Source organism: Pseudochaenichthys georgianus, unplaced genomic scaffold (genome assembly GCF_902827115.2).
Source record: "Pseudochaenichthys georgianus unplaced genomic scaffold, fPseGeo1.2 scaffold_889_arrow_ctg1, whole genome shotgun sequence".
In the NCBI taxonomy this organism is placed as follows: Eukaryota; Metazoa; Chordata; class Actinopteri; order Perciformes; family Channichthyidae; genus Pseudochaenichthys; species Pseudochaenichthys georgianus.
The window spans coordinates 1-59,179 of record NW_027263423.1 but is presented as its reverse complement, the minus strand read 5'-3'; the positions used below and the strand labels follow the sequence as shown (position 1 = coordinate 59,179).

The window sequence follows — 59,179 nt, the reverse complement described above, 5'->3', positions numbered from 1 at the left end:
ATTACTTAAAAAACAATGATTTATTTGAAGATTTTCAGTCTGGCTTTAGAACACATCATAGCACAGAGACAGCTCTGGTTAAAGTCACAAATGATATTCTAATAGCCTCAGACAAGGGACTTGTCTCTATTCTTGTTTTGCTCGATCTTAGTGCTGCATTTGATACTATCGACCATGATATCCTATTGCAAAGACTAGAGCACTTAGTTGGCATACAGGGAACGGCTTTAGGCTGGTTTAGGTCCTATCTATCTGAACGCTCTCAGTTTGTACGTGTTAACGATGAATCTTCCACGCAAACCAAAGTTAGCCATGGAGTGCCACAGGGCTCAGTGCTCGGACCTATTTTGTTCACATTATATATGCTTCCGTTAGGCAATATTATAAGGAATCATTCTGTAAACTTTCATTGTTATGCGGATGATACTCAACTATATTTATCAATCAAGCCTGATGAAATTAATCATCTAAATAAAATTCAAGACTGCCTTAAGGACTTAAAAACGTGGATGACCTTAAACTTTTTGATGTTAAACACGACCAAAACTGAAGTTATTGTACTTGGCCCGAAGAATCTACGAAACAAATTATCTAAAGACATACTAACTATGGATGGCATTAATTTGGCCTCCAGTGAGACTGTAAGGAATCTTGGTGTTATATTTGATCAGGATTTATCCTTTAACGCCCACATAAAATCAATTTCAAGGACCGCCTACTTCCATCTACGTAACATTGCAAAAATCAGGCATATCTTGCCTCAAAACGATGCAGAGAAACTAGTCCATGCATTTGTTACTTCTAGGCTGGATTATTGTAACTCTTTATTATCAGGGAGTACCAAGAAGTCAATCAAGTCGCTTCAGCTGATTCAAAATGCTGCGGCTCGTGTACTAACCAGAGTTAGGAAAAGGGACCACATTACTCCTGTTCTGGCTGCCTTACACTGGCTCCCTATAGAACACAGGATAGAATTTAAAATTCTTCTTCTCGCCTACAAAGCCCTTAATGGGCAGGCGCCATCTTACCTTAAAGAACTCATTATACCCTACTGTCCTACTAGGGCATTGCGTTCCAAGAATGCAGGGTTGTTGGTTGTTCCTAGAATCTTTAAAAGTACAATGGGAGCCAGAGCCTTTTCTTATCAAGCTCCACATTTGTGGAATCAGCTTCCAGTTTGTGTTCGGGCGGCAGACACCCTATCCGTTTTTAAGAGTGCGCTTAAGACCTTCCTTTTTGATAAAGCTTATAGTTAGGGCTGATTAGATTCAGCCCCTAGTTTTGCTGATATAGGCTTAGTTTGTCGGGGGACATCTTACTTCTTCCTTCTCTCTGTCTATACCCGTGTACACTCATGTTCCGATTAACCCAGCTTCCCCAAATGTCTTTCTTTTTGGTGTCTATATACGCTGGGATCCGGAGTCATGGATGATCCTGCGGTCCTGTGTCCTGGATCGCGAGCGCTGGATCTTGAGTCGTGGCTGTGGTCCTGGATCATAGGTCCTGGATGGATATCCTCGTGGATTCATCTTCCTATTATACACACATGCATTTCCAAACATTTGGACTACCTATGTTGCAAATGTATTATCTTTTCAATTTACACACGGCATCTATTGCACGTCTGTCCGTCCTGGGAGAGGGATCCCTCCTCTGTTGCTCTCCCTGAGGTTTCTCCCATTTTTCCCTTTAAAACTGGGTTTTCTTTGGAAGTTTTTCCTTGTACGATGTGAGGGTCTAAGGACAGAGGGTGTCGTATTGTCATACTGATATTCTGTACACACTGTGAAGACCACTGAGACAAATGTAACATTTGTGATATTGGGCTATATAAATAAACATTGATTGATTGATTGATATGGGAAATAGTCAGAGCGCGATGTCACATCTTAAAGACAGCTTGAACTGGATAAATGGTTAGTCTTTTTCAAACATACCGTACGTTCTGCATGTTAGTATATCTGGCCCATCGATTTAGACCCTACTGCCTTAGACGCATGCCCTCAATAGGGTAGTCACGCTTTGGGAAGAGATGTTTCATTTCACAGATCCACCTTGATTGTTATTGTGAAGAGGGACGGGGGAGGAACATTCATAGGATGAAGAAGCATAAACATAACTTGTTTGTAAAACGGACAGCACATCAGTTTCAAGAAAGATGACACCGTGTTTATGCATGACATGCAACATATCTTGAAGTCCTACAAAAAAAAAAAAAGGTACAAGTATATTGTGTTGAAAATATCGCCAAAAGTCGTAATATTGTATAATGTATTAGTTGCATGTTGTATTTTTGCTAGCAATCACTATGTAGTTTTTTCCAAAAATATAATGGAAAAAAAAGCGAGAAAGACAAAAACAAAATACGTTGAAAAGTGGATGAGTATGTCTGTCTCTCGGGGGTTGGTTAGTTAAGAGTCACAGTCTTAAAGAAAATCTGCTCAGAAAAAGTACTTAACTTTCTACCAGTTGTAGAGTTGTCATACATAAAAAACACTATCATAGGTCTAGGAGTGTTTTTAGCTGTAAAATACCTCCACATTTTAGTTTTCAGCGTACGGTTAAATCTTTCTACCATACATGCCTTTATGTCAATGGCGGTTATATATAATGTTGTATACCGTTTTTCTTCAACAAGTTTTGAAAAACGTTATTAAACTTTATTAAAGAATTCTTTCCCCTCAGCTGTTTGTAACTTTTTAGGGATCTCGCTGTGTGTTAAAACTGTATCAAAAAGCTTTGGTAACCTTACCCTTCTTTTTCTTTTTAATGTTTGAGCACAGGTTTTTCTAAATACATTTATGACTGTTAACAAATAATTAAAGCCATCATTATATTCGGACAGCGACTGCATATCGCAGAGATCTGCTTGAAATTGTTGCAGCGGTCTGAGTACGAAAACTCTGTTTTCTTAACAAAATGCACCCGTGTCGACTTGTACAAATGTATATGCGTTATCCTCTGATAAATATTCTCTGACTTTCTATATATATTTAAGTATATTACCTACCTCCCCTCTGTTTACAACATGCTTGTCTCCATAGGGGGTTTATGACTTCTCCATAGGGGGTTTGGGGTTTTCCCCCTCCCTTATCCTTTAGCAAAAAAGGCTGACTTTTTAAAATATCTGTTTTTTATATGCTTTACTTTGATTTGGAGCACCCAACGGATGGCTGTAAGTTGTCACCGGTGTCTCGCTGATTAAATTCATATCAAGACGTCTCTTGGCCATTTTCTCTCGACTTGAAAAATATTTAAGAGTGACGCTGGCTTTTTATTTAGACAGAGGGAGAGGGTGAGGGGCGGGGAAAGTGTGTGTGTGTGTGTGTGTGTGTGTGTGTGTGTGTGTGTGTGTTCCCCCTCCTCCACCATATGTTCTCTCCCCTCATGTCCTGTCATGTCCTGTTTGCAAAAACAGAGAGGTTTAAATATATGTTTTTAAGATGCCTTACTTTTGATTAATTTCATGTTATTTGCAAGTATTTGTAAGTTACATTCGATACTGTATACAGGATTAACCACACAGGAAGTGGTAAGGAGGCGGGACATATATCCTAGGCATATTAATTGATTGAAAACAACGGCATTTTATTTTTCTCATTTTTTTAATTTTAATTTATTTTATTTTTTATTTTGAAAACCGGAAGCGGGGGCAGGACATCCGCCGGAAGCGGGGGCGGGACATCCGGTCGAACGAGGCGGGACTTCCGGTTTCAAAATAAAATAAAAAGGCGGGACTTCCGGTCAAATAAGGCGGGACTTCCGGTCGAAAAGGGGCGGGGCGACCTGTCACTTTTTCTGCATACTAATGAGATTGAAGTGGCATTTGTATTACTACTTATATCTAATAGAACTGCTCGGGTCTTGATAGATTGAGTGGGGAAGTTCATGAGATCTTTCTAGAGGGTTATCAAGAATAACTTTTATCCAATGACCTTTCCCCTCTGTGTCTGTGTATTCTCTTGTTCCGATTAACCCAGCCAAATCTTTGTTCTTGTTTTGTATCTATATCTACGCCGGGAACCGGAGTCGAAGCTGATCTTCTTGCTGTAGTCCTGTGTCTTGGATCCTCTATCCTGAGTTCTGGATTAAGTCGTGGACTTCGAGTCGTGGCTGAACCTGTCTCTGCGGTCCTGCCTTGGGTCTCGTCATGCTGCTTCCCTGATGGCTTCCACAGGATTGTAGTTGACATCCTCGTGGATTCATCTTGTCATTACAGACACATGCATTTCCTAACAATCGGTCACGTCTGTCCGTCCTGGGAGAGGATCCCTCCTCTGTTGCTCTCCCTGAGGTTTCTCCCATTTTACACTTAAACTGTGGGTTTTCTCTGGAAGTTTTTCCTTGTACGATGTGAGGGTCTAAGGACAGAGGGTCTAAGGACAGAGGGTCTAAGGACAGAGGGTGTCGTTTTTCTCATACTGATATTCTGAACAATCTGTGCTGTTGTATTTGCTGTAAAGTGTCTCTACTGTAGGCTATTTTTATTATATGTACAGCACTTTGGCTCGACCAAAAATCGTTTATAAATGTGTTTTATAAATAAAACTTGATTTGATTTGATTTCACTTTAAACACATTGAAGTGTTCACCAAGCAGCGACCTACAAAGACACAGTTCCAGTATGTGTATTTCAAAATCTGTCCCATAAACATGTACAAACATACCATGAATAAATATACATACATGAATTATGTAATCATATATGTTCGTGAGAAGGTACACACGTAAAATCTGCACACACTGCAACTGCAAACACCACATTTTTTTCAGAATAAAGAAACACCAATATTCTTATGTTAGATGTTAATTAAGTTAGAGTTAGATGTTACCAAGTCATAATCCAGCAAATGACAAGAAGTAAGAACAGTAATAATCAATACAAAACAGTACAGATGTTACAAATAGCAAATGAAGACAATGGGGATCATTACAAAGGAAAAATAAAATAAAGTGATGTATTGCTCCATATTGACTTCAGGGTTCGTAGAGAGTCCTTGGTTACAGGTTCTATTTATTTATTTTAACCCCCCCAGCCAGAGGTATGGTTGGCCCCAAATAGTAAAATAACTGAATAAGTCAGATAAAATCATAAGTAAAACATAAATAATAATAACACAAATAAAAAAGAAGAAGAAAGTCGAGAGCGAAAACAGTCTGTAAGAATCCGGTATAAAGGAAGAAAATAATAGTAAACATTGTCGTCGAAAATCACAATTTTGAACGAGCCTTTCAGAAGCAAGTAACTGAGCTTCCATCAGGTGAATCTACTTTATCGCATATTTTCCTTTTGGCAGATCATTCTTAAACTTCAGAGCTCAATAACCAGCAGTAACAGAGTTTTTGCCCAGGGCACCGAGTGATTGCCAGATGTGATTTTGTGTAACTATTTCCATCTCTAGTATGAGCACAGACGGGAAGCTTATTAAGAAGAAGAAGAAGAAGAAGAAGAAGAAGAAGAAGAAGAAGAAGAAGAAGAAGAAGAAGAAGAAGAAGAAGAAGAAGAAGAAGAAGAAGAAGAAGAAGAAGAAGAAGAAGAAGAAGAAGAAGAAGAAGAAGAAGGACCTTTATTAATCCCCCGAGGGGGAAATTCAGTTTCCTCTCTGTCGTACACACACATGCGTTTTTATACAGGTAATACAGTACACACAGTACACACTTTTTCCAACATGCACATATACAAATACACACACAGTTATATGCACACATGCACATGCAGTTGAGAGGTCAGAGCGGAGGCAGCCAGTCTAGCCGGCGCCAGTGAGCAGTTGGGGGTTAGGTGCCTTGCTCAAGGGCACTTCGGCAGTGGCCCAGGAGGTGCACTGGTTCCTCTCCAGTACCAGTCCACACTCCATATGTGTTGGTTAGATCGGGACCTGAACCATTAAAGTAAATTGGTACTTACAATTACAGAAAGTGATTTATTTGCATGAAAATTGTGGATTTAACCTTTTTTCAAGTCAAATCAAAAGCATAATATGGCCAAAAACAATACATTTCATCCAATGGTAAACAAAGCAATGTAACTCAAAAAGAGCAAATACATTTCTGTAATGAAAATAAACATTTGTTTTACAACAACATCCAACATTGTGGTGAACATATGTTGTCATTGGACATTCAAGATTCTATTTACATACACACCTGACATAGTTATTACCATACGCTTCATTTTTGTCCCTGAAATGGTTGAATATACCTATTTCCCACAGATGAATTCCAATATCGGTTCAACATTAGGAATAATATACACTAATCATTGAGGGTAACATTTTCCAATCACACAGAACAACAGGAAGAAGCTGTTGTGATTATTGATGTACATTAAGGTTAGAGTATTCATAGTATCTGGGTGATTCATAACCCCAGTCTGAGCCAAATAACTGAAATGAGTTGTTGCAGAAGAGCATGATTCCAGGTGTGTGTACAATGCTGCACTCAGCAGTCAGCACTCATGCACAGAAACACCAACAATGCACCCACACCCACAAACACACCCCTGTTTGTACATGCAGCCGGTAAAGTTGTCCATATCAACACTCTGAGGATGTCAAGATCTGTCTTTATTGTATGTTGTCTTGTCTTTTTCTGTCTTTTGTTTCATGTTTTATTTTGAAAGGTCTTCACCTCCTGTCTTGCCTGTTTCTGTCTGTGTTGTGTTTTGTCTTGTCTAGATCTGTCTTTGGTTTTCTGTCTGCGTTGTGTCTTGTCTAGATCTGTCTTTGGTTTTCTGTCGGCGTTGTGTTTTGTCTTCAGATCTGTCTGTGGTTCCCTGTCGTTAGTTTCCCTGGTGTGTCTGATTACCCGATTGTGTGCACCTGGTGTCCCTGTGTTTTCTCCTCCCTCCTCACATGTGTCTTGTTTGGATGATTAGTCTTATGTGTATTTAAGTTCTGGTTTTTCTGTCTGTCTTGGTCGGTTCGTCTTGTGTTTTGACTTGGTCTTCGGTGAGTGTTCTGTTCTGTCTTTGTTTCTAGTATAGCCTTGAAATAAAGGAGATATTTTTGACACTTTAATCTGCATTTGGGTCATGCTTCCTGCACACACCGTAACAGAGGATCCATTGTGGCTTCCTCCTGACACACCTGCACGGTGCATTTATCTTGGCACACCTTGACACTTTCCCCCCCAGAGCTCATCAGTTTGCTGGTCACGCCTGGATGATCATCTAGATCCTGGAATACTTCTGTATCTGCACTTTTTTATAGTTCAGCTGACAAACTGCAAAGCCCTGTGTTGCTCGCTCCATTGAGTCTGTGGTGTTGTTGAGTTTAGGCTGAGAGGTTTCACTGAGCGAAAAGACGTTTAAGAGCCTGCAGTATGCCCTTTCTTGTACTTAGTCAAAGCATATGTCACTGTCTTGATCTCGCAGCACAACAAAATTAAAAAGAAGTTTTCTTCAGAGGTTGTTGCGGGGCACATCAGCAATTTAAGTTTCACAACACAAAATGCTGCACAAAGCAAAGCAGGGAAAACAGCAACACACTGTGAATGCCAGGGGAGAGTGATATACTCGATAAACGGTAAGGTGAAAATATCAAAGTGCAAATTAGCTATCAAGCACCGTTAACGCTCGGAAAACATGTTGAAAATGTGTTTTTGGAGGTGTAAATCAGGTAGAATCACTATTTTACAATATGGTGCATTCAATAGATTTAAGCCGGCAATGTATGCCGTATGATCTGCTGACACAACTTCAAAAGAAACTGGCATTGGAGCCAATATCCCAAAATTAAAAGAAACATTTCTAGATAGCAGTGGAGCAATGTATTGACGTACATTTACTCAGGTAGTACGATTTTGGGGTACTTTTATTTTAATTGATTATTTTTATTTTATGCTGTATACTACAATTTAGAAGTCAATAGTGTACTTTTTTCTCCACTACATTTATTTGACAAGTCAGTTACTTTACAGATTAGGATTAATGGCTAATCAAAAGTACACACTTTTACCAGCTGTGATGAACACATGAATGCATCAATAATTATAATCCAGTAATTGAATATAAAGATTCTAAAATGGGACATTACTCGCAATAAGTACTTTTACTTTTGGTACTTTTTTCTTGTAACAGAGTATTTTTACACTGCTGTATTTTTACTTAAGTACTTCATCGTAAATGCATTTCTGAGTGCTTTTTCTTTTTCAGCATTGTAATGTAATCTTCAAATTAACTTGGTGGTCAAAGGTTAAAATTAACTCATGTATTTTACCCTTTGACCCCCTTTTGATCTGTCCTTCAAAGCAACTATGGGGGACTTCACTGAGTGCTAATGAAAGGTGACATGAACATGGAAAATATGCATTCAAAGAGTTGTCCATTATCATTTAAGTCAATTGGATCGAACAACATGGAATGATTCGCACTTTTTAATCTTGAATATTTCACATTCTGTGGAGTGAACATAACTCATTAGAGATTCAGGCGGACATTTCTGCTTTTATCCTGGGACACTCTTGGTCCTGAGGGAGGAATGTAACGGGGCATTTTTTTGCAACTTGAATTGAATTACATTATTATTCCTTGGGTGAGACATATCTTCAAGTGTGCCTCTTCCCTTTGAGCCAATGTGAGAAAGCAGCTTCAGATGTTAACTTAATACACAATATTGCTGAGTGCTGCCTTTTTTGAAGGAGGGCATGGCTGTTCACTTGGCTGAAGAACATCTATTTTTATCTGGGCCAACAGAAGGCCTTCTGGATGGTGAAACTGCAGAGCAAACAAGTTGCTGCAATTATGAAAGCAAGACATGCAGAACATCTTTTGACAATAATGCAAATTGTAATTCCCTTGCATTTTTTTAAGCCAGATGAAACACCTTAAACAAACATAGACAAGGTCATGAGCTGTCATCTGGCAGGTAAATTGAACTTGGAATAATGTTATAATGGATCGAGTTAGGGGCACGCACTCAGGCCATTTTCAGGAACTTGAACATAGCAGTGTTAAATAAAAGGTCACAATTTTGGTCCAGTACTTCCTCACGTCTGTCTGTCTGTCTGTGTTTATTATTCATTTCAGGTTACATCACACAGATGACATTGGTATTCTGCAAGCCCAAGAATGATACACTACTGCCTTCATGTGGACAGTCAATGAAAGTACTCCCGATCCTAGATGCACTATATATTTTCTCCACATGTAGTACAGTAAACCATTGTATTTGAAGATTGAACTGCATTACATCTGTTCAGGGTTTGTATTGAATAATTATAAGGAGCTTTAGGTTTACAAAATATCACAACAGCTGATATCCAATCATTGGTTTAACATTTTATTCTAGATTGTAGGATGAACTGTATAATGAAGGATATATCTATTATGTAGCAAGGCCTATGGTTTCAACTAAATCATCAATTTCAGTGATATGTTATTCTCCCCTGATGTCATAGTTAATGCATTTCCCAATGAAATAAAAGGAAGTAATACATGAGGTTAAGTGTAAAGACATGCATACATAGGCTAGTGCAATTCTGTGAAGGCTGTGTTTGAGTTGTGCAACATAATTATTTACTTAATTTATTTTATAAATACTTGCAAATAAAAGGGGACACTTTCATAATGTAGGCATATCCACCTGTGTGATTGATGTTTGTGCTTTGCTGTGTAACTACCAGTGATATGATCCTGTGTAGGTTGTTTTGTAGGTCAGTGAGATAAAAAGCAGCGAGGCAGTAATGCACTTTTGTAAAAGCAATTTGCTTTACTTTTTAAATTATTTAAAAATAATTAGAATGATGTGTCGTATACATGGATGTATAATAATAAGAACGTCATATACCGTAGATAAAGAATACCGCTATCTTTGTACATGCATGCCTGTACCATGAAACGCCCATTTCCGTATACAAACCAGACCACGCATGCGCAAGATTGAATCCGGTGGCGGGGAATCAAACGACAACATACTTTTATAATCCTCTCATCCGCCGGCTGCAGGACACTTTTACTGTTACATTGGTTTTAATATCTGATTCCGAAGATGGTTGAAGGTCCGGGGGTTACATTAAACGGAGAGAAAATCCGTGCAAAAGTTAAAAAAGGACAAAAGATTAAGGAAATCAAAGGCAGTTTGACAACATCCACCGTAAGTCATGTTATGTCACTATACGCGCTGTCTGTGTTGTCCAGTTTTGATCATGGATGTATAAAGAGAGGTTTTTATACTATCGTTAACAGGCAGTGCTGCTAAACGATATTGCTAACCATATGTCTCTTTACAGAAACATAACTCCGGGGGAAATGCCTTCCAGAGGTTTCATGGTTGTCCGTACACCGGGGTTGAAACGGTCGGCAAGGAGCTCTTCATGTACTTCGGTGCAAAAGCTTTGAGGTAATGTAAACTGCATATCTGTACACACATCTTATTGAGACTTATTGCTCACTTTACAGCGTAAATACTGCACTATTAAGCATAATTGTATCAAAATAGCAACAAGTACAATATACAAATCGCAGTAAGCAGTGCACACTATTTGGCTAAGTCAAAATAAGTAAAACTATCTTAATTCAGTATGGTAGAGCTTCAAAGGAAGTCCAAGCCTGCACATGTTTTTCTACAGATCCTCTTTGAGAAAGTAGACCATGATCCTTTCAATATATTTATCAATCAGATTCAGGTTTCCTTTATTAGTCCCGCAGTGATGATTATACAGTGTTACAGAGGTTATCTAATGTCAACTGTAGTTTGCATTTCCAGTGACTTCTATTTTTATTCTCGTCATATTATGTGACCTGAATTTCAAATGTATTTCTACTAATCATACTTTGTCATATATTATTATGTATTTGATAGCTGTTACTAAACATGGTGCCACTATTATAGCTGTGATATCTGTAAAACAAGGTGAATGTTAAATCGTTTCATTGATTTTTCTGCCTCAATGCAGTTGTGAATTTGACCATCGATGTACCATTTATTTTATTAGTATTATTGTAGTCAGTTATAGCATATAGTAAGTGTTTTTATATAGTCTTTACTACCCCTCAAAGACTTACATTTTACAAGTCATCCAGATCTTCTGCTTTTTGCTAATCCAATGAATCAAATACTTAAACATTATTATCAATTCAACTGTAAATACACTATTGGAATTTAAGAACAGTTGAGACTTTCATACGGTTTTTAAGTCATCTTCATATAATCCACCCCTGATTTTAATCAACACATATATCAGTTAGTCCTCTGTATAGAGCCTACAGCTGGTGGGTGTAAAGCACTCAGGTTGGAGCCTTGTGGAGAGCCCACTTGAAAGACGCACAAGCTACTGCCCACCTGGAGCCTGTGACAATTCCATTACACACTGATGTCTGCAAACACAAGGCCACCTTTTTGTTGCCAACTCGGAGATAAATTGAGACATGCTATCTTTAAGTGGAATTTATCTTTTCTTCCCTTCTTCCTTTCATGCTCACATCCTTTAGAATCCACTTTGGTATGAATGGATCAATGCGTATAAACCCTGCCGTGAGGAAGGAGAGGACTGCCTCCGTACCCGTGCTGGAAGTACACCTGACTTACGACACTGTGTGCTTCTTTGATAGCACTGTGGACATAAGGTAACGGGGACACCGGCACACAGCCTAGATGGATTGAGGTGACAGAAGTTCACCTTGGGGTATGAGCCTCATTCAGTGGGTTTGTCCTACATTAGGCTGTGTCTGAAGACAGCGGCTATTGTTGCATGAACAACACAACCACGACATTTGTCCTGTTCATTGACTCTAAGGTCCTGGTGTACTGTTCTGCAGCCAGACAGACATTTATTCCTGCTGTCTGAAACTGTAACCTATGCTGTCCTGTCTCATAATAAACAAAGTGAAACAGAATATATGAGAGACACAATTTCGAGACGTGTAACCTCGAGAGAGCTCCAGTTGACCTCGGAGCACACTTTCTGTAACAGCAGCCGTATCTTTTCTCGACTCCTCCAGTTCTGTGTGCCTGCAGGTTGACTGAGGACTGTGAGCAGAGGGTGAGGGCTATGGAGAGTCTGGATGTGTGCTCCCCCAAGTTCAGCGTCTCCCGCTCCGAGGAGGCAGTGAGGAGCCAGAGTGGCAGAATACTCTGTGACGTTCTCCTAGACCAAGCCATCATGCCGGGAGTCGGCAACATCATTAAAAACGAAGCCCTGTTTGACTCGGGCCTCCATCCAGCCGTGAAGGTATGGGAGAGATGATGGATTGTGTTCAGCAGAGGAACAAAGAAGGAGAATACAAATGCAAGACAACTCTCACAGGGAAAAAAATAAAGTTGGTCACTTGTATTATTGAGTGATGCATTGAAATGAGGAAGGTGAAAGTGGGATAAGACAAACGGGCGCATTGCGACACTTACGTTCAGTTTGAAACTTGGAAATGTTTTTTATTTATTTTCATGATGGATATAGTCTTTATTGAGACTTGTGTAGGGTTTTTCATTTGAGTTATAATACAAAATATCACTGGACATTTCTCTTTTTCCATTTGTTTCTTCCGGGAACCAAAATGGACCAATCCGCGGAGCTCCTCACACCCCAGGACCTTTAGCGTAAATGTTCAACTAACAGGGAGTCCCATTGACTTGCATAGAGCTCCCTGAACGCTGGTAATAGACGAGTTGGGATCGTGGAGAAATGCTCTCCGCAGCAGACCCATTCTCACAGCGTTAGAAACCTTTTCTTACTCAATATCAAGCCACACTTATTGTTTTTACTTCGGCTGTGAGTGTGTGTGTGCTCAGGATGAGTTTCGCGCTGTATCGCCGACCCGGAAACCACACCAGTAAGCCAGCTCACTGAGCAGCGAGCCTCGCAACGTCCCGACCAATCAGAGCACACTGGGCTCACAGGGATGGGGGGGGGGGGCGGAGCTCCGACAACAAGCCGTGTAGGACAGAGAGTGAATACCCAGACTATACAGAGATGCTGTATGAGAAACCAATGTGAGTTTGGAAAATTGCACAATGTAAATCTATTCTAGTAGACCTCAACAATGGAATCATGATCAGTAGAAATGGCCGTGACACGGGACCTTTTAAGTATTGTCGGCGGCACAGGAAGTCCCGGCATACAATGATTTTAATAATAATAATAACAAATTGGTACAAATCCTCTTAAAGAAATATCACACTGTGATCATTTTATTATATAGTATTGTATTAATGGTGTGAACAATGGTTTCAAAATGGTCATTGCTCCTTAGCTCATAAGTAATATCGCAATTATTATTAGTCAAATTATTTCAATAAAAAATTGTTTTCAAATCCTGCAGACCTTCTATTACCTTACGATGTCTCTACGACACGTCTGACTTTTGGCCCCTTCTTCCTCTGAGACCGGTGGATAGTTTGTGAGCTTCGCCTCCATTATGGAGCCCGAGGTGTCCTGAAAGAACCACACGGTGTCTGTCTGTGTCCTTAGATCTTTTCACATTGAGCGAGCCAGAGACAGGTTCTCGCTGCCTGGGGTTTAAGTCTTGGAAATGCATTGTATGCCATTTTGCTCTGTTGCATCATTTTAAGTCCTCTTTTTTCTTTCATGTCCGGCGGTTTTTATTGTTTATATGCGTGTATCATTGATTCGCTGACTGTGAAGCGGCTTTCATCTGTGCTTTTAGATATGAACAGCTATATTTGATTCACTCTCCTGCTGTGAACTGTGCTGCTCTATTCTCAGGTGAAACAGCTGACAGGCGAGCAGATCCACCACTTGGTGAAGATGACGCGGGATTTCACTCTTCTGTTTTACAAGGTTTGACGTTTTTAAAGCGATAACAAGAACATTTGAAAGGGTTTCATAGCTTTATATGTGCACACACATTGGCTTATGGGTACTTAGCTAACACCTCATTTAGACTGACTTGAAATAATGGATTAACTTCAAATCTGTCTGTATTGCAGAGGAAGGATAGAACAATGCAAAGCCCCAGTGACTACAGAAAACAAACATTCCTGTCCATGCATAATAGATGATTATAGAAGTGAGGAAAGGTGGATGTGTTTTTCACTTTTCTCTTTATCATCTCCTCTTTATTCACTCCTTGTTTGCCCTCCTCATCTCTATCAGTGTCGCAAATCTGGCTCTCCTCTGTGCAAACATTACAAAGTCTACAAGCATCCCCAGTGCGGCCAGTGCTCTCGAGCCATCACGGTCTGTCGTCTTGGAGACAACGGCAGGATGACTTACCTCTGCGAGAGCTGTCAGACGGGTGATCCCAGCCAGGTTGAGCTCAGGTACAAATCCTCAAAGACCTGTGGCACTTTGACTGCATTCTTTTTTATGGGACTGCTGGGGTTTGGTCCAGTGGTGTGCAAAAGTGTTTGAAGCCAACACGGCTTCCACTGTCTGAAGCAACATAAAATAACAAGCCCTTTTTCAGTAAAGGGATGGAACTTTATATCACAATTCTAAAGTATACAGCTTGTAGTAGTAATTAGATTTTCTATACATTTACTGTATTTGCTTCTGAATAATTAACTAGATAATGCCTCATTAATACTAGTGAGGTTAAACACATGTAGAAATCCTCAGATACCTTTTATTCTTTTGACAAAAATATATTATTTATTTATGTGAGGTATTTTGAAATTTGGTCCAGACATTCCCCATACAAATGTATATTAAAGCAATGCCCTTCTTCAGTGAGGGGATTTAGCTTTATATCACAATTCTACTGTAAATATTATACTGACGGCCCCCACCTCCTTTTTTTGTGGCCCTCAGATTAATTTAAAAACAACGTAATTAATAAAAAAAAAAAATTATTTTTAATGTTGTACTTGTAGTACTGATACCGTCCACTAGACTCCTAGTTACGTCGCGATCTGCGTACATGTTTTTTTCGGCAGCCACATACCGCAAAATAACCTGTGACGCGTTTGTGTGTATTGTGTTTGTTTCCCGGGGAAACCCTCATAAGAAACACAGGCTGTTGTTATGCCTGCTGTGACGTTAAGTTGCCTCTTGTAATTATGCCGTTACAAGCTTCAAAGTTGCATTCATCATCTGAATTTGGTGAAACAAGTTTAATATTCTAAAAACCAAGACTTTGTTTATTTGAAATCAGATAAAAAAAAACTGCTTTTCATTCATAATTTCATCGGGAGGGGGAGCGGCGCTGAGGAACAGCAGAGTGCGGGTTGACAGGTGTTGACATTCCCCTTATTGTGTCTTAGGTTCAAGTTAGACTACTAATGTCTGGGTTAGTGTTCACACATTTAAAACTTAAATAACATTTCTGTGAACTGATATTTGTTTAGTGAGCTTATTAGAGGATGTTCCCTGAAAGATTGTAAAATGTCAATGAAGATGTCAGACTTATGGCGCGTTTCCACTGCAGGCCTCGCTCGGTTTGGTTAGGCCCGGCTCACTTTAATGCTGCGCTTCCATTACAGTTTAGGAACTGGGGCAGTTACTATAGTAACGCAGTGTAGGCGGAGCCGTGATGTCATCTTCAATGAGAGCCCCAGAAAAACAACACAGCCGTTAGCTGTTAGCACTCAGAGCTCACAGCTCTTCATATCTGTTCAGAAACTAGACAAAAGTGAAACAAGTACAAACCACAGACTGCCTGTGTCATGGCGAATACAGTCGCTGGTTTATTTATGTCTGTATAGGCCGTTGTTGTGAGTGTGGACGGTCGGAGCATATATAACGTTAGCTTAGCCAAGCTACATTTAGAAAGCACGCATTTTAAAAGGGTGTTTCGCCTGCCGTCTGTCTGCAGACTTGTCAAAGCATTAATTCATGGTTGTTACTAACCGGTATCAGTATGTTGTTACTTCGGCATCATTTTGAAACATGTATTACAATTAAATCACGGTCAAATATGTTCATCTTGTAGTTGTAGCCCCCTTGCCAGCGATTCTCTCTAGTTTAGCATACTCAGCCCGACTCAGCCTGGTTGTTCCTGGCCCTAGAACCACGATTTAGTCGGGCCAGAAAAAAGGTGAAAAAGTAGCCCTGGGCCAAAACTAGGCCAAGTGGAAACGAAACCAAAAACGGGCCCCGCACGGCTCGGCACGCTTAAAGCGAGCTACCCGCTGCAGTGGAAACGCGCCATACGTATATTTGTTAATAATTACATACAATACATGGAATTTGTGTGCGTGTGATCACGAATGTGTGTGCGTGTACAGGCCCCCACCACCACCCAGGTTGCCCATCCCTGCTTGTACATTTTTAGCATTTACTTCTAAAGTATTAACTAAATGATGCTTCATTCATTAATTCCAGTGAGGTTTGGTTATAGTAGAAACCCTCAAGTACCTTTTGACTAACCCAAGGACTGTTAACAATAAGTGCATTCAACCATTAAAATAGAAACTCGGAAAAGGCAGAATCCTGTCGGTACAGACGCTTACAAATAAGTGAAACCATTGCAAGTGGTACTGCATTTGCTTCCAAAAAGACACCTTTCTTAGTGCTTAAGTACTGCTCACATCACAATGATCCAATCATATAATGGTATGAAACTGTTCTAAGTACTTTTACTTTGAATAATTCAAGTACATTGTGCACCTCTGTACTTGTCATTTTGAATGCAGAACTTTTACTTTTAATGACGTACCTAACAACTTTATATCAAATGTTACAGTATATTGATAGTAGTTTACATTCAGTGTAACTGAATAAACAAGAGGATTCGTAGTGTATTCTTTATAACTAGCATATAACCCTTTTTGCAGGCTTTTGATTCTACATACATTTTAATTTAATGCCAAAAGCAAGACGGTATAGCGAGTTGTAATTTTTCCAAGTCTCTGCAGAAAGTTCTAAAGCCTTTTAGATAATACGCTCATATTTATAGAGGCCATCTTTGCAGGCAGATGGGCTTGGCAGGGAGTGGGAAGTGTTATGGGGGAAATGGATGCGCATATAAGGCTGTGTTTGCCAGACAGGGCACAGGCTCAACACCTCCTGGGTTGTATTTGAGCAAAGCTTTGCGAGGGGTTAGCGCCTTAAGCCCTTACAACGCATTACACAGCTGATAAAGCAATCTGTGAGGAAAGTTTTCAGAAAGCCGCTGCTACTTCCCTCCTTCATCACTGTTGGCATTGCAGCATTGCCTTCTTGTCAAACACAGTTGAGCTTCATGTCAGCGCGCTAACATGTAGGCTCGGAGCTATTATGTGAAACACGTTGTCGCGTATCTTCATCCTCAGCCTGAAGCGCAAATGTTTGTCTATTTAAAGTCGCCTCTTCTGTCGGCCTGTGTTTTCCATAATGAGGTTACAGAAATAGCTGCGGAAAATTGAATGTGTATTGCTCATTTTTTATTTGCCGTTTGTAAGGATTAATTGCCTGCTATAGGTAATCAGGGACGTGTGTGTGTGTGTGCATATGCACACACTGGAAATGATTCTGGGAAACTGTAACGTAACGAAATGGAATAGTCCGTTTTGTCACATTTCCATGCATCAAGAAGTCATTTTCCCAAGATGGAAATACACTCGGTTGACAGTTTATTACACTTAGGTAAAACGAATGAATGTAATACAAAATCCCTCGTGAAATATTATGTTCATGAAAATTATAATGTTCTCTTCTAGTGAAAAGTGTTTTAGAAAGTTTTATTGTCAATGTAGTTGTGTTATTGGTATGTGTTTTGTTAGTATTTAGTCAGCCATCAATTCTCTAAATAGTTTATATCAGAACATGTGGAAATATTCTAAACATTTGTTGACTGGTATAAGTTTGAATCAAGTGTTTGAATGAATCATGTGTGCTTTTGTATAAACACTAAAGGTACCTGTTTGCATACATTAACCATAATATCAGCCACGGTATCTATTTTTTTTTTTTTAAGTCAGAGTTTCGACCCCCAACCCTACAGCAAACATGCCGAAGCATCCTTAGGCGAGATACTTCAAAAGGACACATTCTGCTCATTTTCAGGATCCTATTTGTATGTAGTGTCCTTACTGTGACATGTCTCCATGCTTTAATGTTCAAAAGCTCTTTATTTTTCTCTTTTTTGCAGCACCTCTTTTCACCCTCTGTCTGAAACCAGAGCCCAGTCTGCTCTGATTGGTTAGCTGGACGGCCAATAGAAGACAACATTACATAGTGATGTTACTGTGTGACAGTAAACAAAGGAGTCCAATGGAGGTGTTTCAGGCAGGGCAGGGCGGGGTGTGTGTGTGTGTGTGTGTGTGTGTGTGTGTGTGTGTGTGTGTGTGTGTGTGTGTGTGTGTGTGTGTGTGTGTGTGTGTGTGTGTGTGTGTGTGTGTGTGTGTGTGTGTGTGTGTGTGTGTGTGTGTGTGTGTGTGTGTGTGTGTGTGTGTGTGTGTGTGTGTGTGTGTGTGTGTGTGTGTGTGAGAGAGAGCAAAACTCCCTCTGGAGGGCACTTTCGGATTTAGCCTTTGCAGACCATTTACATGCACAGAAACCTCTTAACACACTACAGGAAAGGGAGAGCCAAAAAAGCACAATAGTGCCCCTTTAACCCCAACTTACTTCCATTAGTTTATACGGTATTAAACTGTATGCAAGTCGCCCCTGATAAAAGCATCAGTAAAATATAATGCTATAACCATGTTCACTCTTGTCTTTCCTTCATCCAGTAAGCTCCCGGTCAGAAACAGTTTGATTGGCTGGGTCTACAATGAGAGAACCAATGATTGCGTGGCTAAAAAGGAGGAAGAGGACTGGGCCTGTCAGCTGTGCACGCTCATCAACCAGCCGACGGCCAAGTCCTGTGACGCCTGCCTCACTCCCAAACCTGAGGGTGAGTGAAACGCTGCTTTTACAGTCGCTGAGTGTAACGGCGTGACAGAAGGTCCTTGTTAGCAAGAGATCAAATACTAGTGGCTGTAGTTTGGCTGAACGATCCCTGAATGATGCCGTTTGCCAATGACACTCAAGTTCTTCTGAGCAAGGCACCAGACATCAAGCTGTTGAAGTGAAACTGCAGTCGAGCTCAGTAGTAGTGGGTGTGTCGGTGTTTTGCTGAACAAGTAATGAGCGTGTCCGTCAGCTGGCTATTTGTCTCGGACTATCTGGAGATACATTATGGCAGCAGTCAACTAGTGTTTAAAGGAAATGTCCTCGCTGTCTCTCTGTTGCAACAGCAGACCACAGTTGAATGGTTTTCTTAGTATTTTTTTTTTTTAAGGATCACACTGCCAAATTCTGAGTAAAATCAGTTTTTTAATAGTAGCTCATTGTAGTTTTATGAAAAATACTTACAAATAATTGCTCATGTCTTATTTTGTTATACTGAAAAGCATATGTAATTGCAGACTATCAAGTCAGCCTGACGTTGGTTCTGATAATGTTCCCGAATTCTTCTTTGCACAGGACAGAAACCGTCATTTTCAGGATATGTGGTTGCATTCACAGTTCCAATAAAAACATTTTGCATATTATTTTGAAAAATAATTGAGATCACTTTGAATAGATCTTTTGTACTTTTTATTTCAGTGTAAAAAAAAGTCAAAAAAAAGTCTGAGTCCCTTTTTACCGGAAACTTCTTGAAACCAACCGTTTAAATGTGGTTCAAAATTGAAATAAAGGATCAACACAATCTTAAAGTGCAAACAAACCCTGTATTTTGAAACTGACATAAGTCGAAGTAAGTTTTATTTTTGGATGAAATCTTTTTAAAACCCGTGGAAATGTTTAATAGACTATACAGGAAACTTGACTGAGCACTTTTTGCCGTAATATCCTGATTTGCATTTCTGCACTTATATTTCCATGTTCTTCTGTTGACCACTGAGCTGCTTCACTATAACAGCTGGGGGTTAAGTGCCTTGCTCAATGGCACATTAATGTTAGTTGAGGGAGGGGAGAGTGCTACGTATTCACAGCTCTGTTAATGACTGTTGCCAACATTACTGAAAACATACTTCTTTTAGAGTTTTATTACACGGGGGTTCATCTCACAGAAATGTTCATAAGGTCATCTTAAGCTCAACAGATTGCTCGACATTTTATTTGACGACAGAGAGCCCCAGTCTGCTGCTTACTTGTAAACTTTTATAGCTAAATAATAAACTTAAAGCCAACAACAACCTGGATTTTATGAGAGCAGACCGTGTACCAATATAAGCTGCAGCTGCTGAGCACGGAATGATTTCTCTCTCCATCTCCACAGTCCACAAAGATGGCACGAACACGGAGGCATCACCCTTCACCACTGATTTGATTAAATACCCCTGCAGTGCCTTCACAAAGCCACAAGAGGAGCTCAAAGTCAACTGGAGGTCTGCATTCGGGACTTCCACCCTTGTTTTCTCTGACTTGAGCGAGAAGACAAAGCCTGCAAACTCCCCTCTCTCTTCAGCCGGGAGTCATTTGAATTCCTTGGCGGCAGAGCGGGCTTTATATAAATACAGCGTCTGCCAGGGGACAACAAGCCCCAATTATGCCTCTGGTGGCTGGCAGAGGGAAAGTGGCGAGCTCTCCAACGGGGAATCGCTGGCCTCCTACAGTCACCCATCCAAGAAAATGAGAATTGATCACAGTCCCTTTCCCAGTAACAATGCTCAAAATGGGGCCCCCAACACGAGGTGAGTGAATCCCTCGCTTGGCTATTCATGAATAAGTTTATAATAAGAGAAGTTTCTTGCAAACTCGGGGAGATAAGTGGGATGAAGAAGTATCTGACATGTGTGGACATTCTAATGCAGCATTGTTAAAAAAAAGATTGATGAATAGCTATAATAGGATACCATTTCACTAACTCATAACCACACACAGCTGAAGAGAGGTTGTTTGTTCACTAATGAGGATTGTGAGGTTTATTTTCCATCCATTGTAAAACTAATAAGACTGTTTCTTTACTTCTGTCAGTAAGCGTAAAGTCGAAGCGACAGGCCGCAGCCCTTCCACTTCCAGCTCCCCTTGTTGTGCATCCCATAGTCGTCCAGCCGTCCTCAGAGCGGTCCACAAGGAGGGGGAGAATAAGGGACGACAGTTTTACTCCTGCTCGTTGCCCAGGGAGACCAAGTGCAACTTCTTTGAGGTGAAAAGGGAAAACTAACTCATCTATATGGCATTGTGTCGCCTGGAGAACAAATAGCTTTAGAGCAGGGGTGTCCAAACTACGGCCCGGGGGCCAAATGCGGCCCGCGGAACATTTTGAATACGCCCTCAGCAAATTCAAAAAGTATGACTCACTTAAGTATAATAAACTTCTGCTTTTCTTATATTGTGCTAATTAAATATATATGTTCAACTATATTACACGGTATTCATGTGTTTATAATAAGCCCAATTTTCAAATAAATTCAGTCAATTAAAGTTAGTTTGATAAGAAAAAAGCCCAATAACATATTTTCACAGCACTGTTGGAGGAGCCTGTGACCTAAGATTTTCATCGTCATAACAACACTGTAGCTATGTTCGTATGACAAATAAAAAAACCTTGAAACCAATCTGAAGCTTCTGTTTGAAAGGGGACCTATCATGCAAAATGCACTTTTTATGTCTTTTTATACATAAATACGTGTCCCCGGTGTGCCGGGGAACTCACGCAGCATCAGAAAATAAAACCCTTTCTCTTTTCCGCCGTACCCAAATATTTAAAAAACGGGGTACAACGAGCGGATACAGATTTGCTGCCGATATTACGTAATTTCTGATGGTGCAGAAAGTTGCCTTCAGAAACAATGCCTGACGTGTTTTGGACGTAATATGGTCTGTGTTTACATTAGCAAGCCTCGCTAACACTCAGAGCTAACCTGTACTGAAGAGCACGTGTTTAAAAAGCAGGAAATAAAAAAAGAACTCACCTTGTGATAAACCCGCAAGAGAAAAAGCATTTGAGCTCCATACTGTTTCAGAAATAATCCTTGATGTGGTTTAGAACAGGATGGCGTTTTATCACAACAGAATTTAACTTCTAATCAGGCATTAGCTCCGCCTCCTCCTTCTTTTTTTTCAAGCTAAGGACCCAAAATCCGCGTTTCTCTAACAGGGCTGGAAAAGAGGGATATGAGGGATGTCTAAAATGCATGATCTGTTTGTATTTTGAGCAAAACACATCAGACATGTTTTTATATATTTGTATATATCTGAGACCCATAATATATGCCTTAGAATAGCATAATAGGTGCACTTTAAGGAATGAGCTGCTAACAAAATGAGTGAAACCCGATGGAGAGCTGTGGAGTAGGCAGTTGTTTTCTAACAGCATTTTCAAGTATCAAGAATAATTTACCTACATTGGATTAGGGCTGCACGATATTGAAAAAAAACTGACATTGCGATATTTTTTTCCCCTGCGGTATATATTTTTTTTAACTATATTTAACCGGATGAAGATTTTAATCACGGACGTCTGGATCTTAACTGGTTGACGCATCATACCTTAAGTCATGATCTAACATGTCATGATAATGCATATTGCTTACCCTCAAATAAGGGGGTTCATCTGTGAATGAAGAAGAGAAGAACCTTTTTGTATCCAAAATCGTTCCAGATGGCAGATGTTGCTTTACTTTTTGGAAGTAAATCTTCATTCTCGCCGGTATTGTCCTCCTGTGCCTCGCTCCTTTTTTACCGGTGTTTTGATGGTCTGCAAACTAGCGGGGTGGGGCCTGCCGTGATCTGATCAAGATTGTGATTGGTGGTTTACTGTGTATGCAGAGCCTGCATGTCACTCACTCAAGTACCCCTGACATGAGAGCCGCAGAAATGTTCCTTTTGTAGCAAGCAGCAAAATAATTGTAACATGACGTGTTTGAGTTCATTTACCTACTTAATATCGCACGTCCCTGCGATGTGAATATCGCGCATATCGTGGTTATCGCCATGACGCGATATATCGTTTAGCCCTACATTGGATTGATTTTTCCAACTGAACTTATGAGGCAATATACCTCACCTCTAGTGAGTGGCCCAGCCCTTTGTATATGTTTCTGTATGTGGCCCTCGGTGAAGAAGGTTCGGACACCCCTGGTTCAGAGTATTTTTTCGAATCAAATGTGTAATGCCTAAAATAACCACTAAGAGGATTAAACCTTTGTTCTGTGTTGCAGTGGGCTGACACACACTTCCCCTCCTGTCAGCACGGGAAGCGCTGCTTAATGAGGACGGTTCTGAAGCTGGGACCAAACAACGGCCGCAACTTCTACACCTGCAGCCTGCAGCAAGGGAAGCAGTGTGAATTCTTCAAGTGGGCAGAGAAGGGACCGGGGATATCCATCCTCCCTGGCTGTTGATGTGTGTTAGCAGTGCAATACTTCTATATTCAACCCTGATGCCTATATGTTTAGGTATCCCTTCACCAGCTTGGTAAAGTTAGATTTAAGTCCAAAAATGTTGAACCTATATTTGTATGACCTATTGTTGTCTGTGTGTTTCACAAGAAAAATAATAAAGAATTAAACAAACAAAGCAGAAATTCAAATGTTCTGGAACCAATGTTTATTTTATTTATGACTTAAAAACAAAATCATCATAAGAATACAGAGGGCGAGTGGTTATTGTAAAACAAATGAGAGATTCACACGACATTTAAAAGCAGTCCACAGATTTGAGGAGGGGTATGTCTGACTCTGAGTTGGACACCATGAAGTGGAACTGGGAGAGGCCGGGGCCTTTGTTACAGGCCGCACCTGAGGAGATCACAGAGAGACAGATTAAACGCTCGCGGTGAAATAAAATGTTAACTCCTTTCTCTGTAACGCCCAATTCATACATGGTATTAAACGTGTACTCTATATAGACCTGCCATGCACAGAACACAAACCCTTTATTACAGACACGTGGAAACCCTCTCCAGATCATCTTTGTCTATTACAGTGTTCTTTCAATTAAGTTCCGTGTAATGAAGCTCAGCGCAAGTTCAAGCAGGAAGACCTTCTTTTCTCATTCATTTACTATGTCTATGTTATACTCTCTCTCCTCTCAATAAGTGATCGGGGGCGTCACTCCCCAGCTTAACCTATCACTCGCCAGGGTCAAGCTAAGCCCCTCCCCTCATCCATCCACCACCACCAGTGTCTTGACCCCCGGGGGGATTCACCTCCCGAATGAAACTTCATGCACAACGGGGCCTAATCGCCAAAATGTCATGACATTAATTTGTGTATTCCTGGCAATAAATATGTATTCTTACATCCAAACCGTCTCTCCGGATTTAATTTATATTGTGTATTCGATAGAGATGCTCTGGGTGCATATCCTTAACTACTGATATGTGTTTACTGTTTGTTTATTTTCTATTTTATTGATTCATGTGCAATGCATTTTTAACATTCTGATGTGACATAAAAAAAAATCCCAAATTGAGATTAGTAAAGTAAATTAATTATATTCGAAAAGCGAATTTAAATATCACAAACTTTTGATTTTATAATTGTTAAAGCCACACAGGCTCTCAAGCTCAGCATCAAATGGCCAGTCATTTTAAAAAGCCTATTGTTAATGATACTAGAGAAGCCTTTAATTGCATAATAGTTTGGTGCCGAAAGTTTAGATAACTCTTTATGTAGGTTAAGCTCTGGTTTTAAGCTAACAATGCAAATATTCTAAAACCATGTATTACTATTTTGAAAATAAGGAAGATGTTGAGATTACAGCAACCTGTTTTAGTATTACAAACATCTTATCTGGTGAGGCTTGAATTACAACATATTTTATTATTTTCCGACCCTTTTCCCCCCAAACCAAACTTCTTAAATATATATACACATTGAAATCAAGTGCACATGAAGACACACTGCCTTAATAAGTATGAATGTGCATATGCTTGACGACACCCCTCTATGTGTGGTGTGAGTGCCCTTTGGCAGCAGATTAACGAAATGCATTTGTGCACATTAGCACTCACCATAATGGCCTGTTGTGTTCGCACAGATGATGGCTCCAAAGAAGTCTGAGTAATGCCTCTTGATTCTGGAAATGGCCGTCTTGCAGGCTGCCGAGGGATCTGCCCCGGCCCTCATCAGCTCCACGGCCAAGTAGCTGTTGGCAGGATTACACGTGGTACACATGAGGAGAACTAACAAGTGCCGTCAGGGCCACCGACCAACGTGATGATAGCGATGTGTTTGACATTATAGCGAGGAAAACATCTGATGCAAACACATATGATGTGATGAAACACTGAGGTGTCAAATGCTCTACTTATACTCCACTCAATCTATCTGACAGCTTAAAATACTACGTGTCACTTTGCAGAGTCAGATCAACAACACAACATGTATTTAATTATAAGGCTAAAATAAGATCGAAATAAGGCTGTATTTCTTCTCAGCGGGAAATGTATCGACAGAGTTATACACTGAACAAAAATATATACGCAACACTTTTGTTTTTGCTCCCATTTTTCATGAGATGAACTCAAAGATCTAAAACATTTTCTATTTACACAAAATAACCATTTCTCTCAAATATTGTTCACAAATCTGAAAGAATCTGTGATAGTGAGCACTTCTCCTTTGCCGAGATAATCCATCCCACCTCACAGGTGTGGCATATCAAGATGCTGATTAGACAGCATGATTATTGCACAGGTGTGCCTTAGGCTGGCCACAATAAAAGGCCACTCTGAAACGTGCATTTTTGCTTTATTGGGGGGGTCTGGGGGGGTCCGAAAACCAGTCAGTATCTGGTGTGAGGGGTAGGGTTAGGGTTAGGGTAATGTTGTGAATCGAGTGGCCTGTGTTCGTCGTCCATAACATACACCTGCCCATACCATAACCCCACCACCACCATGGGCCACTCGATTCACAACATTACCCTAACCTGTTTTAGAGCTTTGAGTTCATCTCATGAAAAATGGGAGCAAAAACAAAAGTGTTGCGTTTATATTTTTGTTCAGTGTAAATCAAATATATATATATAGATATATTAGAAATATCACATTAACCTATTGCCACTTTTAAGGGATTAACACAATAAAACAATGATATATAGGATTTTAAACAGGCAATTCTGCATCCTGATTAATGACTTTGGGTACTTTAACCCGTTTCCTGCCTGGCCTGTTAAGCATTATGAAGAAAGATTTCAACCTAATTTGTTTATTAAAATAAGTTGTTTTCTGATCTAAAAAGAAGGCCTGCTTTGCGAATAATTGACCAAAATGTTCTTTTTTTTTATCCTGTGTTATTACTCAAGAGTTTGGATGTCTGAATTTAACGGACACGATGTGCCATTAACTCTATAGACTTGGGTCAAATGCAATAAACCAGCGACACATTGCAATATCAAAAATATTTCTAATAGGCAAGCATTTGGTCAGACCCCTTCTTCAATTGCAATTCCCTCAATTTACATCCGGAAAATATTAGAATTTAAACAAGGAATATGTAAATTAACCTTTATTCTTCAGTTAATATGGACAGAAAATGTACTATATTAGACGTTTTTTTCCTCATTTGTTAACAAGCTCATTAGACTGATTTAAATCCCCATTTTTGTAGAGTTACTATACATTTAACGTGTAGTCAGATAACACTTAAAGGGGAGATTCAGGATTTGTGGACATACAGATATAAGGCCAGCATACAAGACGGCTGGATTTTTAAACTGGGCTACTGCTGGTGATAATGATGATACATTTTGACAGTATTGTCATTAGGAAGTTTTGTTACCATACCTTTAAAAACGTGTGTGACAGGAGAATGAATGATAGGCACACTTCGGTCCAGAAGTAGCATGGTTTCTTGTAAAACACAACGCAGAATCTTTCCAGGAAGAGCCTCAGAAAACTATGATTGAAATAGATGGCCCTTGGGTGCGGTTGTGTGCGAGTCTGAATGTAAAGGAGTGCAATTTAAAAATATATATATACTCCCAAACTATCCTGGATAAATAAATCTTATAAAAAATACCCTTCTGAGACTGCCGTATCTTCACAGCCAGGAATCTAACAGCAGCTTCGGTGTCTAAAAATAAATCTCACCTCTTCTGTGCAATCCACAAATGACAGTTTTGGGGCGATGTAGTCACTGCCTCCACTCTTTCTAATACTGGAGTTGTACTCACAGCAAATGGTTCACACCAGAAATTGGCTATTCAAAAACTGCACGTCACCGATGTCAATACCCGCTGAAACATATTTCTTCTGTCAAAGAAAAAGCCATGTCACGGTCTCATATTTAAAAGAAGTACCACAAACCCTGGTTAGGGTGCACAAAGGAGTTGTGATCCAGTCAAGATGTCTTATGGTATTTAATATGAAACACTGTTCGAGGACCATGACAGGAAGCTATTTTCACATGCATGTTGAAGTGAGGAAGAAAAGTCAGAAAACAATAGGTACCTTGGCAAAAAGCGCATCATGATGTCTCCGTCTCCCGTCGCAGAGGCAGCACCAGCCGAGCTGTCTGCATAGGCCCCCGCTCCCACAATAGGAGAGTCCCCAACACGACTGCAGGACGGGAATATGACCAAAATATAAACGCAGAATAAGGCCACGTGTATAGACACAAATAAACTGTAGCAGCAACCATATATATGCACTCGTCCAGTATTGTAATTCATTTCAAAACCTTTTATAACTTAACTAAACTGGTGGAACAGAGGGAGAAATCAATTAAACTGACTATTTAGCATGTATAATGATTATGTTCTACTGAGTAGCTATATCCGAAGTATCTTTATATTGTATTTACTGATAGGAAACATAATGAGAAAATGCATTCTAAAACATGATAAGCATTTCATATGACACTAATCTACATACCCATGAATTTTGTGATTTAGTCCATTGGTTGATGTGCCAGCAGCCAGGTGACCGTGTTGATCAAGAACAATCATCCCTGGTGCAAAGATAACAACAAGTGTATTGAAATTCTAGCCGTCACCATGGTTTCCTAGTAGCTAAAGAAAGCTCGACAATCAATTAAAGCCCATGTGTGATGTTGGGCTATTACTGATGAAGATTTGCTGAGCATGACATTAAAGAGACATATTGTGCTCATTGTCAGGTTCATATTTGTATTGTTTTACTCTACTACAGTGACATGTTTTCATACTGCCTGTGCTGCAGCACCTCTTTTCACCCTCTGTCTGAAACCAGAGCCCAGTCTGCTCTGATTGGTTAGCTGGCCGGCTCTGTTGTGATTGGTCTACTGCTTAGCGATAACCTGCCCTTTAGCCCATCATTTACAATGTGAGAGAAACTCCCTCTGGAGGGAACTTTGGGATTTAAGCCTTTGCAGACCATTTACATGCACTAAAACATATAACACACTGCAGGAAGGGGAACACCCCATAAAGCAGTGGTTTTCAAACGCGGAGGTACTGCAGGGGAGTCGCGGGAAGATTTTTTTACTTTATTATTTTCTCCTTTTGGCTTTGTGAAGCACCTTGAGATGACGTTGTTTTTAAAGTGTGCTATATAAATCAAATGTATTTATTATTATTATTATTCAATTGTAAACAAACACTGATCGAAAATATCTCATTGGTCAGAGAGCTGTGGGCTAATGCTGCCTTTTGCAACATCCTACTTGTGTGAGATCGGCTTTTCTGCTGTCATCAAAACGAAACACAGATCAAAGCTGAACATTGAGAATGAACTGAGAGGCAGTCTCAAAACAACAGCCCCGGTTTGAGAAGATCTGCGAGGGAAAGCAAGCACACACAAGTCATTCATAGGCTATGTGTGGAATAGGAATGGCAAAGTGATGTGATCGTTTGCAACCTGCAGTAGAAATAGTAGTTAATTAATATATTTTCCTTAAAGAAATTTGAATTTAAAAATCTACTACTCTGGGAAGAAGGCCAACCAGTTTTAATTAGGCCAAATTAATTCACAGTCTCTATTACAAGCACTTTTGTTCATGTGTAATCCATAATTAAATATAAAATGATAGTTGGATCTTTGTATCTTATTATTAGCAGAGAAAATGTAATGTTTTTACAACAATATACAATTAATCCTACCAATATAGATGGGAACCGGGTTGGGGGGGGTCCCGAAAATATATCCAATTACCCAAGGGGGGCCCGACTGAAAAAGTTTGGGAACCACTGCCATAAAGCACAATAGGGCCCCTTTAAATCCCTAACGCCTCCAAGTGTCTTCATCAGGAAACCATGCTATAAAAAACCCAGATTTGAACAGAAACTAAACCTGAATTGTTCCATGTAACATCGACATCAATTAGTCTTTCTATTTGGCACACTTTTCTGCTATCTCATCCATGTCTAGTTTCAATGAAGTGCTTGAATACTGAACTGCCTGAGAAAAGCCGACTTAACCTTCAGTGTTAAGAGATAAAACCTACCTATGGTGTCATGGGAGCGCGTATTAACAAGCTGTGCCCTGGTGTTCTGTCTCACTGTCGCCCCGGGCGTGTAAGGTCCACAAGACTTGGAAGGATCTGGAAAGACATTCTTCAGACAAGAAAGAAAATATTATCACTGTTTGCATAATTTAATAATCCTTCAACTTCATTGTAACGGCACACAAGACGTGGCAAATTGCAGCCATTTGCTTTGATGTGCTATCAATAAAACTATCTGCACCAAGCGGATAATAAAAACAGTGGGGAGTCTCGTTCTAAAATCTTGAACAACTTGAAACATTGCATGAGCAAGACACCTCCGTTTGAATTCCTGCTGCAGCTGAAATGTGTCCTTAAGCGGTCAAATCCCATGTTTTATTGAGACCTGCAACCTAATGTACCGGAGGAAAGAGCAGCTTGAGAAAGGCTTCCCTGTCTTTTTACGAGTGACTGAGTGTAGCAGGCTGCTTGACCTGCAGGGAGGTGTGCAAAGTTCAACTGCTCCTTTGATGTAACATTCTGGTGGAAAATGTCATATTTTGAGTTTCGGTGAACAGCCCCGAAACACAGGCCATAACAAGGTGGAAGTTAAATGCTAAAAAAAAAGGTATTTTCGCATGGAGTGTGTGTATCAGCATACATTTCTTTCAAGCTGCCCATTAATAAATCCACGTAAGGATCACCTCGTCTGCTTCATGGAGGTGCCTGTGCATTGTTCAAGAAGTCTTCAATATTCCATTTCATAACCGAAATGCTCTCTTTTGTTATGAAACATGTAGCTACAGTTGTTCTCCTGGGACTTTAGCAACAATCTGAAAGTGTCACACACAAAGAAAGACATCATACAGTTGGTGGAAGTGTTGCCTACGTGTCTGGACGTGAGGTAATATCGTAGGGGTGGCGAGTCAAGTGTGCACGAGATTATGGAGCTTTTGTATTTGAAAAGATAATATCAGCTGATTGTGATTCTAAACACACAAAGGCAAACCAAGTAGATAGAATAGAATAATTATTTACCGCGAAATAATTATATAATCTATTTTTATATTCTCCATTATCAAGGAGAAAGTAAAAAGTTGAAGTTCTGAAGAAAATGCTACATCAATCTAATTACTAGGCTTCGGCTATTTTCCATTTTATTTCTCAAAGATATGCCAATTTCAAAACAAAATGTTCACATTCAAATTGATTCATAATCTAACAATCTTGATTATTTTCTTTTATTAATCAATATTCCCCAGTCCTATTATTTACTACTGAATGCTTTCTAAACCTTTAACACAATATATCACAGGTTGTGATAAAGTTATATTACTTGTATAGCTATAAAATGTTGGCATGAAGAGTTTGGGCTTGGATTGAGAGGTAGACGTAAAAGCTTTTCACTTCCTCACTGTTGAGAGGATGGCACTTAACTCCTCTGTGTGTTGTGCAGCAGCTCACAGGTCATCACTGGAGGTCCTTGAACTGGACACCCCAAAGTGTAAAATGCTGTACATTTGATAAATAGGACACTCTCACAAATACTGCTGACTAATAACTTTCTCTACAGATGTTGGGGTATTATGGAGCAAATTAATAGATTCGTTTTTAAAGAATAGCTACAACTCAACGCTGTAGGGCATCACCTTTACCACAAAGCAGACATTTTTATGAACTCCTTTAGTATGCCTGTCAGATTTCCGGCTTATTATCAATCTTTTAAAAAGGAGCACGCCTGTAGCCAATACAAGTGAGGAAAACACACTCTCTAATACGCGCACACACCTTTCGATAATTAGGTTGGCAGTTGCCCTTCAGCCACTTCGAGAAAATATTCACAGAGTTGTTGGTAGTCAGGTCTTCTGCGACGAAGCCCATGTTTTCAGCAAACACAGAGGCTATAAAGAGAGAAGTCATAATTTCAGGTCAAGTTACACATTCTGCTCCACACTGACCTTGGGCTAGAAGGAAAGAAAAGGTCACAAACAAAAGAAGCGCTGCAGGCAAACTCATCTCATTTAGGCTTTGGCTTGTGAGGGAGGACAGGTCTTACATCGCTTCTGACTTCAATAGCAGTGACCTTACCGTTCACATAAGAAGGATGTTTCAATTAAAATGAATTATTTCATGAATTTCATATTTTTTCTAAGGATTTCTTGACATATGAGACTTTTAAATGTGATTTACAAGACACTAGTGGAACTACAAAGTAAAATCTCTGCCTTCACTTTCCTTACATTTCCTCTAATGTACTGCTCTGTAGAAAATAAGTCGTTATACTGTAATGCTCTTTTTTTCTTTTCTGTTATACAACCATTCCATTTATGTTGAGAGGGTTATGTGTAGCTCCGATCCATGCATTCATCGCTCGCTGCTGATGTTAGTCGTGTTGGGATCAAAGCTTATTCAAGTGCAAAAAACACATTACGTGAGTGCCTAAAAGGTTTCGTCCTAATGTGACAAGCGCCTGATAAAGATCCAAAGAAAGGTGTCTCCTTCAAAAATACGAGTTGGATCTCTGTATTACATGTACATACAAAAATGTAAGTGACGAGATTTAAAAACATGTTAAAATCACTTTAAAACCATGATTTGTTGTGGACATTTACCCACACATACCTGACTCTCCTACGAGCAGTGTGTGTTCAGTGTGCTCCATCACAGCTCTCGCCACCCCTATGGCATTCTTGATTCTTCTCAGGCCTGCCACGGCACCCACATCCATTGTATCCCTGCAGGGAAAGAAAGCATTAGGTGGTTTGCTGGATACACGAATATCTGTTGAAAGGCGGAGTATATGACCTGAAGAAACTTACATATTACAGTTGAAATTAGTTAATAAGCACAGGGTGTCAACACATTAAATACTATCATCATAGCGTGATGTGTATATAGTGTCCTATATTCATGAATAAGATACAGAAAAACACAGGACAAGTAGAAATCCCATTTACAGTGTGATGCAATTTCCGAGAAATGCCCTGTAATATATCTGTCAAACCTATAGCATTAAGTTCAATTTTCATTTGGAACTTTTTTAAGGCTGTAGTTCCTTGTGGTGATGTAATACATTGCATCATAAAGAGGTGTTTCTAATATGTATCCACCAGAACAGCTAAAGTATTTATAGATATCTATTGCAGAGGTGCTGTTTTGGATTGCATTACACTGTACAGGTGTTTCCATTATTGAGCCCAGTCAAAGTATACAATATGCTGCTGCTGCTGCTGCTGCTGTATTTCCTATGCAGCTATATTGGATATAGTGTGGGAGTTTATCCTTTCCCCACAATGTATTCATGATGTATTCATAATTTTTCCTGCAGAAGGAAGAAGGCACTTTACAATACAGATATAACAAACTGCTTTGCCTTTTGTCCGTCATCGTGAGCAGGCACTAGCCTCCCATGGTAACTGAGCATGTACATGTTTGTAGTGAGGGACTCGATAACTGTTTTCAGATCCTAATAATCTTAATTAGTGCTTTGTTACCCTCCTGTTGTCTTCGGGTCAAATCTGACCGATTTACTACTTTCATCAATCATAACTATTTTGTTTTACATTCGATTGCATCAAGGCTTCATGATATCCTTCACAGTAGACATTTGAACACAATAGCTGATGATCACTTTCATTGAACTTTGGATGATTTAGTCAACTTTGTAACACCATGGTGTTCCCGGTCAAAAAAGACTGCCATAAAGAAAAGGAATTAGTATCATCCGGATCAGATATACACCATTGTGGGTTCTTATTCTTTGTATATGTACTGCAGTTGTTCATGTGTACCAGTAGTCTGATACAATGTGTACAGTTTGAAAGGGTGTTAAATGAAATGTGGTGATTAATGGTTTTTGTGTTAATGTAATAGCAGTTAAAACAGGACCGGTCACATTTGACCGAGAACACCAACGTAAGGGCGGGAAACGAAGACAATAGGCGGGTTAAAGAAATGCTGGCAGGAAAGGTTAACAGTTTATAGCTGAAAATGTTAAATATGCATATTAGCACCAGCACAGATGTAAGACAGTCACTCAACAAATTGACGGCTTCAGGTTCTTAGTGGTAATTTTTAAATGAAATATAGGTCCTTCCTGTTCACTTACAGCTATATATTGCTTGTTTTCCAAATCCAGAACAACAGCAATGCAGGAGATTAAAGCGTTCATCAAAAGTGCTAAAATATAAGATATGGACGCATTCCAACTGGGCTTATACAGTTGTACAGCTGCTTTTAGGTTGCAGTCATGACAGCTGGTCAAAAACGAAACAGCTGTTAAATCCCAGACCGCCGAGGCAAATTGTCCGTGTTACCGGCCTTCTGCTTAATCCACTGCTTCTTCATGCTGCATTACCACGTCATTTCCTAGTTTCACATTCAATTAAAGGGATGCTTTATGTCCAGGGTTTACCCGTTCATGATCATGGCATCCAGGGTGGTCTCTCCCGCCTCATCTGGGCTCCCACCGTAGCCCACGGTGCCATCGCACTGCTCCATTTCACAGCGGGCACATCCCTTCTCCACTGCATCCAGCACGGAGCCGCCCGACTGCAGGGCGCTCCACGCTGCAGGAGAAGAACAGGGACACGTTCAGTATGTGACAAACAAGACGGATTGATAGGAAGTAAACACACTCCACCAGTGATGATATTGGTGTGAATTCTGACTGCTTAACGTATTAACTGATTCTTTATTTGGCCTAAAGATGCCTTTCACAGTTTGCTTGAGCCAAAGGAGAGGCGAGGTAAGGTCACACGCTGAGAAAGAAACTGTTTCCTGTTCTGAGAAAGCTTTCCTGTTACTGTACCTTTACATTTTGTTTATAGCCATGTTGACAGCTAATGTAATGTGATCTGATATCAGAAACACATTTGCCGCTTCTGTTGAGTGTTATGGTGGCTATGAAGCTTGTCGGGTGTTGCAATTCACCACACACACACACTATCTCCTTTTGTCCTGAAGGATTGCCCATTGTGTTCAATGCTGCAGTTTTAAATTAATTCAAATTAGACTAAAAGTAAATGACCACAGGCTCATAATGTTCTTTATTAACTGATCAAATATTGGTCCCTTCACATTTACTAAAGCCAAAGGCGAGGTGAGGTTAGGACACATGCTGAGAAAATAACGTTGCATCCTGTTCTGCAAAAAAACTTTACTGTGACACAATTGACTTTTTGCTTTATAGCATGGTTGACAGCTCATGTAATATGATCCGATACCACAGAGCACTTTGCTGCTTCTGTTGAATGGTATATGTTGTGCAAAATCTATCAAATATTGGCTTTAAAAGGTAATCTCTTCTTGACCTATAAATGCCAAACCACACTTATCTCACGGGAGGCGTGTGGTGTCGTTGTGTCCCTGGGCAAGACACTTCACCCCAAATGGCTCCTGTGGGGATTGCCCACGGTATTGAGTATGTTAGTCGCTTTGGATAAAAGCGTCTTGAGAAAGCAACCAAATTGTTTAAATAATCAAACTATTTGTCGAGTTTACATAACTGAGCAGACATGTAAAAGGTTCAGATGCATGATGAGCTGACCACTGAGATGGATTCCTGACAAACAGAGACTGTGAGATGACGAGCATTTGGTCACTGATCCCACTAGTGCCCATGGAGGATCAAAATACCAACTGGTAGCTCCGTCACCAGCTTGCCTCGAAACTCTCCGACCAGCAGGCTATATCCCAAATTCCCCCTCTTATCATTTATGAGTCATCCACCTATTCATTCTGTCTGTCTACCATCGTTGGTAAGTGCTCTTGTCTCAGGATATAATTCATTTTTTTAAATATATATATGAAAATGAGCAGTACAATCCTTTTCACTTAGAAAACGCAGCAGAATGGAAGAGGAGATTAGCCTGCTATTGTCAGCTGCTTCTGTAAGCCCCAGAAGGAATGAAAATCTGCATGGGTGGATCAATAGTGGAGGCTAGCACTTTTTAAATATCTGCCCACAGAACAGAGAGCCGGGCACATTTTTCATTTTCGTACCCACCTCAGGTTTACGAGGTGATGCACATGCGATACATTAAAGGGTATCCATCTATCACATGGTGAGATTTTTTGTTCACTTTACACACCTGCAGCTTTTCATTTGTCGAGGTTTTTTAACACCATTTCTATCTTTTGTTTTGTTCCTGTGCACCTGCTGGAAATGCACTACACTTGATAAGTTACAAGCAGTGCTGAGATATTTTCAGTTTCAACTTGAACATCTCCAATGTATCATCCTGAAGGGAATCAAATAGATTTTGGGAAGACCTGGAAATGGCAGTTATGAAGCCTAGTGGGTTCTTCCAATTTCCTATCCCCATCTTCCACTCTGATGGTCTTAGATACTTGGACGGTTAAGCTGTAGTGGAGTCACAAGTATATTGCAAAAATCACATCATATAATAGTGTGAGGGGGAACCTGAAAATACTGGTTATTGAACCTGTCAGGGATTACACTCCATTGCACATACAACATACACACAATCTGTCTCCTGTAACCATGGAAAACTGCTCGATCTTGCAGTTATAAATACACATACAATTATAAAAAATAAACCATTTTTTATTCCCCGTCTTTAATTTGTACTTTATTTGATTTATTTATTTATTATCCTTGATGAATATTACAACCTACCTACCTATTATGGAATTATCCTTTTATTAACTGATTAGTAATTTTTCATTATTATTTAAATATGTTGTAAACAAGTTGAAAGCATGTCGTGCAGTATGCTGTTCATGACCTGTGTTCATAATAAGAATTGAGCAATAAATTACCATTTCATTAGTTTCATTAACATTTAATTTGCAGATGATTTTCTATAATAACCGATTCATCATTTAGCCAATAAGACGACAGAAAATAGTGAAAAATGCCCATCACAATCTGTAAAGCACAAGGAAACATCATAAGTGTTGTTTTTTACCACTAACAGACCACAACGTGAAGAGTTTCCATTTACCATCACATTCGACGGAACGAGGCACATTTTGAAAAGCTGAAAGCGGAGAAAGGCTGAATTGATAAATGACAAAAACAATTAGGCCTAATCGGTGGATCAAATAGTTACTCATTGATTTTATGTCTGAATTGTTTCAACTCTAATAGCTCAGCTCTAAACATTTCATCATTCATGCTTTGCCGTTACAAATACTCATGTTTGAAGACATATGTTATAATTTGGTCTTCGGCTCCGTTTTGCCTCATTTTGTTGACATTACTTTGGGGTGGAGGATGTATGTGCATTGCCACAAATCTACATTTAGTTAGATAATATTTGCGTTGTATAAAGATAATATGTATATCTTTCTGTATGTTAATTTCAGACTAGTAGAATACTGAGCTAGATCTAAAAATAGAAGGGCTTTGCTGTTGGATTGTGAAACTTTTCCAAAAAGATTCCTGTGGCTTGTGATGTTACAAAGTACAGTTGGAAGTCCAAATACTAGATATGTCCTACTTCAGAGGCTATAAGCTCCACAAGATGTGCCAATGGTCCAAAACATAAAATAAATTCTATGTATCATTACATATGACGGAGAGAGGCACATTTGAAAAGCTGGCAGCAGAGAATGGCTGAATTGATTCATGTTTGAAACAATTAGGCTTAATTGTTGGTTTATATAGTTGCCGATTAATTTTCTATGTAATTGTTTCAGCTCTAAACATTTAATCAGGATTCTAATCAAGAATGAAATGGAAAAAATGTAATCAAAAGAACATAAATACATAGTCGCTATTTATGCCTTGTGAATTATGAAGACTCCTTCATCATAAAGAGTTTTGACAATGTGCACAGCTACTGTATGCCTGCAACCAAAAACCGAAAGACATGGAATCGTTTTTTTAAGTCTTAAGAGTAGATGCATTTCACAAATCATTAGGCCGAGGACATACTAGAACAACAATTCTATAGAGAGGCGAAGTCACGCCCATCTACTTCCGGCCCATGGGACCCCGGAAGCGAAAAATTAACATTGAATTCAATGGAGAGAGAACACGTATCTTTTGATCCCGTTTGAATTGTGCCACGAACTACACATATGATGTTTGTCAATCTTAAACAATAAGTTCCATGTCAAAAAAGTCACATTTTGTCGTAAAACTGTTGAAATATAAGACTATGAAAAATACGCGACTACAAATCCCAAATCCCATTCTGGCTCGCATAAGTGATGTCACAGGCGATAATGCTCCAAGTGGTTGCGAGCGACTCGTAATTAAAGCGAAGAAGAAGATCTCATAACTGATTTATTCCCTCCAATAAATAAGAGATTGCTAAAAATAAATTCACTTTTACAAGATGCCTGTGTGCTTTGTACCAGGTTGCAATCACATAAGTGATCATACTTATAGATCATAGCTCGTTCTATCGCTTCCCGTCTGATGAAAGGACCAGGAGTCGCTGGATCAGAGATCTCAGGTAATACACATGTTGTGCATGGAACACAGTCAAGCTAGCTACATAGCTAGTAGCGAGCACGTTAGTTAGCATCACATTACTTAGCCTTGTCATTTGTATTAGCCTTAACATGAAGTGAACCCAAATGTTAAACAGTAAGAGTAGTCATGATGTTAAGTATTTTCTGAAACATTTGAAGAGGAACCTATCGCCAGGTGCTAAGGGCGCCTCGGTCCTGCCGCAGTACTGTCGTACCAATAATGACGTCCAAGAACGGCCTCTCGTGTATGATTGCTTAAATCATAGCCTCTGCTCTTCCTTAAAAAATGATGTAGCTTTTTCTGTAAAAAGATGTTTATTAGTTTATTAGTCTAAATTATATTGCAATAAAGAGCAACAATTCGTTATCTGTTTATCTATACAATAATTTAGACACAAAGGCCACAGAAACGATATGTTGGTGTTCAAAAAGATAAATCATATAAAAACGTATTTTTTCGGGTGGCATTATATATGTGTGTCTGCAGGTTTTGGCCACAATGTCAGAGTCCAGAGTCCAGAGTAGACTGAATGAAACTTTGTAAACAACACAGAACAGTGTGACCTACCTGCAGCCGTTGCATTCTCGTATGGCCATGTGTTGATAACGAGAGGTAGCGATGTATGTCCAAGTGGAAACAGGACAGTTAGAGAAGAAAACAGCAGCAACTCAAACATGTCAAAACTGCATGAACATACAACGACACAGAGGACAGCTGACGTTATTTCCTATGAATTGCTCTGTCTCACTCTACCGTGAGTATTTACTAACCCAACTATAGATTCAAACTACAGATTAAAAGTGTGCACAATTATTGTTTAATTAATGAAAATTCGCTAAACTGTGGTTTAATGTAACCCTACATGCAAACTTCCTTGTTGAGTCCTTTATAATACAGTCTATGGTTGAGTCACATCACATGCTTAGGGGCGGGTTCTTCCTTAAAGGGCCAGTACATCCGCCTGTATGGGCATAGATATGTCTCATAATTATGTGTGTGAACATAAAAAGAATTTGTGTGTAAATATGTGATTTGGAAATGTAAAACACCATCCACAAATGCATTTAAAAGATTTTTAAACTCACAAATAAATGTGCAAGTGTAAAACGGATCTGCAAATACGCTAAATATTTTCACAAATAAAAAAAAGATCTGTGAATAGCTCTTTAACATTGACAACTTTCGATCAGGCATTTGTGAATTCATTTTGTATTTGCTGACCAAAAATGCGCTTGCGGATCTCAAATCTCTGCTCGTGGTTCTCACATTTCTGCTTGTGTATGGAAGCAAACAAGAGACAGAAGTATTTGAATTGTATTAGACACCGAATTTATAGCATTGAAAATATTTACTTTGAAAATCATGTATCTGAATGTTTTTGCTCCGAATTTACCTATGTGAAATAAAAATGTAAAAATTCAGGTGAAAAAAATTTGAATGTTCAAATTCAGAGCCCAAAAATTCAAGTGAAAACGTCAAAAAATTCGGTGTATAAAATTCGATGTCCAAAATTGCGATGCAGCATCATCCGGGCTACTTAGACAGGATAAGCAATCGAGCCCTAATGCAATCAAACCAACTTCTGGCCTATCAGAGCACGGCTTTGTCAGTCATGTGATCACAACAACCCGGGAGAAAAATTACTGAGAACAGTGGGGCTTGGGTAAGTAGTCAGTTTGTGCTCTTTATTTTACAAGCAGTGAGGGCTCGACAGCATTTGTATCTTACATTAGCTAGCTAAATGAGTGAAGTAGCCTTGTGCCTTGCTGTTAGCAAGCTCCGTAGTTATCATTAATTGAAGTGAATCACAACGTTACCGTGTCCTTTTGTGTGTGGGGGGGTGTGACGGTTTGCAAAGTAACGTAACGATCACTTCGGTTAGATAAGTCAAGTAGACCATGCTACACTATACAAATACTCTCTTTCAAAAGACCTGCATTTAAACATGTTAATGTTACTTTAGTAAAAGTATGCTAGTATAATTAGGAAAGTGTTGTTAAAGTATTTAAAGTAGACACAAGTTATACTATTATATTATATCATTTGATTTATTGTTATTACCGATGCACGAGTTGACTTAACTGTTGTAGTTGGAGCTCATTTTGAACAATGAGCTAACTAAGTATTACTTTCATAATGGTTTAATGTGCTGACTATTTTCTACATTAATAGATGAAGGTCTGGTTTGTTCAAACTCTCAAAATAGTAGGACATGCTGTCATAATTAGTCCGAAGTGACACCTGTACAATGTTAAAGCTGTTAGATAAATGTAGTGAGGTAAAAACTAAAGTATTCAAGATAGTGTAGTGGAAAAGAGATAGTTTTTTTTTTTTAAATGTTACTAAAACAAAATCTCTTGTTTTGGACTGACAGTAATGATTCAAGAAATAGTAAATAAATACACATCAATCTGTGTGCATTTGTTGTGGATGGAACACAACAAATGGTGCTCTTCCCTGTGATGCCTCCTCCAAACATTATAACCAGACTGTATCATTCAAACTATAAGTAACAGTTCTAGCTACTTGACTTTAGACAAAGAATTCAAAAGACAAAAACACAATTTATTGAAAGACCAATCTTTATTTTACAGTGCCTCTCCTTTTGTTTGTATTATTAAACCCTTTCAATCTAAAAAACTGAGCAACTCAACAGTTAACTTTATATTTCTTATTGTCCAAAGCATCTATTACACTATTTGTTCCCCTCTCATATTCACAGGATGGATGATTAGAGACTTTGGGGGAAACCTCAGCTTTATGAACGTCCTGTCTGTTGGTTTGGCTGGAGAGGACTGAGGGTCTTTCCCAAAAAATGGTGATGGTTCATGCTTGATAACTTTTAGTTCACATTTCAATAAATTGTATTTGCACTCCTTTTGTCCGTTATTCTTACTGAAAATGTTATGTTACACATTCACATCTGACTGAAGATTGGCACCATGTATTTATGACGTTGCAAACTCTGCGGTACAAGGCACAAGTATTGTGAAGCTCATAAAGTGAGGCAAATGCATTTGATCAGCTGACTTTTTTTTTTTGCCAAACTTTATAGGCCTGACAATAATCACACTGTCTCTGAGGTGCAACGTAAAACACAAAACAACACACAAATGAAGTTCCTGTTAGACTACAAAACTAGTCAGTGTGCAGGTCTTTGTGTTACAATATAAGTGTCTCTTAGTGAATGTCCTGTACTGCTCTTATATCTCATCACATCAGCTTCTCCTTTCCCTCTTGGATGTTCTTCTGGACCCTCAGAGAAAGAGAACATGGTGAAGCAGTCCTGTCTCTCAGGCGTGTCCTTTCCTAACAGAAATATCAAAAAACATATTATTGCAGAGCAAGTGTGTTATTTAAGAAAGAGGTGTGTTTGTTTGTTCGTTCAGGGGCTATAAATATAATGATTCTTTTTTTTTATTTGAATGTGTTTTTTTTAAATCCAACAGTGTACTACAAAGATAATCAGGTTATGAATAAACCGTTCTAAATTCATCAACATTGAAATAAATGTATTATTAAAATAATATTTAACTGTTATAAAAACTTAGTGCAACTGTAGAAGCTTGCTCTGTTCGGTTGTCTCACTGAAACAATCACTTTTAACATGTTGTTTACAGTCAGTATGCAGCAGAGACAAAGGGTCGCAGTTCTCACTATGTTCAATCATTTTGCCTTAAATACATTGAAATGTGAAAGTTGAACAAAAAAGTGATGTTGCTTGGTAAAATGTAAATGTAACCTTTTGCTAAGAAAGTACACTCCACATCACTGATGTGTAGGTGATCTAGTATTTAGTCTTGTTTAATGGCATGTATATCAGTGTATTAGAGTCATTACTTTATGCATTCTTTGTAAAGTATGAAAAAGGTATACCTTGGAATCCGTGCTGAAGTTCTCTGCTGCTAGGAGTCCAGATCTGTCTCTCCTCCTCTGGTCCAGCCTGTCTGGATCACCTTAAGGACACTTTGAACAAACAGATGTAAAGTTACATGCGTGGCTTAGAGACTTCTTTACATGCAAACTTTTTATCTTCTTTTAAAAACAGGTCATAATCTTATTGTTCTACTTAAGAAATTGCTGGATATCACAGTCCTTATACTGTATCAGTTTGATTGAGTATTATTGTGTAGGTCCTTTTTATTTTACTGTTACTTTGGATGAGTTAAGTCAGTCAAATTAATTTGTTTTCAAATGCTTTATTCATATGTATCACTCACGTAAGACACAAACCTATTTAACAAATGCAATGCAATGGATAAGCTTCATTTCGACTAAAGTCACAGATAACGTCATACTGTATCTAATATTTAAACAAATAATTTCCTTGTCACTAAAGCATTGACTACGCTATTCATCGTCCTTAAGTTACATGTTTTGTTCTACAGCCACGATAAGGCTGTTTCTCAAGTGTGAGGATAATACAATTAAAAGAGGCATTGGTAATAATATTAAAAACAACAATGTTTGGGTTAGGGATGTCCCGATCACCTTTTTTTGCTCCCGATCCGATTCCGATCATTTGATTTTGACAATCTGCCGATCCGATCTTTATGCAATGCATTAAGAGAAAAAAAAGGTAACAGATAACGTCTGGTCATCCAACGCGATGAATTCAGCTATCTTGGCTGTTATTGTGTTGGCCTTTTCACTGTTCTGGGGCAGTTTCTCTTTCCTCTTAGAAGTCTCTGAAAGTGTCAGTTGTTTCAGTGCCGTTACCCGAGTGGCCACTGTGTACTCGCCGTGTTGTTGTTGGTGTTTGTTTCTCAGGTAGCGTATTAGATTGGTCGTGTTGAACGTAGCTCTGTTCTTTCAACCACGCGGAACCTCTGCCTTGCAAACATTGCATCTGGCTGTTACACTGCCTTCGCTTTAAATTTTCTAATACTTCCAAACTCCTGACATTTTCTCTGTCCCGACTCCCGAGTCACTAGCTGAACGTAGCCTCTCGTTAGCTTACTGCTACTATTAGACACTGCGCCCTGCCCACTCTGTTGCCAGATTTCAGAGAAATAAGCAACCAGGTCAATGAAAACAAGCCCTAAGAAAGCAACACATACATGATGTTGTGTAATTTTAAACCAACACTAAGGCCTCAGGATGACTTTAAGACGTGAACATGGTCATTTTTGTTTTGTAACATTAAATAAAAATAAAAAAATATATAAAAAAAAAAATATATATCCCGATCCCCGATGATTTTTTTCCCGATCCCCGATGTTTTGAAAATCACGTGATCGGCTCCGATCCCCGATCACGTGATCGGATCGGGACATCTCTAGTTTGGGTCGTTCGTCGGATAGACGGTTAGCTGCAATAAATAACTCCAGTTCAACAAACCATATTACAATATCTAAGGGAGCGTTATTATCTTGAAATGTGACGTTCATATTTTAAAGATACACACATTTTATTGTGAGGTTGATTTAATATACACTAAGCCTCTCTTCAACAATACGTTGACGTTAGCTAGTCTATTTTATGCTATAGTAGAGCATAGCGAATTTAAATGAACCTTAACAATGCATAAAGTAACCTAACTAGCAAACTAACTATCTAACGTACAAGGATGACCTTATTTTAGCAACCTCGCACAGAAGCCTTTTGGTATACAGTAGCATCCCACTTAATGTTTTACACTCTGGGGTTCAGAGGTACATGGTGTACTTCTACTCCACTACAGTTCAGAGGTACATGGTGTACTTCTGCTCCATTACAGTTCAGAGGAACATGGTGTACTTTTCCTCCACTGCATGTATTTAATACCTTTAGTTACTTCACAGATGTGGATGAATGATGTGAAATCTAACCAAGTGTTAAATCAGACTTTAGTTCCACCTGGAGTAAATTAACAAGCTACCCTGCAGTATACAAAGTCATTCAAACTAGCTGCACCTTCACCAGCTTTGAGAACACTTTCATGATCAATCATTATAAAACATATCATATATATATAATTCTGAAATGGACCAATCTGCACAATGACTACTTTTACTGTCGCTACTTTAACTATATTTTGATGATAATACTTTTGTACTTTTACTTGAGTAACATTTTGAATGCAGGACTTATACTGTAACAGAGTATGCCTACACTCTGGTACTTCTACTTTTACTCAAGTACGAGATCTGAGTACTTCTACTTTTACTCAAGTACAAGACCTGAGTACTTCTACTTTTACTCAAGTACAAGATCTGAGTACTTCTACATTTACTCAAGTACAAGATCTGAGTACTTCTACTTTTACTCAAGTACAACATCTGAGTACTTTACTTTTATTAAGTACAAGATCTGAGTACTTCCACTTCTACTAAAGTACAAGATCTGAGTACTTCTACTAATGTACAATATCTGAGTATTTCTACTAAAGTACAAGATCTGAGTACTTCTACTTTTAAGAACAACATCCGAGTACTTCTACTAAAGTACAGTATCTGAGTATTTCTACTAAAGTACAAGATCTGAGTACTTCTACTCGAGTACAAGATCTGAGTACTTTTACTTTTCTGAGTACAAGACCTGAGTACTTGTACTTTTACTCAAGTACAAAGATCTGTACAGTACAAGATCTGAGTACTTCTACTAAAGTACAATATCTGAGTATTTCTACTAAAGTACAAGATCTGAGTACTTCTACTTTTAAGAACAACATCCGAGTACTTCTACTAAAGTACAATATCTGAGTATTTCTACTAAAGCACAAGATCTGAGTACTTCTACTCGAGTACAAGATCTGAGTACTTTTACTTTTCTGAGTACAAGACCTGAGTACTTGTACTTTTACTCAAGTACAAGATCTGAGTACTTCTACTTTTACTCTAGCACAATATCTATACTTATACCACCTCCGTTTATAGCCTATGAAAAAAACTATTAGAAAACGAAGGCTAAAGCTAACGTTAGCAGATAGTGACAATGTATGCTAGCTTGCTAGCTAGATCAACGATTCCTTAAATGATATTGCGACAGAAAAACTTTTCAGTTCACATCACGCTCTGCCGCTCTGCTCTGAACACCTGAACGGCCCGTTCTAACAGCTGTTCACCAGCGGTGCAGTCTGTGCCACAGTGACTCCGCACAGTTAACGAACGCACCGTAGCTAATGTAGCTGACCCTCATCCCGGAGCAGCAGAGTTCAGCCGACAGGCAGGAAGACTCGAGCACACAGCTCGCGCTTCATATATTAAAAAATAACATCATGCGCGTCATGATGGCACATAACAGCACACGACCGCAGATTATTTTGGCGATTAGATAAAATGTAAATTATATTTGACGCAACTTTAGTTACATTTCCATGACTTTTCCAAAACTTTGGGAAAAATATTGTTTTCCATAACTTTTCCAGGGCCTGGAATTTGCATTTTGAATTTCCATGACTTTTCCAGGTTTTCAATGACCGTACGAACCCTGAAAAACACCAGTAACATAATATAAAGTACGCAGGGTTGACTTACCGAAGAAACTCCATTCATGGACGGTCTGTTTTAACCGCAGATAAATCCTATATTTGCATGACGAATAGTCCACCAGGAACCAACACAACAAACAGGGCCGAGTTCAAGTAGTGTTCTCCTCAAGAGCTGAGCCGCTGTAGCATCACGGAGCTAACGGAGCTAGCAGAGAGGAGCTAGGAGCAGCCGCCCCGTTGTCATGAAGGGGGAATCTAACTACAGAATATGTTTTTGTGGATCCAGGCTAGAAACTTGTTCCTTTTCTGATGTTAAGTTGGACATTTTAACATACGGTCTACGGGAATTGCTCCCATCTGCATCCATCGCCTACAGTTTGCAGCATTGGGCTTCACCGCACTGTCCCGGGGTTTGCCGCTTGGCTCTGAAGTCGGTTTGATTGCATTTGGACTCGATTGCTTATCCTGTCTGAGTAGCCCGGATGATGCTGCATCGCAATTTTTGACTTCGAATTTTATACACCGAATTTTTTGACATCGAATTTTAAACACCGAAATATTTGACGTCGAATTTTTTTCACTTTAATTTTTGGGATCTGAATTTGAACATTCGAATTTTTTTAACTTGAATTTTTACATTTTTATTTCACATAGGTAAATTCGGAGCAAAAAAAATTCAGATACATGATTTTCAAAGTAATTATTTTCAATGCTATAAATTCGGTGTCTGATAACATTCAAATACTTCTGTCTCTTGTTTGCTTCCATACTTGTGGATCATATTTTTACACACACGGAATTTTGAGACATATTTTCCGCCAGTCTCGGCTAAAATCTACTCGTGTTACTCGGTGATTTTCGGAAACCATGTGATGGCCTGCTGATGATAATGATAATGAACAGCGGAACGTGCATTCTTTATCACCATCATCAGCGTGGTAAACACCACCAATGAGCGCTCAGCTCGAGATACCAGCGAGTCGTTTCCCATCAAGCATTTCGCTTCCGCAGCCCGTGGAGAGGAACTGCGCCACCTCGCCGTGCCTCGCTCTCAAGGCAAGCCCCCAGGAAGTGCGCCGGACTCAGATGAAAAATATTCGTGGTGGCCAAACGGCGGTACTACACTTCCGTTTGGTTGCCAGAACCGGAAACACTTTTTCCCATTGACTTACATGGGGAAAGAGTGGTCTGTAAATCGTTGGATAATTTTTTTTAATTCCTTTCATTTAGAGCAGGGGTCGGCAACAGGCGGACCGCGGTCCGGATCCGGACCCAGATGCCGACCTATACGGACCCGGAGCTATAATCAATACATTAATAGGGGATTTTTCGGCGCCTCCCGCTTTGTTAACGCTGATTTGGGTGACTTGTGTAATTCGTGGAGAACAGAAGAGTTATCATTCATAACACTCCGTTCGATGTCTCACTATGGGATGCACCTCATCGCGGAGCAAACAGAAGCATCAATCTCATTACACCAATCCTGATTGGCTGGTGATCTTGACGTCAGCGTCAGGGGAAATCACCCCCTATAAGTAGCTTGCGCCACAACGCATACGTCATTCAAACACCTCTTCTCGCTTCAGAGCACATCTCTACAGTAGCCGGGCAAGCTTCACTGTCCACAGACTGAACCCAAATACCCATTTCGGTCGACGGGCGCTTGCCGGCTACTCCTTCTGCTTCGCAGGAAGACGGCAGTACTAACGCTGTTAGTATTTAAAATCGACCTCGCCCTTCTCGTACCCGAGAAAGTAAGGTAGGTCCGATTTTTTTTCAAGCTAGCAGCACACCTGTTGCTAGCTTGCTCCCTCTCTACCGACACCACGGTAGCGAGGAAGTTTTCTATTTTCTCTTCTCCACGGAGGAAGAAAGGATTTAAAGAGCATACTGCCACACCAGTCAGTATTCTCCGGGAATAAAAGACCCACACTGTCCTTTTGGTGTGGGCCTATGGTCTCACCCGCGGAGGATGTCCTCGGGCCTGACTACGAGGAGGACGAAGAGGAGGACGCCCTGGCGTTCCTCCTGTCCGAATCGGATGAACAGGAAGAGGACACCTTCATGTCACCGGCTCAGGATGCAAAGCCTGAGGCAAGTGCTGCTCTCCTGGGCGATAGCACACCAGCTTCGCCCGGTCGGAGCATGGACCTGTAGGCCGTGTGTAAACGCGCTGCGGTCAGACTCAACGTCCCGTGGCCCGAAATGGCCAAGGAGACCTCCGAGTCCCGCTACGAGGGAAAACATCTTCCCCAAGCAGCGGGGACAACGAGACAACTCCTTCCAGTCTTCCCGGAGATGTTGGATGAGGTGTCGGTCTCGTGGAGAGACCGGCCCTTCAGCAACAAGGTCCCAATCCAGGGTGCCTCCTCCCTAGACTGTGACGGAATGGAGAAGCTCGGCCTGCTCTGCATGCCGCCCATGGAACCGCTGGTAGCGGCTCACCTTCTACCAAAGGTGGGCCCGTCACCAAGTAGGAACCACACGCTGCTAGCAAAGTCGGACCGTTTTCAGTCAGCAATGACTGAACGGTCCTACAAAGCGGCAGCGTTGTCCGCCAGGGCCCTGAACGTGTCCTCGCTGTTAACCGCCTACCAAGCGGAGCTCTGCGAGGACCTGTCGGGTAACCCGGGGGCAGCCACTCTGGACGAGATGGCAACGGTCACGGACATTTGTCTCCGTGTCCAACGCTGCGCCGTCCAGGCCACGTGGGCAAAGCAAATGGGATCATGGTGGTGCAGGAAAGAGCGAGATGGCTCAACCTCACCAACCTCCCAGACCGGGAAAAGGAGGATGTGCTGGATATGCCCATCATTCCCGAGGGAATCTTCGGCTCTGCTCTCGCCTCCATGCAAAGGAGGTGTGAGACGAAGAAGAGGGAGGACGAGGCACTCCACCTCTGCCTCCCTCGTAGGGTCCAGCCGCTGCTCTCGCAGCAGCAGTCCTCTGCCCAAGCTGCCTCGAACTCTGCTCGGTTTAGAACACTGAAGACGCAGAGGTCACAGCTCACCCCGAGTCCCCAGCCCAGGCTGGAGACAAGGGCAGGCTGGCCTAGAAACTCTCCGGTTCCGGCTGCAGCTCAGGCTCAGCCAACCCAGAATTTCGGCCAGCAGTCGAGGAAGAAGAAGCGAGCGGCGTGACAGCCTCCTTCTCCCCTCCGTGAATGTGTTCCCGCCGCCTCGAGAGATGCCTAAACACCATCCTCAAGTCCACACAAACACATGTCACACATTGGTTGATCATTCTGTCATAAAACATTTGCCGCTGACGCATCCAGGCTTCAGGCCGAGGGCGCAGCTCAAAAAAATGATGAATAGAAAATCAATAAAGCCAATAAACAGCCCGCCAATTGTTCCCCTTCTGAGAGCAGCTACGGCATCTCGCATCATGCGCCTGCGCAGTGCCGGCTGAGGCTGTGAAGGCACCACCGCCACGTGCATGCGCAGTGTCGGTGGGTATTGTCGATAAGAGGCACCACTGTGTTCAGACACTAGAGGGCCCCATAACACAACAAATAGAGACTCAGAGAGGAGGAGATGTGACATCCTCACTGGCTTTAAGGAGCACGCAGTGGGAATGCTCACATCATCGGCTTGGGTTTTCAAGACAGTAACACGGGGCTACAGACTCCAATTCGCTGTCACCCCCCCTCGCTTCTCGGGCATTCTGCACTCGCAGGCCCGAGGAGAGTCAGCCCTCATTTTGGAGAAAGAGATTCTCTCGCTCCTAGAAAAGAGGGCTATATCTATTGTACCCGCCGAGCAGAGTCAGGGCGGCTTTTATTCCAAGTACTTCCTCGTTCCCAAACGGGGAGGGAACGGAATTCGGCCAATACTTGATTTAAGGGCTCTGAACAAATATCTTAAAAAATACAAGTTCAGAATGCTCACTCACACATCTCTGCTGCGGCTCGTGCGAAAAGATGACTGGTTTACATCAGTCAACCTGAAAGATGCGTATTTTCACATCCCAGTATATTATCCACACAGGAAATATCTGAGGTTCGCATTTCAGGGGATCTGTTACGAATACAGAGTACTCCCCTTTGGTCTGTCTCTCAGTCCAAGGGTATTTGTACGACGTACGGAAGCCGCGATAGCCCCGTTGAGACAACAGGGCATTTGCCTGGCGACCTACCTGGACGACTGGCTGCTTCTCGCACAGTCGGAGCAGGAGGCTGTTACGCAGACAAATGTCCTCGTAAAGCACCTGCTCAACCTGGGTTTTGTAATAAATACAGAGAAGAGCATGTTGTGCCCCGCGCAGACTATACTCTTCCTGGGTTTACGCCTGAACTCGGTGCCCTTTTCAGCTCGCTTGTCAGCGGAATGAGTGAAAGCTTTCAGAGCTTGTCTTGCTCTTTTCCAGCTGCGCAAACATGTTCTTTTCAGATCATGCTTGCGATTGCTGGGGCTCATGGCGTCAGCCATCCTGGTTGTAAGACTGGGACGCTTACACATGAGGGAGTTTCAGCGCTGGGTGGCCGCCCTAAAACTAAACACAGTGATGGTTACTGTGAGATGCGTAAGGGCACTGCGCCACTGGCTGCACCCGACTTTTCTAGTACGAGGTGTGCCCAGTGGCGGCGCCAGGGTATGGCTGCGGTAGGCTACAGCCATACCAAGAAATGGCTTAGCCCTACCTTAGCCCAACCATGAAAAAGTATGTTCAAGTAAGCATGTTGAGAACACGGATTGCGAAAATCTACCGGTCGTGTCCACAACACACAAACTGATCCTGCTGTAACAACAAGTGCACGTTACTGACGCAATATGGTTGAGACCATTCAAGCTTATGCTAGAGGGGTGCCAGGAATAGTCTAAGTAGTGGGGGAGTTTTATGTATTTATTTCGATGCCTGTAGTTATAATATCAGCGCGGCCGCGGTCAGATCAAAATGCCTGCGAATGCAATTTGAACAGACCTACAGCCAATCAGAGCAACGAAACGTTGGGTGCATTACTGCATTATGCATTACTGATACGTCACGTTCACAGTGAAAAGTCCCCAAACTCGCGCCGAGTAAATTGCAGCAGACAGCAGAACTTCTAGGATTAATTGTATATTTCGGATGGATAGATTTGTTCTTAAACGCCCTCGCATTGAGGTACAAGTCGAACACGTGCCAGAGTTACACGACCCACCTGAAGAGTGAATAGTGAGTTTTGAATATATTTTGTAATAATGGATAATTTGAAAAAGTGTTTGTATGACAATAGAGACACAGGCCACCTGTTGTGTGCTGCGTCTGTCTCTCTGTTTACCTGTGTCTGTCTGTCTGTCTGTCTGTCTGTGTCTCTCTCTCGCTCTCTCTCTCTCTCGCTCTCTCTCTCCGTGTCAATTATATATGCCAACTTTTCTTGTTTCTGCCGCTGCGTAGCATGTTGTAACAACGTTGAATTAGCAGAATAGGCTATTGTATTGTGTAACTCACACCTGTTGCTCTCGATGTAATTTAGCTGATAAAAGGAGACTAATACAAACTAATAAAAGCCTCATGCGTGGCGTTTCACTGTCAATGGGTGCGATATAGCGTGTATGTAATTACATTACAAATACTGACTTGAGCCCCACCACTGTATGGGTTAGCCCTACCATAGATTACCCAACAAAAATACTCTGGCGCCGCCACTGGGTGTGCCCATGGGTGCTGTCCTTTCCACGGACGCATGTCTGGTTGGGGAGGTATTTATGAAGGTCGCCCGGTGAGGGGTCTCTGGAGCAGAGACCTCCAGCGGGCGCACATAAATTACCTGGAGCTTTTAGCGGTGTTTCTCACCCTAATACGCTTTCTGCCTTTCTTCAAGGGACATCACGTCCTCGTGAGGACAGACAATACGACCACAATATCGTATATTAACCGCCAAGGGGGTTTGCGTTCTCTCCAGTTACACACACTGGCGCGCAAACTGATCCTATGGAGCGGTAGACGTCTCCTCTCTCTGAGAGCGACGCACGTACCGGGAGTGATGAACCTCGGGGCAGATCAACTGTCCAGAGGTGCACCACTTTATGCAGACTGGACTCTACATCCAAGGATTGTGAGCCAGCTGTGGGTGCGTTACGGCAGAGCCGCGGTGGATCTGTTCGCATCAAAAGACAACGCTCAGTGTCGGCTGTTCTTTTCGATGCGTGATCTAAATGCACCGTTAGGCGTGGATGCACTCGCGCACGATTGGCCCCCGGGCCTTCTGTACGCGTTCCCACCCCTGGCTCTGATACCTCCAACTCTGGCCAGAGTGAGAGAGCAACGCCACACACTTATTCTGATAGCTCCACACTGGCCAGCTATGTACTGGCTAGCGGAGATATATCAGCTGCTGTGCGGGCAGCCTTAGCAGCTCCCACTACGCAGGGACATACTGTCCCAAGCGGGGGGGGGGGGCGATCTTTCACCCACACCCAGAGCGCTTGGCTCTATGGGCCTGGCCCGTGAGCGGTACCATGATCGGGGGTGCTTTGTCATAAAGACCAAGCCCCCTGTGTCCTGGGCTATCCCTTACAAGGGCAAGCCTATTACTAAGCAACGGCTCTCCCACTGTTGTGTGGAAGCAATTGCTCTGGGGCCCGTACAAGTCAGAGCTCGCAGGCACCCTCGGGTTCGCGAGTTTTCTCTTGACTCAGGGTCTGGCGGGATCCTGGGCTCTGTCCAGGATGTCTCCCTTTCAATACATTGGTGCAAGCGGCGAGCTGGTACTCGCTGCTCACTTGTGTCCGCCTTTTAACAGTCTGGGCGTTCTACTCCCAGGTTGACTCAAGCAGTGCTGGGCACCTGGTTGAGTCGGAGTACTACCTGTTAAAATTCTGATCGGTTGGCAATTTTCGAGATAAGCTCGTCTGGCAATACGGGAGCTACAATATCCCATAGTAAGACATCGAACGGAGTGTTATGAATGAGAACTATAGGTTACTTACGTAACCCCAGTCCTAAGAGTAACATGAAGTGAGATGTCTCACCAGACGGCCCTCCTTGCTATGGTGAAGCGAGAAGAGGTGCTTATTTTGAATGATGCATGCGTTGTGGCACAAGCTACTTATAGGGGGTGATTTCCCCTGACGCTGACGTCAAGATCACCAGCCAATCCAACACACTCTCACTCCCTAAGCGTCCAATAGCGACGTTTGGTCAGTGTCCGTGGCGTCCAATTGTGACGCTCCTAGGCTCCTTCAGCGTCATAAAGGGACGCAAATAGCTTTCAACTGATTGCAATGTATTCCCATCTGCGTCGGGATTTGACGCTCATGGAAGCACGGCATTCGTTTGTGTCGGCTGCCCTTAAAGGTAATGTGAGCGTCCATTCCCAGGAGTAAAGGATGGCAGAAGACACTACACTACCCAGAATCCCCAGCTATCGTTTGGACTACACCATGTGCTCTGTTTGACAAACCCCGTGATAGTCCTCAAGCTCTGTGATTGGAGAGTGTGCTCCGAGGGTTAAGCCGATTCTCGAACAGCACTTGAAATTGGATGGAACCACGGCAGACTGTCCAAAACTGGATTTGAACGGGTCCACCGCGTCCCCCCTCCCCCACCCCGTCCCCAGAACTACACATGCTGGCTATTCTGTTTCGCAACATGTTCTCTATGGCACGTCTCTACTGGGAGTTGTAGTTTTAAAAGACGTTTTCGTATTTCCCATAATAAGAAGTTGCCAGTATTAAACTGTGTACATCCCTGGAGGTTTAGGGGACAGGAAACACTCACATTTAAAACATATAATTAATAAATGGGTGAAAATTGCTTGTGCCCATTATGGGCAGTATTAATATATATACACACATGCCAGCTAAGGTCAGAAGAGCTTTATTTAACAGCTGGTCTTATGTTTGTGAGCCCTGTGATAACATTACATTACATTAATTGATAAGCCTGAAACATGCACTTGTCAAGATTCAGAGGCACATTTTGCAAATATGGCAGTAGCCATCGATCAGCTTAAGATAAGATATACTTTATTGATCCCAAGTTGGAACATTTGCGTTACATCAGCATGTGTAACAGTTAAATATGCAGTTGTGTTTATTTGAAAATCATTTAGTATAATCACACAAATTCTGTGTTTTATATTCAACAATTCTGTGTTCTTTATTTATTGATTGTTCAATACCTGACAAGGCCGGAGATGAAATATCTACATACATCTATAAGAGTATAATACATTATGTATAATATCAGTTAAAATAAGTGCTTCAACATAGTTAACATTGCTGGAGGTATGCACAAATATTGATAGATGTCTTGTAATGCACTATTGAGGAACCTGCAACCCAAGTTTTTCATTCAGTGCAGAACTACACCACAGTTGTGTAGGCCTATATGATATGTCAATAAACCTTAGAAAATCTTGAAATCTTGAACGGGATGTGCAAAATAGTCATTATATACAGTCTTTAATTAACTATTAGTAGAGAATAACGAGTAATGAATATACTTTATAGGGATCCTATTAATATCTAATAATAAAAATAATTTAATTCAATAACATGCTTTAACCACCAGGTGTCCCTTTATATCAGCTATGTACCTTTATGGTGTAAATACAGCCTATCTACCAATTGGATCAAATATAAAAGTGAGCCGAATTAGTGTTGATACTGCAAGGAGACGTATTGTGTGAAAAGAAATGTAAGATGTTGTTTAATGGCTGATATATTTATGATCCACGTCACGTTTTCAGTTCCTCATGTTTGTCTTCTCATCAGGGCTCTATAAATACAGAACTACGGCAGATATGTAATATGTAATGCAGCCGAACCGTTATTACAATGCCGTTATGTGATGTGTTTCAAAGAGAAAAGCAAGCACACTCGGAATAAAGTATTATTATTTTTTTTTTTAAATGTTTTCGGTCTGTTTCCGGTATTTGTTAATGACGATGTGCTCTGAGATGTGAGACTGGAATTGCACAGGGGGAAAATAACGTAGGTTATCTTTAGATGCGGATTTTGTTAAACTAATATGTTTAGGCTGTGGACCAACACTATACATTGACGGGGAAGGGAGTAGCAATAAAGATAACACCATTAAACAGTTACACAACATAACAGAAATAATATCGATAGCAGCGTCCCTAGCAACCACCTTGGTAACAATGAAAACGTCGTGATTTCCTGAAGTAATCTTCGTAATAACTAGCAAACTAAAGATCATGTACATCCACTGCACACATAATCTGAAATAACAACTCATATTTCTCGCATCAAATGACATCAAAACGCATTTTAATGGCCAAACTAACTTTAAAATAGGCATTTTCTACCGAGAATAAAACGAAGTTCGGCCATGTTTTCTTTTTCTGCAGGGAGAAATTTGAAGATCATGTGACATAGACGCCAGCCATCGGAATGAATGGTGAAAAAAACGGGGTTTGTCAAACAGAGCACATGGTGTAGTCCAAACCATAGCTGGGGATTCTGGGTAGTGTAGTTCTGCCATCCTTTACTCAGAAAAAATATTTGTTTCTCCGAATCGAAGGGGAACAATACAAAAGCATTGCACACAATTTAAACAAATCAATGTTGTGTAATTAACAAGGATAATCTGGTGTTTTTTAGTCGATGAGTAGTGCAGATATCACTGTAAAATCAATCGACAGTAAGAGGAATACTTACTTCCGGGTGTACAATTCTCCGTTATCCAATGGGAATGGACGCTCACATTGCCTTTAAGGGCAACCGACATAAACGAATGCCTGCTTCCATGAGCGTCAAATCCCGACGCAGATGGGAATACATTGCAATCAGTTGAAAGCTATTTGCGTCCCTTTATGACGCTGAAGGAGCCTAGGAGCGTCACAATTGGACGCCACGGACACTGACCAAACGTCGCTATTGGACGCTTAGGGAGTGAGAGTGTGTTGGCTCTGCCCTCCCATAGTAGTCACAGGCGCTAGTTGCCTCCCGCAGCAGCTCAGCTGCAGTCAGAGCAGAGAGGAGACAGCCACACCCTCCCGCGTCGAGACTGTAAATGAATTCCGCATGCGCCAAGCCGTCCTGGTTTTGAGCGGGATTTAAATGTAAAATGTAAATGTTTCTTCACTGTCACACTATAATAAATAACTGCCTTTGCTTTGCTCATGTCACAGTCTAAACTGTAATCACAAAAGTACAGAAAGGAGTGGGAATCAAACCCTGAGTTTAAAGGATGGTTGAAGCCAGTGGCGGCCGGCCCATAGAGGCGCTAGGGGCGCTGCCCACCCTCTTCCCACATGTTTGATTGTCATTCAAAATTAAAAATAAATAAAACAATATTTATTTTTTAATTTAAATTTTTAATGAACAAGGTAAATATTATATAATTGGTATCAGTAAAATGTATAATCTACAATAAAATCTCGTTTAAAATTGTTTTACGATATCTAAAGTTACTGATAAGTCACATGTTTCCTGCCTGGCCGCAGCGTGTATCATTACCCTCTCTCGTCTCGTAGAAAGGAGCCCTCAGCCAGAGCAGCAGCAGCCAACAAGCTGACTGTTGCTATCTGTATACTATGCCGCCGAAACATAATTTCAGCCAATCAGCGTCGTCAGATCTGATGCTCAAAGGGCGCCATGTCAGCGCCCTGGCCTGTGTGTCTGTGTTGTTTGGACTCGTATCCAAGGTGACTCTACAGTATAGTTGTCGAGGATGGCTGCGTCTCGGTGCGAGTGTTCCCAAAGCACCAGTGTTCTGCAGTTTGTGTGGGCCTACTGTACTGTTGCACAGTTTTGGATGATTCATAGCTAACCACACTGAAGATTATGGATTATCTCATATTTTTAAGCCTCAATTTGTCCTCCCCCCCCCCCCCCCCCACACGTGCTTTAACCACTAGGAGGTGCGGTTTAAAAAAACAGTGGTCTAGTTAATAAAACATAATAATATGACTATTCACATTCATTGTGAAATTAAAACAGAACGGTAAAGGAAAATACAGTTTCAGTCTCTCGATGTGAAGCTTATGCATTGTACCATGAACCTGTATAGACCTGTAACAGTCAACTGCATGAGGAGTTGGAAAGGTAGTTCAGAAAATCAGTAATATCTTTAAAAACTACGAAAAAGTCCCTTTCTATCAGCTGTGCACCGTTAAGGTGTAAACACAGACTATCTACTAATTGGATCAAATATAAAAGTCAGCCGAATTAGTGTTGATACTGCAAGGAGACGTATTGTGTGAAAAGAAATGGAAGATGTTGATTAATTGTTGATATATTTATGGTCCACGTCACGTATTCAGTGTTGGCGGCATCTCTTCCAGTTTGTCAAAAGGTCTTCTGATCAGGGCTCTATAAATAAATATCTACGGCAGATATGTAATATTTAATGCAGCCAAACCGTGTATTACAATGCCGTTATGTGATGACTTTCAAAGAGAAAAGCAAGAACACTCGGAATAAAGTATTATTTTATTATTTTAAAATATTTTCCGATTTCAATTTTTTTTTTTTTTTTGATTTCATATCACATAAACACCATATCCCAACGTGCATTGCGGCTTGACTTTAGCCTATCAAAACCTCTGAAAAAAGAAATGTGTCTCTCAGAATCGAAAGAGAAAAACCTATGGGAAAAACACAAAAGCATTGTACACAATTTAAACCAATTAATGTTGTATAATTAACAAGGATAAATTGATGTTTTTTAGTGGATGAGTACTGCAGATATCACTGTTAAATCATTTGATCATAGGTTTTATTATGAAAACGTCGAGACCGGAAATACTGTTCAACCCGTAACTCTTCATGGAAGCTTGCCGCATAGGCTACAGTATACACGTTCTCCTGACGAAACCTCAAATCATCTTCGTAATATCTATCAAACTATAGATCCTACATATCGACTGGACGTGGATTCTAAAAGTACAATATATACTTCTCGCTAGAAATCTAATCATAAAGCGTTTTAATGGCCAAACTATCCTACAATTTAGGATTTTACAGAGAGGGTTATTTGTTAATAAACAACCCTCTGTAACGTTTGCATTCAACGGGAGCAATATGAGGCCGACAACTTTCAAACGTAATTATAGGTCGTATTAAGGGCTTGAACAAACGACATATTTGGTCGTAATAAGGGCTTGAACAATCGACCCATTTGGTCGTATGAGTTGGAGGACTTGTTGCTCAAAACACATCTTTTCAACTCTGTCTACCCATAAGCCCCCCCCCCCCTCTCAATCAACTTCCTCTTGACTGCCTTTTTTTTTACTTACTTGTTTGCCTGTCCTTGTTTGTCTACCCTCCCTCATACTGTAAAGCGTCTTTGAGTTGTGAAAAGCGCTATATAAATAAAATGCATTATTATTATTATTATTATTATTATTATTATTAGAGACATTTCTGATCTACTGTCGTCTGGATTTACTCTGGTGGTTTTAAGTGTTGATCCTTGAAGGGGGTGGAACGTTTTTTTTACCGCCATTACATGATATGCAAATTAGGCGATGACGTAATTTAGGGACTTCTGGTGACTTTTCGGACAGCCAATAGCTACTTTCCTTACTATGGAGTTGGCAACACATTTCATCATGATACAACAACATTAATAAATCAGGTGCATAGCAGCTTACAGTATGTATTTGACTAACACTGGAGAAGTTCCCTATATCAGCCTTTTGATAACAAAAAAGTGTCTACACTTCTTTGTGGAAGTTTGTGGGAAATAGGTTGTTTTTGTTAGGGAACTCCTCCATAATTATTCTGAAGGAAATACAGCTATACAATGGCATGCAAGACCTATACTATACAAAACCTGCATTATCTAAGAAGTAGAGACAGGTTCCATTATGTGCCGGTGTGTCCTTGGGCAAGACACTTCACCTGAGCTTGCTCCTGTGGGTATTGTACACAGTTTCTGACCATTGCATGTATGATATGTGTAATGTGTGTATATGGAAAGCGCTTTGAGTCATTGAAAAAGCGCTATAATAAATGTAAGGAATTATTATTATTACTATTATGTAAGCAACCCAGAGGAACCACATTAGTGTTTCATTAGCACATATTGGTAAGTGTGGTTATTTTCCAACATCATTCCCTAGTCCCTAACCATGTTTAGCTATGTAGGCATGCACATATCTGTTATCATGCTAAATGTATGTGCTAATTGGATGTTGCATTATGGTCTCCAGACACCAATGGCAGCACTGAGTAGATGAGCAGGAAAGAAAAAACATATTTTTACAGAAGCCACTTTGACAGCAGGACCAGCATATGTTTAATTAATATCATCAAGGATTGCATTACAATAAGTGGACCTGATTGCAGGGCCCTGCTTTTGTGCTTACTGGCTCATTTGTATGGCTTAAGGGAATTTAGCAATCTTTAACAAATGTAATTCACCTGAAAGTCACTGTTTTTAGAGTGCGGGGAAGTTTACTTTCTTTCTGGTGAGTTTGTACTTTCAGCATTATTTCCTTCATGGAACTTAGAGAGACTTGAATCTGAAATGAGTGGGTTGGCTGGATATTGAACTAGTTACGTTCAATAATTCATACAGGACTGCAGCATGGCCTCTGTAACTTGGCAGTGTTCACTGGTTGCCCTCATTCACACCAGAGTGCTCAGACTTGACCACTTCAGCTGAAACCAAGCTGTGCTGTCGGCTGCTTGGGATCATGGTGACATTTCTAGATGGGTTCATTCACTGCGGAGATGCCGGGAAACCAAGGTAAGTGTTTGCTGCTTGTGCTTTTAGTAGAGGTCTTGGCTCAGGACAATTTGTTTGTGCTTGGCAAATGTCAGCAAACTCACTAAGCTGCCATTGTTGCTGACTATTTCTCTGTCCAGTTTTAGCTTTTCTGATGTGTGCTTTACACAGATCCAGTTTGTTAGAGACATGCATTTGTTTCAGGGTCTCTATGGGTGTTCTGCAAAAGTAATGGATGTCATACTGCATTCTGTCTGCTTCTCTGTCTTTCTACAGTAGCTGCTTATTTCATGGTATTGATTGAAAAAGTAATTTGGCTTCCAAGCTTTTATTTGATTTCTGTTTGATACATGTGTTATGCCTTTGTGCTATTGATGTCACAAATGAATTAGGATTATCAATATTTTTTTGATCTATGTGCTCGTTTTTTTGTATGGCATAATTATTACTCATTTTGATGACATTTTGTTGGGTTTGTTTAGGGATGTAAACGACTGTCTTACATTACTTCTCTGTAATGTGGCTTCATTGAAT

General features: G+C 40.6%; 2 protein-coding genes across 2 annotated transcripts; one reads left to right on the top strand and one right to left on the bottom strand.

Moving 5' to 3' along the window:
* Positions 1-9,842: 9,842 nt before the first annotated feature.
* Positions 9,843-23,327, top strand: neil3 (nei-like DNA glycosylase 3). Its single transcript, XM_034080105.2, has 10 exons — positions 9,843-10,091; positions 10,228-10,337; positions 11,429-11,563; positions 11,955-12,168; positions 13,660-13,734; positions 14,050-14,216; positions 18,549-18,712; positions 20,084-20,498; positions 20,782-20,953; positions 22,971-23,327. The coding sequence occupies exons 1-10, from the start codon at positions 9,987-9,989 to the stop codon at positions 23,151-23,153; spliced, it is 1,740 nt and encodes a 579-aa protein (XP_033935996.1). The 5' UTR covers positions 9,843-9,986; the 3' UTR covers positions 23,154-23,327.
* An 8-nt stretch (positions 23,328-23,335) lies between these two features.
* Positions 23,336-38,509, bottom strand: aga (aspartylglucosaminidase). Its single transcript, XM_034080107.2, has 9 exons — positions 38,173-38,509; positions 33,571-33,724; positions 31,779-31,891; positions 30,945-31,057; positions 29,178-29,286; positions 27,629-27,704; positions 27,206-27,313; positions 24,767-24,900; positions 23,336-23,549 (listed from the first exon to the last, which is right to left on the bottom strand). Exons 1-9 carry the CDS (start codon positions 38,279-38,281, stop codon positions 23,449-23,451), a joined length of 1,017 nt encoding a protein of 338 aa, XP_033935998.1. The 5' UTR covers positions 38,282-38,509; the 3' UTR covers positions 23,336-23,448.
* Positions 38,510-59,179: the final 20,670 nt, after the last annotated feature.

Coding starts and splice junctions, on each gene's coding strand:
- neil3 (XM_034080105.2), top strand. CDS start 9,987: ATGGTTGAAGGTCCGGGGGTTACATTAAACGGAGAGAAAATCCGTGCA. Junction 12,169..13,659: donor GCCTCCATCCAGCCGTGAAG/GTATGGGAGAGA, acceptor CTCTATTCTCAG/GTGAAACAGCTGACAGGCGA. Junction 20,499..20,781: donor AATGGGGCCCCCAACACGAG/GTGAGTGAATCC, acceptor TACTTCTGTCAG/TAAGCGTAAAGTCGAAGCGA.
- aga (XM_034080107.2), bottom strand. CDS start 38,281: ATGTTTGAGTTGCTGCTGTTTTCTTCTCTAACTGTCCTGTTTCCACTT. Junction 29,287..30,944: donor GCCAACCTAATTATCGAAAG/GTGTGTGCGCGT, acceptor TCTTGTCTGAAG/AATGTCTTTCCAGATCCTTC. Junction 27,705..29,177: donor GCGCTCCCATGACACCATAG/GTAGGTTTTATC, acceptor TCTTTGCACCAG/GGATGATTGTTCTTGATCAA.